This window comes from Podarcis liolepis, assembly GCF_965112155.1.
Source record: "Podarcis liolepis genome assembly, chromosome: 1".
Lineage (NCBI taxonomy): Eukaryota > Metazoa > Chordata > Lepidosauria > Squamata > Lacertidae > Podarcis > Podarcis liolepis.
The window spans coordinates 19,210,793-19,282,881 of NC_139554.1; the positions used below are offsets into that span (position 1 = coordinate 19,210,793).

The 72,089-nt window shown below is 43.7% G+C and overlaps 1 long non-coding RNA gene across 1 annotated transcript; it reads left to right on the forward strand.

The window, feature by feature from the left end:
- The first annotated feature begins 221 nt into the window (after positions 1–221).
- LOC310686042 lies at positions 222–38,689 on the forward strand. Its single transcript, XR_014515673.1, has 2 exons — positions 222–289; positions 38,519–38,689. It is a non-coding gene; the product is annotated as an uncharacterized lncRNA (long non-coding RNA).
- Positions 38,690–72,089: the final 33,400 nt, after the last annotated feature.

A 72,089-nucleotide genomic window follows, 5' to 3' on the forward strand; every position in this document is an offset into this window, starting at 1 on the left:
TGCTGAAAGGTCACTGTGTTTGTTTGCAACTAGCTTTGTAGAGTGCAAATGAGGTAGTTTAGCCTTTAAATGCACATTGAATTGAATTCCTCCCCCAACTCTACTGGCACTACCTCTCATTGAATAGAACACCACTTTTCTCATCCAAGTAAAGACGTCTAGTATTAGACTGACTTGCAAGGGGGGGGGGATTAGTAGACCACTTTCTTATATGCAGTTTGAATAATGTTTCCAAGCACAATTCAAAGCGTTGGTGCTGACCTTTAAAGCCCTAAATGACCTCGGCCCAGTATATCTGAAGGAGTGTCTCCACCCTTAGCGTTCAGCCCAAACACCGAGGTCCACCTCCAAGGGTCTTCTGGAAGTTTCCTTCACTGAGAGAAATGAAGTTACAGGGAACCAGGCAGAGGACCTTTTTGGTAGTGGCACCCACCCTGTGGAACACCCCCCATCAGATGTCAAGGAGTTAAAGAACTACACAATTTTTAAAGGACATCTGAAGGCAGCCCTGTATCAGGCAGTTTTTAATGTTTGACATTTTATTATGTTTTTATATTTACTGGAAGCCCAGCCAGATGAGTGGGATATAAGTAATAAAATTATGATTATGATTATGCTTTGTGAATTATTCACCTTTGCTACTTTATTTAAAAAATGGACACTTCAGTCGGTTTAAGTCATTTCTCAAACATGCATTTTACTTACAGACCTGGGTGTGTAGGCGTGTCCTGGGCCAATTTCCGTTCAGTGTCTTAACAAGTGACTTGAATAAAGGTGTTGAACGATGCTCATCCAATTTGCAGATGACACCAAACTGGAAGGGGTAGCTAATGCAGTAGAAGACAGAATCAGAATTCTATATGTCCTTAACAGATTGGAGAACTGGGCCCAAAGTAAAAAAATAAATGTCAGTAGGGACAAATGTCAGGTCCTGCATTTAGGCAGGAAGAACCAGATGCACAAATATACGATGGGGGACACCTGGTTTGCCAGTATTACATGTGAAATGGATCTAGGGGTCTTAATAGACCACAAGCTTCACATGAGTCAACAGTGTGATACAGCAACAAAAAAAGCAATGTTTTTCTAGGCTGAATCAACAGTATTATAGTGTCTAGCAAGGGAAGTAATAGTACCACTCTATTCTGCCTTGGTCAGACCACACCTGTGCAGTTCTGGGCTCCACAGTTTAAGAAGGATATTGACAAGCTGGAACATGTGCAGAGGAGGGTGACCAAAATGATCAAGGGTTTGGAAACTGAGCCTTATGAAAAACGGTTGAGAGAGTTGGGTGTGTTTTGCCTGGAAAAGAGGATACTAAGATGAGATATGATAGCCAACTTCAAATATCTAAAGCGTTGCCATGTGGGAAATGGAACAAGCTTGTTTTCTCCTGCTCTGGAGGGTAGGACACGAACAAATGACTTGAAGTTGCAATAAAGGAGTTTCCAACATCAGGAAGAGCTTCCTGACTGTAAGAGCTGTTTGACACTAGAGCAGACTCCCTTAGGAGGTGGTGGATTCTCCTTCATTGGAGGTTTTTAAGCAGAGGTTGGGTGTCCATCTGCGATGGATGCTTCAGCTGAGATTCCTTCATTGGATGGGGTTGGATTAGATGACTAGATGACTCTGGGGGTTCCTTCCAACTCTACAATTCTATGATTCTAATGCAAAACTATGCCTACTACAGGAACCATAGGTGCTGGGTCCAGGGGCCCTGGGTGTTCTAGCCCCCCCCCCAAATCCCCCCTGAGGGGGCTGAGCACCCACAAAATTTGGTGGCATGTGTGCTGGGCACATGTGTCTGATGTCAGCTTGCCCAGTGCTGCATGTGTCCGATGTCAGCACGCCCAGCCGTGTGCTAGGGGTGTCGCTCACAAATGCTGCCAGGAGTGCTAACATCGGTGTGCACACCCAATAGCATGCGTGTCCCAAGCCGGCGCCACTGGCAGGAACAAAGAATGGGCTAGGAGTATGAACTGATAGCCCCTTCTTCTCATTACATTACCTTTCAGTGCAAACAAAACTATTCCCCCCATTCCAACCACCTGGCCACACAATAAAACCGTGGCTGCCACAAACTAGCTGGGCTTGGGATGTGGCCATAGAACTTCATCACCACCCTCTCCCTCCCTTCCCCACTCAGGATTACTCTTCTCATCTTGTTTCTTTATCACCTTCTTTGAGCAGTTCCTCATTATTGCCACGGTCCGCATTGGTCGGCTGCCGACACCCCACCCTCTCCCTAATTCGAAATGGAAACGATGCAGGAAACTGAAAGTTTTGCAGGCTCTCTAATCTCGACACAGAGCCTCTGGGGTTTTTTTTGGGAAGGCCCAACCTGTCAGCTCTCCTCACTGGCAATTCATTACAGAGCAGCACCAAGCGAGGTGTTGGAACGGGGAGATGACACTTTCTTTTAAGGAACGAAAAAGAAGCAGTGTTCTATTTTAGCAACTTTTTTAATTCTTGTTTTTAGTGCAAGAATTTAATTATACATATTTCCCCCCCATTTCTTATATTCTGACATATTAATTAAGGGTGCTCCGATTCATTTCCTGTGGCACTATTGGCCTATTCTGTAAAAACATGTGACTGTTTTTGTACAAATATATATATATATATATCAGCAGGTAGGTAAAGGCAACGCCTCACTTTTCTGCCTACAGGCTGCCATTCCTTCTTGTCATTGAAACAGAAGGCTAATTATTTTCTAAATAACCTGATAGTTTCCTCTACCGGCATGGGATCTTACTGAATATCATACACAGGGTATTGCATCTCAGAAACCAGCCAAATTGCTATAACTTCAGCTAATGGAGACCACAGGCCATGTTGCAAGGTGCCTGCCTGGTGTTCTAGAGGATAAACCAGGGTACCAAGGGAATAACTAAATAATGGGAAGAGGAAATAAATGCCACTTGGGCACCCTATTAGAACCTTATTAAACTAGATTTGTCTAAAAGAGTGCCTGTTAGGTCTACACCTAAGTTCATTTAGATCAGGAATGGGTATCCTATCCTGATGCTGTTGGACTCCAGCTCTCATCTACTAGGTTGGTTCATTTTTCAGGATATTGTTACAAGAAAGTGCCATAGCTCAGTGGTAGAGTATCTGCTTTGCATGCTGAAGGTCCTAAGTTCAATCCCTGGCATCTCCAGGTAGGGATGGGAAGAACTCTCTGTCTTGTAATTGTGGAGAGCCACAACCATCCTGTCCTGAAATTGTGGACAGTCACTGTGCAAACAGTACTGTATGCTTGTGAAACACTGACCACTTATAAACGCCTTCTCCAACTCCTCGAAAGATTCCATCAATGGTGTCTCCGAAAAATTTTACACATCACTTGGGAAGACAGGCAAACTAATATCAGTGTACTGGAAGAAGCAAAGATCACCAGTGTTGAAGCAATGATTCCTCAACATCACATCGTTGGACTGGTCATGTTGTGCAGATGCCTGATGATCGTCTTCCAAAGCAACTACTCTATTCCGAACTTAAAAATGGAAAGTGTAATGCTGGTGGTCAACAAAAGAGGTTTAAAGACTGTCTCAAGGCAAATCTAAAAAAAAAAAAGTAGTTTAAACACTGACAACTGGGAAACACTGGCCTGCAAGTGCTCCAATTGGAGAACAGCCTTTACCAAAGGTGTCATGGTCTTTGAACTCAGGACGAAAAGAGAGAAATATGCTAAGAGGAAGGCATGCTTGGCAAACCCTCACTGTGATCAACTCCCACCCACAAACCTATGTTCCCACTGTGGAAGGAATTGGCCTCCACAGTCACTTACAGATTCACTGTTAAAACTGTGTTTATGAAAGGCGATCTTACTCGGCTATGAGTGATTGCCAAAGAGAAGAAAGAGAAAGAGATATAGTTGTTAGCCACTCTGAGCCCAGCTTTGGCTGGGGAGGGTGGGATATAAATAATTTATTATTATTATTATTATTATTATTATTATTATTATTATTATTGATCTGATTCAGTCTAAGGCAGTGTTCCTATGTTTCATTTGTTCACTGAATCAGTTTCCTCATTTTGCCCAATGGTAGGGCCGACTCTGACAGGTTGTTGAAGTTACCTTTGAGGTTTTGAGATTGAACAATAGACGGTGGCAGTATATACATCATACATTTAAAGCACACTCCCCACCCCCAAAGAATCCTGGGAACTGTAGATTGTTAAGGGTGCTGTAGCTCTGCAAGGGGTAAACTAGAGTTCCCAGGATTCTTGGAAGGCATTTGTGCTTCAAATAGGCTTTTCATGTATGGTGTGTACATAGTTTCGACGCATGGAATTGTAGTTAGAAGGGACCACAAGGCCTGTATAGTCCAAACCCCTGAAGTGCAGTACAATTTTGCCCAAAATGGAGCTTGAACCCACAACCCTGAGATGGAATGTCTCCTGCTCTACTGGCTGACCTTAACATGTGTCAGGAAGATCCTTTTTTGGTGAAGTGTTAAACATTCTTTCATGCCAACTGGATGTTACATAAGCTGGTCAAAAATGGATAATATCCCACATATTTTCCCTTTCCTCCACAACTGAACACATGTACAAATAGAAAAGCTGAAGAATTTGAAAATGGACACAATTTGAGCAATGGTTTAATGGGGGGAAATGCATAGATCCCTAGCTGTAGTTGCTTCTTGGTAATTTAAGGTGAAACCCTTAACTCAGTGGCTTATTATATTCTTGGTTGAAAGGGGGGGAAAGTGATGCTTAATTAATCTTTACAAAGTACTGCCAGACCTTTAATTAAAGGTCAGTCTAATAGTGCAAAACCACTCATAATGATTATGATTTTATTCTTGGCGTCCACCTTGGGTTGGAAATGATGAGAATGGAATATTTGAATAATGTTATTGTGGATCATCTGCTGACCAAGTTAAAGGTCATGAACTTCAGCCTTCTTCAACCTGGTGCCCTCAGATGTTTTGGATTCTAATTCCCACCAGACCCCAATAACATGGCTTGGGAAAGCCTAGCTTACAGTTTCTAACGGCTAGAAGAACATCTAGCATATCAAGGGTATGTGATGGTGTGTGCATGCGTGTATATCTATATATTTATCTATATTCCATAAGAACCCTAGGAACTCCCTAGGGCCAGTATGCAAACAACAAAATAATAATGAGCCAGATTCAATTTTATTGCACCTTTTAAAATGGCTTTTCCAGTTGGCTTTCCCGAAAAGCTGGGTTTAATTCTCACGGCTCTGCTTGTGCCAGTCTTATTCCGGCAATAGTAGTGCAATATCCCCTCAACATATAATGCACTAGAAACAGGTTGTCCATGAGATGGATCCAATAAGGAGATAGAAGCCCCCAGTCAGAGGGGGGGGGGAGGAAATCACACCAAGGTAGCAGCAGAACATGAAACAATCACACTCAGCAGAACTGAGGAAAGGTGAATATTCACACACAAATTCCCATGCAGATTTTGACACATTTCCCTAGTATTTATACCCTACTGCATGGGAAGCCAGCAGGGTGCCCTTCAAATTTTGTTGGGTTCCAACTCCCGCCAGCCCCAGGCAGGGTGGTCAATAGCCAGAGAACATGAGAGCTGTAGTCCAATAACATATTGAGGGCACTACGCCCTACTTTATCTGAGTATATCCTAATTCAGGGATTCTTACTCGCATGGTTAGTATCACATGAGGGAGGAGACTGGCGACACACCTGCTGGGCCTGGCCTTCCTGTCATTTTCTGTTGCCCAGCCTAGTCTTCTTCCACATTTTGGAGGGGCAGGGGGAGATCTGGATAACATAAGAACATAAAAAGAGCCGGCTGGATCAGGCCAATGGTTCACCGGCCTGTCCTCATCGTAGCCAGCCAGATGCCTGTGGGAAACCTGCAAGCAGGACTCAAACTCAAGAGTCCTCTCCCCCCCTGTAGCTTCCAGCAACTGGTAGAAGAAGAGTTTGGATTTGATATCCCGCCTTTCACTCTCTTTAAGGAGTCTCAAAGCGGCTAACATTCTCCTTTCCCTTCCTCCCCCACAACAAACACTCTGTGAGGTGAGTGGGGCTGAGAGACTTCAGAGAAGTGTGACTGGCCCAAGGTCACCCAGCAGCTGCATGTGGAGGAGCGGAGACGCGAACCCGGTCCCCCAGATTACGAGACTACCGCTCTTAACCACTACACCACACTTCTGACTCTGACTATGGAGGCAGAACATAGCCAACATGCCTCGTCGACATCCTCCTCCATGAATTTTTAGAATTCTTTTCTAAAGTCATTCGAGTTGGTGGCCATCACTGTCTGCTGTGGGATTGAGTCCCTTAGGGTATGCACCTGTGTGAAGAAGGACTTTCTGTTCTGAATCATCCAATGGTCAGCTTCAGCCCACAGGTTGCAGAGTTTGAAAGAGGGAGGAAAGAAATAACATTTGCCTATCCCCTTTCTGTTGTCTTTGTCCATGGAGTTTTCTTGGCAGGGATACTGGAGTGGCTTGCCGGTTCCTGCTCCAGGTGGATCACGTTTGGTCAAAACTCTCCACTATGACTTGTCTATCTTGGGTGCCCTGCTCGGCATAGTTCACAGCTTCTCTGAGTTATTCAAGCCCCTTCGCCACAGCAAGGCAGTGAGTTTGACCAAACTGCAGGAGGCAGAGGAAGACAGGAGTGCCTGGCGTGCTCTGGTCCATGGGGTCACGAAGAGTCGTACATGACTAAACGACTAAACAACAATAACAACATCCCCTTTCTCCATCATATGCATAGTTTTGCTAACTTCTGCTGCAGAACATGGACAGTGGTAGGGCCTACCCAGCTGACTTGAAGGCAATGGGGAGGGTCAGCAAGACAAGCTTTTCCTATCATACAAGCAAGAAAGAACGCCTGAACAGAAGTTGTGCATAAATGAAATGACTGCAGAACTCCCACCTTTTTTTTATTCTTACCACTGCCTCCATTTCTGTGTTGTTTCATGTGTTTTTATATCTAGATTGCAATCCCCTTGGGTCTGGGGCCTGTCCTCTGGGTCATTGTAAAGCACCAACTGCATGGATGGAGAGCCACATTAAATCTTCATCATCTGTTGTTGTTTTTTTGGAGGGAAAATAAGATTCAGAAATGGAAACTGAAGAAAATTCTCAACAGAAAGTTTGCATCTTCAGTCTGATTTATTTGTTTATGTTCCTCCCCGCTCCTCCAAATGGATAAGTCCTCAGGCACTCCTGATTCCACCACAGAATTCTAAACAGAGTATTTGTGCCCAAAAAGCAACACAAACAAGATCCAGGCACTTAGCTTTTACCTCTTGCGGCTGAAACGCTGTGAACCACTTATGAATTATTCCCACGAGTAATTTTTGTAATCTTCACCCCTCCTTCCACTCTCCCCCCCCTTTTTTTTGCAATTTCCTTAGCATACCTTGACTATCTATCTGTCTGTCCATCTATCTATCTATTTATCTATCTATCTCTCCTAAATTAGGCATAAGCCAGCAATAGTATGTGTTGGACTCCCGTTTGTGAATAAATGAGATGTGCCGATGCCAAAATGTTGGTAAAAGGGGATTAAAGAGGCGAGGGCTGCTTTTTCCACCTCAGTGGTTTTGAGTCGCTATTAAGAGGGATGGATTAATATCAGATTCCTGGTATCTGCCTCCTTGCTGATATTGCTTAATTATCCAGATAAGTGATCAGAATCCAAGCATGAGCAGCATAAATACGAAGGACATCATCGCTTTATATGTATAAAATGTGTTTATTAGTTTAAGCATCATAAAAAAGCAGTGGCAAAGTGCTCGTTAAAGGTTACATTTAGAGCACTTTTTAGATGCTCGTTTTGGGTTAGTTACCCTCTGGAAAGAAAACTGTTGTTCATTTATTTTCTGAAAGGCACAGCCGTGTGCTTAAGAGGCTCGTGTTGGCACTGGACTTCATGCTCTGGTTTTTGCAGAGGGGGCTTTCCCTCAGCCCCCGATCCAATTATTTCACCTCTCTTCCATTTTCATTCTTGAAGCCCCCCTCCCCACCTCAGACCCTTACCCTCAGATTAAGAGGGTGGGCCTCTCAGCTTCCCTCGGGTTACATCAGAGGCTGCAAACATCTGGCATCCCAGCTCAAGCTGTGGAGGGAAGGGCCAGGTATTCCCAGACTGCTCCGCTAGGCCCAAAAGCTACTGTGTGGCAGCGTTTGCTCTGATTACTGGTAATTATCAGACAGTGACCCACTCTGAGCGTTCTTGCCTGAGGTCCTCAGAGGTTTGGCTTCATTTGCGACAGAGACAGAATCCTGAATTGAGGCTCAAGTTGAGTTGGTGAAATGCTCTCCGGATTCTCACTCTTTGCTGCTTCAATTTCAAAAGTCCCTGCTTTTGAAAACCCCACAGATAACATCATTTCAAGGAATTTTGAGGGAGGCCAAAAGCTAGCAAATAATAATGATAATCACCTGGTGGCGAAAAGTGGGACATACATGTCACAGACATTGGCAGATTTCACCTTAAGTAGTTTCCCCACACTTTGCAGAAGGGTAGTACAGAAGTAGGGTAGAAAAGCAATGACAAACCTAGACAGCATCTTAAAAAGTAGAGACATCACCCTGCCAACAAAGGTCCGTATAGTAAAAGCTATGGTTTTCCCAGTAGTGATGTATGGAAGTGAGAGCTGGACCATAAAGAAGGCTGACCGCCGAAGAATTGATGCTTTTGAATTATGGTGCTAGAGGAGACTCTTGAGAGTCCCATGGACTGCAAGAAGATCAAACCTCTCCATTCTGAAGGAAATCAGCCCTGAGTGCTCACTGGAAGGACAGATCGTGAAGCTGAGGCTCCAATACTTTGGCCACCTCATGAGAAGAGAAGACTGCCTGGGAAAGACCCTGATGTTGGGAAAGATGGAGGGCACAAGGAGAAGGGGACGACAGAGGACGGGATGGCTGGACATTGTTCTCGAAGCTACCAGCATGAGTTTGACCAAACTGCGGGAGGCAGTGGAAGACAGAAGTGCCTGCCGTGCTCTGGTCCATGGGGTCACGAAGAGTTGGACACGACTAAACGACTAAACAACAACAACAACTACATCTTCTTTGCAGGTAAATGGCTGCTGGTTCAGTCCACTGGGTCTCCAAAAAGACCCTCCTGGTCTGAAATCCTGGATATCTGTTGCCAGTCAGTGTGGACAACATTGAGCAGGATGGCCCAATGGTCTGACTCCACATAAAAACTATGTTCCTGTGTCTCCACAGCCGCTATTAAGATTCCAGGGAGAAATTGGGCAAAGTGAAATGCAACTCATATCTCAGTGGCCATAGTTCAGCCTTGGAACAAGGCCCAGAGGCACTGGACACTGATAATAGAATCATAGTATTATAGAGTTGGAAGGGATCCCGAGGGTCATTTAGTCGAAGTCCCTGCAATGCAAGAATCTCCACTAAATCATCCATGAAAGATGGCCATCCACCCTCTGCTTAAAAACCTCCAATGAATGCAAGTCCACCAACTTCCAAGATAGCCCATTCCACTGTTGAACAACTCTTACTGTTAGAAAGTTCTTCCTGATGTTAAGTCTGAATCTCCTTTCTTGTTACATGAAGCCATTGGTATAGGACATAGTCTCCAGAGCAGGAGAAAACAAGCTTGCTCCAATTTCCACATGACAGCCCTTTATATATTTGAAGGTGGCAATCATATCTCCTCTTGGTGCTCCTTTTTTGGTCACTGTGAACATACCCAACTTCCTCAAGCATTCCTCATAAGGCTTGGTTTGCAGACCATTGATCATCTTGGTTGCCCTCATTCCAGCTTGTCAATATCCTTCTTAAAATGGGGTGCCCAGAACTGGACACAGTACTCCAGTTATGGTCTGCACAAGGCAGGAAAAAAATGGTCCTATTATTTCCCTTGATCGGGACACTATACTTCTGTTGATAAAGTGATGTCTTCTGTCAACTTGAAGGTTAACAGGAAGGGCCATAGCTCATTGACAGAGCATCTGTTGCACTCAGGTCCTGCTTTCGGGCTTTCCATAGGAATCTGGTAAGCTCCTGTGAGAATAGGATGATGGACAAGATGAGCCATTGGCCTAATCCACTGGCAGGCTTCCCTCATGTTCTCCTTTGCCAAGAAGGGAACAGTTTCAGCTTAAGATTATGGAAATACAGCACGACTCATCCTCTGTCAATGAGAGATGATCACAACTTCATCCTTCATCCTACAATGAAGAGGAAGACACACTTTGAAGATAGAAGTTGTCCTGTGTACACGGAGGGAAGGTTAGCACTTCTTGTAGACTGGAAGACAAGCACCGCAAGTTTCTAAGAAAGAACTGTTATTTGTTTATCTTTTAAAATTGTTCAGTGTCATCCTTCAATTAAAAAAATAAGAATGCTGAAAGCAGTTTACAACAAAATCTAAAAGAGGTGTTCATTCTAAAATCAGAAGAATCTGGCTCTATCAGTGTGTTTGCACTGTTCCAAGCTGCTGTCTACCTTCACAGCATGAAGCAGTGACCCTCCTGCCAGGAAACCAGTTTAGCAGATCCACCCCACCTGGCAGAGGTGCTGAGTTCTGCGCAACTCAACCACAAAGTTCACTGGGCCTCTCAACCTTACCTACCTCACAGGGTTGTTGTGAGGATAAACAGAAAAGAGGGAGGACCATGTCTGCCACTTTGAGGTCTTTGGATGAAACGTTGGATTGAAATGCTGTCATATTACATTATATGTATATATATATATGACTGAATTAAAATAAACCAGCAAAAGCTGTACCATGTGTCTCCTTGACTGTATATTTTGTCACTAAGCTACAGATCCACCTATCGAAATGGATGCACATGTTTAATTGCTAAGGTAAAACATCTCCCAACCACAGTAATTACTCTGCTCGGCAAGACCGAAATTTTTGCACTTCTCAAAGCAAATACTACCACCTGGGGCTGAGATCATGCCAGAATCCATGACCTAACGAAGGTCGGTTGGCGCCCTCCTTGCATTGAAAACATGCTCCAGAAACCTTGAGGTTGCAGCTGTATCTAATTAGTTTAATTTTCTCCTTGGCTTCAGTGTCAGTCCAGCAGAACAGGAAGGGCACATTGTACAACAAGAGTCCTTTGACTGCCGGTGACCATCTTCTATTAAAAAAAACACAAAACATTCAAACACACATCTTAAGAAAGTTAAATGCAGAGTTAAAACAAAGGGATATCAAATGCTAAGAAGCAAGGACATGCAAAGTGTCTTGAGTGCCAGCAGATTAATAGAAATCTAGGAATGCAATGTGAAGGTGTAAGAGTGACACCTTTTTATATAAGTAGTGTGGTATAGTGGTTAGAACAGCCGTTGCCAGCCTTGTGCACACCTCCCCAGATTATTACAACTTCCATCAGCTCCAGAAGTAAGTTGTAGCTCAAAACCTTTGGACGGCACCAGGCTAGCAAAGGCTGGATTACAGAGTGTCAAACTCTGACCTAGGAGACCTAGGTTCAAATCCCTATTGTGTAACTCACTGGGAGAGTCTGTCTTTCCAGCCTACTTCACGGGGTTGTTGTGAAGATAAAATAAGAGCAGCAAAGGGCCTTGAATGCCACTCCAAGCTGCTTAGAAGAAGGTTCACCTGTGACTTCTTGTGCCACTATACTACTTGTTGCTGTTTAGTCGTTTAGTCGTGTCTGACTCTTCGTGACCCCATGGACCAGAGCACGCCAGGCACTCCTGTCTTCCACTGCCTCCCGCAGTTTGGTCAAGCTCATGTTTGTAGCTTCGAGAACACTATCCAACCATCTCGTCCTCTGTCGTCCCCTTCTCCTTGTGCCCTCCATCTTTCTCAACATCAGGGTCTTTTCCAGGGAGTCTTCTCTTCTCATGGGGTAGCCAAAGTATTGGAGCCTCAACTTCACGATCTGTCCTTACAGTGAGCACTCAGGGCTGATTTCCTTGAGAATGGATACGTTTAATCTTCTTGCAGTCCATGGGACTATACTATTTAGGGTCCTCCAACTATACTATTTAGGGTCCTCCAACTATACTATTTAGGGTCCTCTAATTTTCCAAAGAAATCATGGAGAAGACGAGTTGTGCTGCAGAGAATAGGGGAACCTGCAGATATCACTTCCTGCCTCCTCCAGGACTTATGAATGGATCTCTGCTCCTGGAATATCTGGTTCCAACTTTAGTTTCCTTTAAGAAACCACTGAAGAATTTATGTGTGGACAGTCCAATATAAATCCATCACTAATGCACTACTATTGGATCAATGACACAGTGCAGAATACGCCTACAAAAAAGCCATCAGTCTGGAGGAGCCTACATGCTTTATGTACCCCATAACAACAGACTTTAGATGAGTCCCACTGATCTCACTTTGCTGGCTGTCCACAGATCACCTCATGGTGAATTTCTGCCACATCTATATTGAAAAGTACTTTTACTTGCCTGGTTCTAATTCCAAAGAATCAGACATACTATCTGTTGTTACACACACACACACACACACACACACAGAGAGAGAGAGAGAGAGAGAGAGAGAGAGAGAGAGAGAGAGAGATTTGAATTTTAAGCAATGTGCAGTCAGTGTTGGCATGAATTTAAAAAGCTAAAATTAAAAATGCAAGAAACTGTACCATGGGTGCTATTTGATTGAGGTGTGTGTGATTTCACGTACCATCTTCCTCTGAACTCACCTGAGTGATACAGGTCATCCTTTCCCTTGCATCTTGTCAAATGCTTTGGGCCCCTCTGGGAGGACAAGCACAATAGAAATCTGGATGATGATTGTACAATCCTTTCCTTGTATTGCTAATTTCCTCCACTTCTAATCTCTTGGTTAGATTATAATTAGGCTCTCTCCAGAGCCCTTATCAAGTTGAGAAACTTTTTAAAAAAACTAACAAAAAGTTTCCTTTACAGGTAAGACAGTTTGAAAGTCATTGTTCTTAAAAGCAGCATTTGACTCCCACTCATCCACATATTTTTTATAAAGGACAAGATGGATTAAAAACAAAAACAAAAGGTCTGTAAGTATTCAGATGTGTTCAGTATGGCTAGTCCAGTGAGAACTGCAAGCTTTTCAATATCTCCAGGGTTGCAGACAGAGACCCATCTGAGGTCTACCTGGAGATGTCAGGATTTGACCTTCTACATGCAAAACAGGTATCACTGAGCTTCAGCTCTTACCCTTGAATGGAAATGGTGTGGGGGAACCACAGGAAAGGGGCCCAAATTAAGGTTACCAGATTTTTTTCAAAGAATCCGGGGACACTTTTTTTTTTAAAGAGAGAGAAAAAAGTTTTGTTTTTTTAAAAAAAGAAGTAATATCTTCTCTTCTGTGGACTTCTTCGTCGCACGGTCTTCCTCGCCCAGTACTCTCCTACCTCTCCTCCTCTGCGGCGGCAGTGGCAGCAGCACGGCAAGGTCGGGGCTCCTCTCTTTTTTTCTCCTTCCTCTTTCTCTCTCTTCCTTCTCCTTCTCCTCTCCTCCTTCTCCCTGCATTGGCTCTGGGGTTTTCCTGGCCCCAGAGCGCCACTGGGCAGTCAGCTGGGTGGCCGGGTGCTCTTGCTCCCAGCTCAATTTGGGTCACGGGGTGTGTGTGTCAGCAGTTCCCCCAGTTGACACGCTGAGCATCCCCGCTTCCCCTTGGCAGGGGCAGCGGCAGTCTCAGCAGCCCAGAGCTAGTCTGGTAGCGCAGTTGGCTCTGGCTGGCTTCAGGAGCTGCTCGCTGCCATGGTGCCTGCCATTTTGCCTTGCTGGAAGTCCCCATATGATGTGTCTTGTGCCGTTGAACCAATCACGCAACATTCATTCCCTACTAATAAATCTACAATGCTTAAAATATAAATCTGGGGACATTCCAGGGATGGATTTGTCCAGGGACAGATTTGTAAATCGGAGGACTGTCCCCAGGAAACGGGGACATCTGGTAACCATAGCCTAAATGCCTTAGGCTTATGGTGCCTGAAAGTTCTCGCAGTGGCCAACCAGATGCTCATAGGAAGCAGGACCACTTTTGACTCTGAACATGTGGCATGCAGAAGGTGAAGCATAGCCATCCTCTTTTGATGCCTTAAAGAAATGCATTCATGGCCACCCTACCTCCCAGGTCCATCCATTGCCAGATAACCTTAAATGAAGCCTGCTTCCCCTTTTCATAACATCACTCATCTCTGAATACAATGTGACGAAGATGATGATAAGGGCATTCATCTACCTAATTGCAATCTTTCCTCCGTCTGATGTGACAATTTGGGTTAATTTCCAAAGATCCTCTGCTTTTTGTATCCTGAAAAGATATCACTATATACCCAAAGCCCAAGAGGAATCTGGATCCCTCTCCCCTCCACGCTGCCTGCCTTTTCTCCAGGGGAAAAAATATTAACACAAATTCATCCCTTTAACAAAACCATCTTTTGATTGGTTTAAGTGAGAGCCATTACCTTTCTGCATTCTGCTTTCCCACCTTCTATGGCAGCCTTCTCCAGCAGCGTTAACACATCTCAATTTATGAGCCTCGTGTAGCAAGGGTCAATGTATTAATATGTTAATAATGCAATGCTTTGCCAATTATGCTGGGGGGTTTTATGTAGAGCCTCAATTAATTATGTTATAATATTTTGATGGCAGGCTGATTGCTAGCGTTGCATAGCTGCAATGTTAAATGTTTAGAAGATGATAGACTGGGATGCCTTAATGGCCATGTGGTTCAGTTTAAGGATAAAAAGGTGATCTGGACAGAGATAACACTTTTATGGGCTGTGCTGCAATATGTTTCATTTGGGATCTGCTGTGACAGCAGGATTAAAGATTTTGCTTATTATAAGAAATAGCTTCATTCCTTCCTTCCTTCAAGGCCACGTTAGATGGGATGTTATTCACAAAAAATGAATATTGAAATTTTTAAAATAAAAATTAATCATTGCCCTGTTGTCTTCTCTTCACCACATTCCTAAAGTGGACCCCCCAAAAAAAACCCATATCCACTGATTTTTTTTTTGGGGGGGTGGAGTTAGTAGTCCCATCTGGGGGATGAAGCCTGGCCAATTTCAGACAAAGTGGCGCAGGTTTTGGAGTGTGTTCTCTGCAACTTTAAATGATGCTTTTCTCTTTGGTTTTGTAGGCAATTTGCATTAACATGGGTATTTCAAATTTCAGAGGCACCCTGTGCAAAGCCAACATTTGGCACCCCCTCACCTCTCGCCTCCAGACCTGCTCAATTCACAATGGCATAGTTACGATGTCCTGCAGCGCCGCCTAAGCTTGGCACCTGGTGTGGCAGAGAGCCAGTGTGGTGTAGTGGTTAAGAGCGGTAGACTCGTAATCTGGTGAACCGGGTTCGCTTCCCCGCTCCTCCACGTGCAGCTGCTGGGTGACCTTGGGCCAGTCACACTTCTCTGAAGTCTCTCAGCCCCACTCACCTCACAAAGTGTTTGTTGTGGGGGAGGAAGGGAAAGGAGAATGTTAGCCGCTTTGAGACTCCTTCGGGTAGTGATAAAGTGGGATATCAAATCCAAACTCTTCTTCTTGTTGTTGTTGTTGCACTGCCCTAAATCCACCTCTGCATAGTGCTTTTCTTCATGGACTGGCTTCTGCTCTTTCACAAGCAGCTTCCGATGCTGGGAAGCCAGCCACAGACCAGGAGGAGCTAGCTCTGAACAGGATCTGACTCTGAGTAGTGCTGCTTGGACAGCATCACCTGCATCACCACAGGATTTATGCATACCCCACAAGTGTCCTGGGAAAAACGGGACTTTCCCCACGAGAGCATGGTGGTCATTTGGGGCTCTGTGATCTTATGTGGGTCACATGACTCAAACAGGGGCACAGACAGGAAGACTCGCATCCTGTTTTGGGGACTGAACATGTTGGAGGGCATGATTTCTGCCTCCACTTGAGAGCTGTTGAAAGACACATTGACCCTGAGTGAGGGTGACCATGTTAGGCAAGAAGTGTGCTGGGCTTAACTTCTCCCAGGTAGGTCTCAGCCCTCTTTGTGTACTTTTACCCCCACCTGCCCCTCCTTCCTTCCTTTCTGATGCCCTGCCTCCTGTCAGCCACATTTCACTCTGGGCCAATCCACCCTGATTTACAGTGGTGCCCCGCAAGACGAATGCCTCGCAAGATGAAAGGGTTTTCCGTTTTTCAATGCGCTTCGCAGGACGAATTTCCCTATGGGCTTGCTTCACAAGACGAAAATGTCTTGCGAGTCTTGAGATTTTTTTCCGCTTCCCCCCCTTTTTCTAAGCCGCTAAGCCTTTGATAGCCTTTTAGCAGCTAAGCCGCTAAGCCTTTAATAGCCGCTAAACTGCTAATAGCGCTAATCCGCTAAGCCGCTAATAGGGTTGCTTCGCAAGACGAAAAAACTGCTAGACGAAGAGACTCGCGGAACGGATTAATTTCGTCTTGCGAGGCACCACTGTACAGTGATCCTTTCCTGTGTGTACCCTATTCTTCTGAGACCTTCTGAATTGGTCTCAGCTGAATCCAGTGCACAGCCCTAACAGGCAGTGCATCTCACTCCCGAGAGCACTGGGAAGTAAAATGAAAGCCCGGGCAAAATCATTCAAAGTCAGGTCAGAAGGAGAACCCAACCCCGTTCTGTTTGAATTTTCTGTTTGTGGAAAACTTGGGGGAATCTTACAGAAATATACTAAAAAAAACCACTAGAAGCCCTTCCAGACTCCAAAGCAATCACAAAACCTCAGCATCTGCCTGCTTCACCTAGGCCTTCCTAACAGCCAATCTTTCTCAGAGTCCTGGGTGGTCGAAATATCTCTGATGTAGGGATTGTGACTTCAGAGTCGTGTCTCATCTGAAGCAAATGCAGAACACTACAGTGGTACCTCGGGTTAAGTACTTAATTCGTTCTGGAGGTCCGTTCTTAACCTGAAACTGTTCTTAACCTGAAGCACCACTTTAGCTAATGGGGCCTCCTGCTGCTGCTGCGCTGCTGGAGCACGATTTCTGTTCTCATCCTGAAGCAAAGTTCTTAACCCGAGGTACTATTTCTGGGTTAGTGGAGTCTGTAACCTGAAGCGTATGTAACCCGAGGTACTGCTGTACTGTATAGAGTCATGAGAACTTCATAAGGCACAAAGGCTTGTCTGTATTACCAGCATTACATCTGCAAAACTGGAGTTTGCTTGTACGCAAGTATTTCTTCCTTGAGAAGTGATACTGCATGTATATTCTGAGTGGGTCTGGTCTGTTTCCCCATCACGCAATAAGGCCTAGACTCTGAAAGGGCTACGTCTCAGTTGGGGCTTCTAGGAACGTGTGCTACAAACCCTATAAATATTTATAAGCCATTCAGTCTAAAGACCTTGTAGTTCCCGTTCTGAAGGAACACACACAAATATCAGATGAAATAGACACCCTTTCCCCAGGGAATATTACCAAAGGGCTAATAAAATTAACGCCGAACCGCTGAGTTCTAATATTATGTATTCTCAAGACTTATTTATAATTCAGTAAATGAAATCCAGTTGCACACAATATAATGGATAGAACCCATGCTGTGTTTATCTCTTAAAAGGGGTAGAGAATTGCTTGGAATTTTAAAACACGTCCTAAATTTTTTGCTTAAGTGGTTTTAGTGATCTCATCTTTACTTTTCTGGGATGGGGGTCACGTTAGTCATACTCATGACCATGGCTGAACACCAAAAAGGTTGATATTTTGTTAGGGCAGAATAGCCACAGGTTCTTGTAAGGAATTAATGTTATTGAACATTACAAGCAGCGATATTGGTGACATCTACATCATACAAAGAGCACGACTGCCGACAGGAGTGAGGACTTGTCAGCATCTAACACCTGTGCTCAGAGATCTGCAACTCTTTGAAGCCAAAATCCGGGATGCCATCTTCCCAGACACCATCATCTTCTTTTTTACTGCAAGAGCACGGCAGCCATTTTGATTGCCATGTTATCGCGTTATTTCATCCCAATGTCCCCCCCCCCAAAAAGGTGCTTTTGGGGCACAGCAGCTGATAACATACTTTTTGTAGCACCCCGTGATATCACAGTCCCTAAAAAAAGCACTTTGGCGGGGGGATTGGTGTTGTGAAATCGTGTGAGATCACAGTAACCAAAATGGCCGCCTATCTCTCATGATAAAAAACAGGATGTTCTAGTTTTTCCAGGACATTTGTGGGATATGCTGCTATTGTAGCTGATTTGCTACTGGGTCAGGTTTAAGGTATTGCTGTTAGTAATAAAGATCATAAGAACTTGGGACCAGTTTACCTATGATTGCACTCAACCTCTTTGATCAGCAGACTTGGCATCGTTACAGGTACATGATACCTGTTCCACATTTGTTAGGAACTTGATTGTTTTGTGTTGCAGCCCTTATACTTTGGAATTCCCTGCCTATTGATATCAAGCACGTATTCTTTTCAGTGCCTGCTAAAAAACTTTCTTGTGTTGTGGTGTAAACCATTGAGCCTCTGGGCTTGCCGATCGGAAGGTCGGTGGTTCGAATCCCTCTTACAGGGTGAGCTCCCGTTGCTCGGTCCCAGTTCCTGCCAACCTTGCAGTTCAAAAGCACGTCCAAGTGTGAGTAGATCAATAGGTACCGCTCCGGCGGGAAGGTAAACGGTGTTTCCGTGCACTGCTCTGGTTTTGCCAGAAGCAGCTTAGTCATGCTGGCCACATGACCCAGAAAAACTGTCTGCGGACAAACGCCGGCTCGCTGGCCAGTAAAGCGAGATGAGTGCTGCAACCTCAGAGTCGTTCACAACTGGACTTAACTGTCAGGGGTCCTTTACCTTTACCAAACTGCTTAGAAATGTTGTTGTGAATTTTAATCTGTTTTAATAGTTTAACCTTTTGTATGTTTTTGGCCCAGTATACCTGAAGAAGCGTCTCCACCCCCAGCATTCAGCCTGGACACTGAGGTCCAGCTCCAAGGGCCTTCTGGCGGTTCCCTCACTGCAAGAAGTGAGGTTAAAAGGAACCAGGCAGAGGGCCTTCTCGGTAGTGGCGCCCACCCTGTGGAATGCCCTCCCACCAGATATCAAGGAAATAAACAACTATCTGACTTTTTGAAGACATCTGAAGGCAGCCCTGTTTAGAGAAGTTTTTAATGTTTGATGTATTGTCATGTTTTTAATATTCTGTTGGGAGCCAGATTGACTGTGGAGGCCAGGCCAGATGGGTGGGGTATAAGTAAATTGTTGTTGTTGTTGTTGTTGTTGTTGTTGTTGTTGTTGTTGTTGTTCCTCTTCTTCTTCTTCTTCTCTTTTATTGATTGTTATTGCTTTAGCTTTTTGTAAACCAACTTGAGGGTTCTCATTTTTTATTGATTCCTATTGTTTTCCCTTTTTGTAAACTAATATGATTGTTGTTGTTGTTTAAAAAAATCAAGTGGTGATTACTAAAACAACTAACTAAAATAAAACAAAATGCAAAATAAAATACATTTAAAGTGCACTGAACCTTTCTACCAGCTCCGTTTCCCAGGCTCTCAAGCACATGCTACTCTTGTCTTAGCAGAAATAGAAGCACCAGGAAGGACCAGCCTAGACCTCATTTCTTCCCCGCTGCTGCCACAGCAAGAGTGGGTGAGAGCAGCAAGGGAGAGGAGAGGAAAGGGGAACATACACAATGCAACCTAAGCTAGAGGAGTGGTGGGTTGTGAAAGGATAGCTGCCCTAGTGTTTGGAATACAGGCCCACTTTAAGAACATGCCAAAAATTCATATTCAGAACGGGACAGCTCCAAGGCTTTTTGACACCGCTAATTCTCATGGATATGATATTTGGCCAACAAATGTTTTCATTTCTCCGCATTTAAAATCTCGGTCAAAATCAGTGCAGATTTCTAATAAGCAGCTTGTTACTTTGAGGATGCCAGCTACCCGCCACTAGATGTGACCGATATATAATTTCTGTGCAAAGCCAGGGATTTGGATAGAAAGAGGACCTGTGGAATTATGCAGTCTGAGGTGGATTTTCGCAGATTCTTTGAAAGCAGGACAGCCAGGGCACCTGCTGCTTTCTGGTCATCCCCTCGCAAGAATGCCGACTTTCTCCTGTCTGCAATCGCATGTATAGAATTACAGACAGATAGAGGTCAGCTTGAAGATTTGCGTTTCCATAGGACTTTCTTATCCTTCCCTTGCAGAAATTGGCTCTGAAGTGCCGCGGATACATGGGGGATCCTTGTCCTTTCTGCTGTTTGATGGGTTCTGAGGCATAAAAAACTCTGCAGCCTCTTCGTTCAAGATCCCAGGATGGATTTGAACTGCAGTTGGAGAGGTGAAAGGCCCAGATAACATGTGCAGTTGTCTTCCCCCAAAACAGCTGGAGCAGCATCCGTATCTTTTGTTCTGCCTGCAGCTCAGCCACACTTTATTCTAAAAGGAGGAGAAATGGGCTGCCTCACAGGCAGGGCTTCCATCCTCCTCTTTTGTCCCCCTCCCTGTCTTCCTCCTCCTCTCAGATAATAGCAAAGTGTCTCTAATTCAAACCAACTGAACTAATTGGTCCAAAAAAGGATGTTAACAGCCCAGTCTACTAGGCTGTGTTCAAAACAATTGTTAGCAATCAATAAATCCTGCCGGATTGTTTGATTTCATTAAAGATGTATTTGTTAACTAAGCAGCTGGCACCCAAACAGCTGCTTTAAATAGGGAGAAATTGCCATGTTCTGTTTTAGCATGTTCTTTGCTATTTTCTTTGCACACTTCCGGAGACAATACCTACCATAAAATTAAAAAAAAAAAATGACAAGGAAATTCAGACTATCAGGGTTAGAATTATGGCAAGTCAATGAAAAGAGGGTGCCAATATAAACACTAAATTAGGGAATGGGGAGAAAATTGATCCGGTTTGCATTTAAAGTCAACCCTTCCTAATTCACACTTTCTGAAGCAAACCTAAACACAGTCATCTTTTGAAATTCACGCTTCTTCCTATTTTGCAATGCTGTTCCACAACAAAGTCGTGTGCAGAGCAATGCATATACTAGGATAAAGTGTGCATGGAAATGCATCTAGTACAGTGGTACCTTGGGTTACAGATGCTTCAGGTTACAGATGCTTCAGGTTACAGACTCTGCTAACCCAGAAATAGTACCTTGGGTTAAGAACTTTGCTTCAGGATGAGAACAGAAATCTCACGACGGCGGCGCAGCAGCAGTGGGAGACCCCATTAGCTAAAGTGGTACCTCAAGTTAAGAACAATTTCAGGTTAAGAATGGACCTCCAGAACGAATTAAGTTCTTAACCCAAGGTACCACTGTATTAGTGAAAATAACATACAGAAACACATTATTTAGTTGAAATTGCTTTGCAGAAATGTGTATGTTAGGCAAAATTGCATACAAACATGGCTATATTAGGAAGAATTTGCATCAAAATACTAATGAGTCTGCATGAGGACTTTGTATTATTAAAAATAACCACAAACTGTTGTGGAAATGTAAAGAGCTAAATTTAAGATTGGGGAAAAAGGAGAAATTGAGAGAAACTGAAATGGACAGCTTCATCCCTCCTTAGTTTGGATGGGACGTTACTGGACTTAACTTATGCTCAGATTGGAATGCAGTTCACAGTCTGCTTTAATTTTATGATGCAAAAGTATTTGCTAAAACATGCTAAACAAAGCCTATTCTATCAGAAAAATGAATATTTTAAGGGACAAAGCATACAAAATGTATAAAATACAGGAAAGTGAATACACAAATGCATATAATTTAAATGTGGTTTGTTTGTTTTTTGTTCTTTTGTTTCTTATCATAATCCACAATAAACGTGACAGAACATGGATGAGAAAACGGATCTTATCTCTGTGGGGGGGGGGTGGAATTCTGATGGTGCAAACTCTTTGACAGTGGAATGGATCGCATTGGAAGGTGAGAGGCTCTCTTGTGTGTCAGAGGTTTATATGCAGAGGCAGGACGATCCACCTATTTGTGTGAGTTTTCACAGAGATCTGACTCAGCTCAACCTCCACACCTGGCCTTTGGTTATATGTCAGTGTCCAGTGTCTATTGTGGTCCCTTTCTGGCAAATCATAAGGAAAAAAAGACAGTAGACTTCTTTAAAAAAAGATAAAGAAAAAACCAAAACATTTCTACTCCTCTGTAGTTTGTCTCTCTCTCCCCCACCACCTTAGTTGAGATTCCTGTATTGCAGGGGGTTGGACTAGATGGCCCTCAGAGGGTCTGCTAACTCTACATTTCTATTATTCTCTCACCCTCCCTCCCTCCATATAGGATTTCATTTCATAGAGGCAGAAAAGTTTCTATAGAACTTTCCATTCATCCCTAAGATCTTAGGCCCTGCAGTGCTGACCCCTCCTCTAACATGGTGCTCTCTTGGCAGCAAGTAAAAATTGTCGTACGACGAATGCAAAAAAGAATCTGGCGTAGATGATCTAGCTCAAAACTGCTTGACAGGGAACAGGGACTACTTAAAAGGAAAGGTGCTCTAAAGCATCCTTTTCTCTTTCTCCCACCCCCTCCTTTTTTTTTTTTTTGTACCTGTTTCATGACTTTTGTGGTATTGTAGGCTTTTGGGCCACATGGCAGTGAAGTGCTCTGAAGCCTGCCTTTTAATATGCTCTGAAAGACAAAAGGCTTCCTGTGTGGGGCAGGGCTGGGGGCGGGAGACAAGATGGGTTATCTGTAAGGGCTATGCTGAAAATGCCCTGTAGCACAAAATTACTGCATTCGCAACAACAGCAGTGATCAAAGAAGGTTTGGGTAAACTAAGCCTGTACCGAACTCCTTTGAGAAATGTACCTAGTCAGAATCTGCTTTGCGGTATTTTCCTACAGTCAAGCAGTATATAAATTTAATGAAATGCTAACAGCAGCAACAACAATAATAATAATTTCCAAAAGGAACTCATGGATCCAAAGAAAGCACCATTCAGAACTATGCAGTTTCTTAGGGGAGGGGTCCCCATGTTGTCAACCACACCAGTGTGTTTCAAATAGTGCCCGTAGCAGACATTGTGTTGGGTTGGTGGTGCTCACCTGACCTCTAGTCGGTTGTGTTGCTGCTGCTTACCAGAAGGAGGAGGAGTGGCAAGGTGGCAGGGAGGATAGCATGGTGCAAACATACTGGCAGAGCCAATCTGGTGCTCCCGTTGTTGCATTTGCACCACACCACCCTCAGCACCATCCTGACCCTCCCTCTTTACCCTTTGGAAGAAGATGATGATGAAGAAGAAGAAGAAGAAGAAGAAGAAGTAGAAGAAGAGGAGGAGGAGGAGGAGGAGGAGGAGGAGGAGGAGGAGTTTGGATTTGATATCCCGCTTTATCACTACCCGAAGGAGTCTCAAAGTGGCTAACATTCTCCTTTTCCTTCCTTCCCCACAACAAACACTCTGTGAGGTGAGTGGGGCTGAGAGACTTCAAAGAAGTGTGACTAGCCCAAGGTCACCCAGCAGCTGCATGTGGAGGAGCGGGGAAGCGAACCCGGTTCACCAGATTACAAGTCTACTGCTCTTAACCACTACACCATCCTGGCACTCTGGTAGGCAACAGTGATGTGACCAATTGGAGGTCAGATGAGTTGCCACTGCATGCCATCAACTGTTGAGTCGTGTTGTATTTGTTCTGTTCTCAAATTTCTCAGTATCTCATCCTTTGTGAAAGAGACCTCCATTTTTCTCCCTCCTTCCCATGACTCATGAGAATTTATTTAGAATTTAGGAGAGTGTGTCATTCTGAGCTTACTTTTGAGGCAACCAAGGGCAGCACATGTGCTTTTCTTTCCAGTAAATATTTTTTCCAAGCCTCCCCAGTTGATCACTCTTCTCGATCTGGAAAAGTGTGATGGGAGGTGTTACTTCACAGCACCTTCTTTTGAGAGGTGCACCAAAAACCCTGCGCTCCACCCATGATAATGTCACCGACATTTTCTCTCCCCTTCTCAGATGCAATTTAAATGATAGGGAACAGTAAGCAAAAATGCAGGAGAAACTTTTAGCATTGCACTAGTTTTCAATAAACCCAATAGCGATCCAAATTTACAGGTTCCAGTTTGGATGACATGCCTGAGGAATGTGAAGGATAGCAAACAGGATTTTGATAGGACTACATACACTTCTAAAGCGAGTGGAGAAATTAACCAATAATATGATATGAACCATGTGCGGTTTCTGGAATGAAGGCACTATACTGTTGAATCCCTGACAATGACAGTATTCCAGCAATGGGAGGGGAGGGGAAACTGGACAGAACCTTAAGCACTTCTTTGCTTATGTAGAAAACCTTCAACCTCTAATTTCAATGAATGAGACACAAAAGACTCACCAGTCCTTCACTAGAATTATGTATGCAATTAGATGTGCAGAGATCTCTTTGATTTCCCTGAACTTGCATGTATACTGAAATGCCAGCTCATACAAGAGTTGTCACCTTTTAATCTATGGAAGATTCAGCCATTCACTATATCAAAGGGGCAAAGAGACTGGGATACAAAGGGACATATTGAAATCATGTAAAATAGCTGATTTTTATTCACATTGATTTGGAGAGGAGTCAAAGTCTCATGGTAAGGTGTGTGCTTTGCAAGAATGAGGTCTAACACTGATCAGTTTCTACAAATGGCCATACACAAAATCAACTAAATTATTGCAAGTGGAACAATTTCTGCTCATGTAACAACCCTCCCCCCATTTCCTCCTCCCACTGAGCAGAATTGGAAAAGGTGCAATGGGGAGGAGAGGGCGATCTTATTTTGCATGAACAGAAGACATTTCGCTGAAACAATGACTTAGCTGGATTCAGACTTCAATCATGCAACCCTGAAAACTTATATTTTCAACACTGAAGGGGAGACAGATGGAAATCTGCTTGGATGCATAATTCTATCTCTCTCTTTCTCTTTCACACACACAAAGGAGAAGACAATTTTGGTCTGTAATTGTTCTGCATCTTACAGAATGAGCTCCTAAAAAGCAACAGAGATATATCAGAACACATTTTATAAAAAAGAACTACCAAAAGAATTGCTTTCATTTATTTATTGTAGAAAACTAGACGCCCCAACCCCCACATTTCCTGGCTGATGGTCTACACTGTGTTGTCACTTCAGAATTTGTCTTTCATGCATGCTGATCTGATTCAGTATGATGGGCACAATATATGTGATGCCACAATGCAGTGCATCACTTGGAAAATGGAACTCATGATTACAAAGGAGGGGGAAAGAAACAAAGTCTATGACCATTTGGGGATGCTCTTGGGAGAATACGTTTTTTCCACCCACCTGGAAAACATGACTCCATTTTTTTAATGCATGAAACACATTTTCCAAGTGAATCTGTTAGCTACCCACAGATGATTAAGCCATTTCACTCCAAGACTTTACAGATAATCGATTTGGATCAGGACAGCTCAGTCTTCTCAAAGCAGAAGTCTTCAGGTTTTGAATGAAGGAAGGAAGACCCTGCGATGTGGGCTGCTTGTAGGTATGAGGCCAAAACCTTTGATTTGGTTTTCCAAAATGAATTATACATACACACAAGGAACTCACTGCAAGCTAAAATCAATTTTCCTTTTTCCTGGGTTGTTGTTTGTTTGTTTTTCCAACTGTCCCACTTCCCAAACACTGAGACATGGTGACCATTGTTCTTGTGATGAGATCTGGATCATAGATCATCATCACACAGCTACTATCCCCAGGGTTTTTCTTTTCTTTTCTTTAAAAAAAGAGAAAACTCCATACACAACCAAACCATTTTCAGACTGTATATAGATGTGGCATCTGGGTGGTCACTGTGAGAACAGGATGCAGGATGAGATGGGCAATTGGCTTGATCCAGCAACTCCTTAAAATGTCTCCTTCTTGCACATGGTTTGTACATGATTCTGTGATTGTTTTCATTGGTCCTGAAATTTATCCCTTCTCCCAGAGGTTGAGTCTCTTTCTTCCCTCTTCCACACTATTTTTATTTGTCTGAAACAACACAACCGGAGGAGGGGGGAAATGAATTTGTAACTGACTGTTACGAACAGGAGAAATGCCTAAAATCTAACTGAGTGGTATCCAATTGGGGTGTGCATTGGCTCCATGCAAAATGAAGCAAATCAAGGTTATTTGGAGTTGTCTATGCTACTGAATTGGACTGCAGCATTAACAAGGTGTGTTGAGGTGGATTTTGAAGTGCTCGAGCTTGTATGGAGATCTGCTGCTTCAGACCTCTCCACCCTGCTTTTCTTATCTGAGAAATGAAACCAAGCTGACTATGGAAATGTTAGGTGCTCCAGTAGGGCAGACACACACACACACACACACACACACACACACACACACACGGAGTCTGGCCTTGCACTCCACCCACCTTTCTGAAATTTGGCAGGCTTGCCTCTCTCACCATACTTGTGATTTCCATCCAGTTCTGGCAGAAAATTTAAAAAACAGAGATTTTTTTTTTCTTTAAAGTTTCGCTGCATGGAAACCCTTTGATGGAACTGCAGATACTCCTCTGCTTGCAAATCATCTGTCCTGAATCTTCATAATTCACTCCCCAAATCACTAAGCTTGGTGTGAAATTTAATCTGCCTGAAATTTTGCAGGGTTAATCCACTCAGAGATTGGGGGACACCTTTCCCACTTATGTGAAAAGGGTAAAAAGGTTATAGTCATCTTTAGATTCTCTGTTGTACATTTTGAGAGAGATGGGAAATAGGACCCACTCCATTGACTGTTGTGACAGGCAAAACCCATCAGGCCTCCTCTTTCCTCAACTGTCACCTGGGAGCAGCCATTCCATCAGACCAGCTCAATGGGATTCATTGGAAGCAGGCCTCATTCCACCAGCTTTGCCAAAAGCCCAGCTTCTTCAGGCACCTCCTTCTCCTCCTAAAGAGTTCCACCTGGTCATTATAAGAACAGCTGTTTAAGAATGAGTTTGATTTTCTTCTCCTCTTCCCTCCGCGTTCCTTTTCCCTTGCTTGTCATGTTTTCAAATTGCAAGCCTGTGATTAGGGACTGACTGTTTTAACGGACTATATGTAAACCACTCTGGGAGACTTTCTGGCTGAAGAGCAGGGCACAAAATGCTCTAAATAAGCTAAATAAATGAAACGGGGTTTTGGATTTAACAGATGGGATCCATACCCAAACAAAGAATCAAACTGGAAAGATACAGAATAGATCTGAATCAGATTGAGCCGCTTCCAGATGTTCCAGATGTTAGGATAGCATCATCTGCTTTTCTTACATCAACAGATACAAGGAGAACTTGTGGCTACTGCACACCCCTATCAATGGGAAGTGAAGGGAGTAGGGTTGGGAGAAGAAGTCTGATTGTGTTTGCATTGCAGCTAATTCTCACCTTGGAAAGTAATATGCAAATCAAAGCACAATTGTCCTTTGAAGTTTTCGTTTCTCTGAATTTTGCAATGCAGTTCTCCAACCCAAGAACAGGCCATTGGTCTGATCCAGAAGTCTCCTTTCATGTACTTTGCTGTCATATATATTCCTTATTCAGCCAAACTTCCACCTGCCAAGCAAAAATTTAAAAAAATAATTGTCCGGACTCTTTTGGATCTCCCCATCACCGGCTCTTTTGCAAATTTGATTATAATGCACTACGCAACAGCATTGTCGGTGAAAGCATGGGACCTTTTTAAAACATATGTGTGTGTGTGTGTGTGTGAGAGAGAGAGAGAGAGAGAGCAGTAGCCAGCCACAGCTAAACATAAAAAGAAGTGAGAGGTAGAGCAATGTTAAAATTCATCCAAGGAATTAGTCTCAGTATCAAAGTAATATTCATAGGCCATTTAGAATGTCACCAGGCTTCTTAACAACGGTGATGGATGGTAACGGCTGGCGGGATAATGTGACATGGAGAAGATGATCAGCCTATATTACATTTCTTTCTATTTCCTTATTTTTTTTGCATTTGCGGGTGAATTTGAATGCTTTTAAATGGAAGGTGCAAGCCTGTGCCAAGAAACATTTACACAAAGCTTTATTCCCCCCCCCCTCTCCTTCGGAAGCTGTGCCAATGGCCCCTGTCCCAAAAAGCTGTCCCTGCATCTCTTATTCCAGTCTTGGCACAATTCTCAGCAAGGCTGGCCAATGTTGGCACATGATGGCCAGTGTTGGCACATAGTGATAACCAAGTGATGGTCCGTCTTTCTTTCTTTCTTTCTTTCTTTCTTTCTTTCTTTCTTTCTTTCTTTCTTTCTGACACATGAGAATGAAAGATGACCACATCTGTATCTGTATTAGCTTGAGGTTTGCTCCTGTGCCAAAAAATTATCCTGCCTTCCCCCACCCCAAGTGTTCTCCATCAATTAATACAAAAAGAAATCGCATTTGAAAAAGATGAAAGCAGAAAGGAAAAGTTGGTTACATTTTTGTGGATTGTGAGTGCCCTTCCTTTCATTCTACAGATCTTCTCACTAGTGGTTTGCAATCCTGGGTGTTCTCAATTCCTTAAAACACACACACACCCCATGATGTACTTTGCTGTGCTTTTATCTAAGTGCAGGAAGCCAGAAAGGCTCTTTCCTCTGCTTATCACTGCTGTTCATTGTTACCTTTCACTTTTAAAGAAATCTATATATTTTCAAGGAAGAACTCCCCATACCAGGTGCTTCATTGACAGCCTTCCCAGCATTCTGTTCTCAAAATGGCTGACCAAATGCCTGTGGCAAGCTCGCAAGCCAAACATGAGCACAACAGCATTATGTTCACCTATGTTTCCCAGAAACTGGTATTCATAGTCCTGCTGCTTGCGTGGCAAGACCCATTAGAATAAAGAAATTCACACAGACATGGATATTTTGTTTAAGGTTTTTGGGCAAAACTTTGGGCACAACTTTATTGATTACAGGAATGAGAGCGGTATTGGCTTATAAGACTATATCTGACTCCTACCCGCTTTGCAGGAAGTCTGTAAGGGTAAACCACCGAAAGGTAAACTACTTCGGGGGAACCCGCCTTCATCTCCCCTGGTGTTCCCAGAGGCCTGGCATGGCCCTAGCCCCTCAAGCGGACTTCAGACAGGATCCAGGCCCCAGATTCCTTTAACGGAATACCCTTGAAATGGAGGGGCAGGCGATGGCTGACCTCCCCTCCTCCATTCAACAATAAGCCAATGCCTAACCACCAAACCTTACAAAGTTGTGACGATTGCTAAGAGGTAGGCAAAAACCAAGTGGCCTGTGCCAATTTGCCAAAGGGGAAAAAATCCTACCCGGTCCCCGGCTCAAGATGGTCAACCAACTGAAGTCCAAAGCAAGGCCAAAGGACACTTAAATTAAAGGGAGGGTGGGCGGGTGTTTTGCAGCATGAAACAGGAGCCTGGCACATGTCGTGCTGCCGCTATTATACTTTCCCCCACAATCACCCTTCAAAATGATTGGGCAATAGCCCTGGGTGATTGTGGTGCCACCCCGGCATAAGCGTGATAGCTCCACCCATGTCAGGGTGGGGTGGGGTGGGAGACCAGTTTGAGGGCCTGCCCACAACCAGGACCATCTATTAAGATGATCCCATTTCCAACAGTTGACGTAGAACATTGCCCCATCATGGTTAGCAGCTTTATCCTCCACAAATCTGACTAATCCTCTTTCAAAGGCATCCAGGTTGTTGGCCACCACTGCCTCCTGTGGAAGTGAGTTCCATAGTTTAACGATATGCTTGCATGGACAAGTACTTTATCTCTTATGAAACCAGTGGAACTGCAGTGCACTGTGAAATAGTTATGGGATGCCAATTTCAGTACAGACAGAGGAAAACGCGGGTCCAGTGATTCCACCCACCCACCCCAGACTAACGTACATTGTGCCAAGTTCACAATTTGCATTTTTAGGTATATGCTTTCAGCATGTCAGTCGGCATAAACAGTACTGAGCTACATCAACCGGCTCAATAGAAGGCAGCTTCTCATGTTCCCTATCTCAGGTGTGCACCTTAAAAATGCCATGTGTGAAGTGGCTCTTAATCACTTAGCACCGGGATGCTGACTCTTTCAAGGGCCTGCGGAGTCCCGAGCCTTTCATTTCCTCTGCATGCCCCAGACTGAACCTCTGCGCAATGGAAATATTTTTGTCAAGTCCTGCTGGGGCTCAGAGATTGAAATTCTGTGTTTGCATGCCAATTTTCCAGCTGATAACTTTTACAATTGTCAGGACATAAAGGCCTGAAAATGAACGCATTCCTAGATGACCATCAGTGTATAATTAGCCCATTAAAATTGTCAAGATGCTACTTTTGGTTAGTTAAAAGATGTATCAAAATCATTCTGTTGCTGAATAATATGCCTTTACTTCACACAGAGAAGACAAATTTATTATTTAGCCTGTGATTAATGACAGAGGTGCCTCGACGTCGCAGCATTATATTGATACCGCCAAGTTGGTTACGGAGGCAGCCCTGAATCTTTCAGAGCTGAACCCTGGGTTTTGTAGCCTTTTCCACTGGCAAATAGTCCAGCTCTGGTGCTGCAGCTGCCAGTGACTCCTTTAAGTCTTTTGTAAGACCTATGTCTCAATGGGAGGCCCAGCAAGCAACTGAGTAGATGGTTCCAATGTCATGCTGAGGGGAGAAGCAGGTCAATAATCACTTCATCTCTTGCAGCTGAAGGACATGTGACAGCCAAATTCTGAGTTTTCTTGGGTCCTTGCCTGGAAGGTGGTGTTTTCCCCCTACTGTGGATAAGCTAGCGTGCTCCATAGCAGCATGCCACCATGGCTGGATCAATGTGGAGATGGCTCAGGATTTAGCAGCACACATTAGTGCTGTGCCAAAATCCACCCTCCAGTTTCTAAAACAAAACAGAAAAACTTTGAGAAAGTAAGAGGATCTCACAATGGCCTACCAGGTGTCTGTGGGAAATCCACACGCATGTTTCAAGCACAAGAGTGCTGTCCCCTCCTGTGGTTTCTGGTATTCAGAAGCCTTACTGTCTCCAACTGTGGAGGCCAAGCATAGCTATCATGACTAATAGCCATCGAATAGGCTTCAGTTTTTCTGCCATTTTGTCGGAATTCCTTGATAATTCATTCAGCATTTCAGTCAATGCAGAATTCTGAGCTTGGCCTAAGGTGGTGTCTCTGTGTGTCTTTGCAGTAAATATCCCTCAAGTGTTCTGCAGCCTCCCCAGCTGCCCTTGATTCTAGATCTGAAAAAATACTAATGGGAGGAGTTACCTCATGATGGAGGAGTTACCTTTGTACTTCAGTTGAAGCATGGGCCTACAGGAAGGAAGCAGAGTGTAAGCTACTGGTGAGAAGATTTATAGCATGAAAGCAAAATACAATCACAAATGCCTATGGGCCTCTCCAAAGTAAGTCAAGCACAATAATATCCCAGGATATCCCATGAGGATTTTGCCAAAAAATTCTCTCCCTTTTGATAATTTTCAGTCACAATGTCTTTTCTCATTAATTGATGGATAATGGCTTTTTAAAGAAGATGGCCCATCACCTCCTGGCAAATAGAAGGGGAAGAAATGGAGGCAGTGAGAGATTTTACTTTCTTGGGCTCCATGATCAGTGCAGATGGTGACAGCAGTCACGAAATTAAAAGACGCCTGCTCCTTGGGAGAAAGGCGATGGCAAACCTAGACAACATCTTAAAAAGCAGAGACATCACCTTGCCAACAAAGGTCCATATAGTAAAAGCCATGGTTTTCCCAGTAGTGATGTATGGAAGTGAGAGCTGGACCATAAAGAAGGCTGATCGCCGAAGAATTGATGCTTTTGAATTATGGTGCTGGAGGAGACTCTTGAGAGTCCCATGGACTGCAAGAAGATCAAACCTCTCCATTCTGAAGGAAATCAGCCCTGAGTGCTCACTGGAAGGACAGATCGTGAAGCTGAGGCTCCAATACTTTGGCCACCTCATGAGAAGAGAAGACTCCCTGGAAAAGACCCTGATGTTGGGAAAGATGGAGGGCACAAGGAGAAGGGGACGACAGAGAATGAGATGGTTGGATGGTGTTCTTGAAGCTACCAGCATGAGTTTGATCAAACTGCGGGAGGCAGTGGAGGACAGAAGTGCCTGGCGTGCTCTGGTCCATGGGGTCACGAAGAGTCGGACACGACTAAACGACTAAACAACAACAAAGAAGATGGAAGAAAATAGCCATACAAAAACAATCTCCTTGTATCTTAGGAATATCTGAATTGCTCATTGTGTGCTGTGTTTCCGTAGTTGCTTGGAGATGTCCAGCACACAAGTAAATGTCTCTAACAGGTGGCACCTGGCATTGGTGTGAAAACTCCCTAGGCAATTTTGGTGGGTTTCCTCTTTTTTGGTGATGCTTAAGTGATCCTCCTGTCTCCTCTCTCCCCCATCCTCTAGCAGAAACTATATGTAGTCCAACTCTGGTTATCTGCAACTAATCATGTGTAGCAGTTTCCAGTGCTCTGAACTGAGATGGGGCCCAATAATAATCAAAATGTGCAGACAGAGGGATGTCCAGATTTGCATCTGCATTGACCTCATCTGTATCACTGCATGACCTATGAATCTCCATTGATGAACTGGGGTGACTATCCATACCAAGAAGTGGCAATGAGTAATGGTAAGGTAATGGTAAAGGGACCTCGACCATTAGGTCCAGTCGCGGACGACTCTGGGGTTGTGGCGCTCATCTCGCTTTACTGGCCGAAGGAGCTGGCGTACAACTTCCGGGTCATGTGGCCAGCATGACTAAGCCACTTCTGGCGAACCAGAGCAACGCACGGAAACACCGTTTACCTTCCTACCTATTTATCTACTTGCACTGCGTGCTTTTGAACTGCTAGGTTGGCAGGAGCTGGGACCGAACAACGGGAGTTCACCCCGTCTGATCGGCAAGCCCTGGGCTCTGTGGTTTAACCCACAGCGACACCCGCGTCCCGTTTAGTGAGTAATGGTGGCAACTCCCAACTTTGCATAGTGGGACAGAGCTATGAAGTCACCCTCTTGGCATCAGTGCAGCTTTCCTAGACAAGGTGGGGCAAAGCAGTGGTGCTGTTTGGGCTGCCTGGGTGCACCAGTGGAGCCAATCTGGCATTTCTGCCACTGTGTCTGCACAGCCCCAACCTTGGCACTGCCCCATCTTGGTAGTGACACCAGTGTTGGGAGGGCAGCTCTGTCCCACTGCACTGCTAGAATCACCCAGGACTTTGCAGGCCTAGGATTAAGTTTCTCTTCACTTCTGTTATAATGTTGCTGGAACTGTCAGCCGGGAATCAAGAAATTGTTATCTCGAGCACTCTACACCTGTGATCCAACTTCTCCATCAAAAAATGCCAAGAAGTCTACCTATGAAAAATTCATACATAAATCTTTGGGACATGTTCTGAGGCTGAATGTTTTGAAAAGAATGTGGGCCCAGAATTCTCCACCTTGCAATAATTGTTTAGCAAAAGTTTGCTTTCTCCTACCCAAGTTGCATAAATTATTTTCATACCTATATATCTGTATGATAAATAAAATATATTCCTCTGGACTGATACTGTGTGCAGATATATATATAGAGAGAGAGAGAGAAAGAGAAAGTGAGTGGGGAGCAAATGTATTCCCTCATTTTTGTGTAAAACATGGGAATGAGAGAAAATGTACACCTCATACACATACACACACTTCCTTGAACAAATATGACCATAACAATAATTTCCAACAACAGTTTTGTGTTTCTCTCCTCTTTTTTTTTTTTTAACAAACTCATAAATGCAAAGAACACCTTCAATGATCAATGCCCTTTCCATCATCCTCATGTATATTCGATTTCAGGAACTATGTCGAGTAGCATAATGCAATAAGTGTTATTGCTGGATGGCAATGGAGGTGATTAAAACTAAACATCACACAGGAGTTGGGGAGTTAACCTGAAAATAATATGCGCCCAATGCTCCAGAGAGAGAAAGCGGGAGAGAGAAAACATCATAACAGACAAGCTCTTTGGAAGTTCATTGTTCCAAGTCTGGCCACAACATTATGCAGTGTAGCTGAGAGCACCATGTCGGTTTGGGTTTTTAAAATATGTTTCTGACAGTGGCAGTCATTGTCTTTTTAGAATGCTAAAAAGTTCATCATTAGAAGGTGAGCCGCTGACTGTCCATTGAACATATTTTGACAGGGAAGGTTTAAGCTCTCATGAGAAAATAAAAATAGGCAAAGAGCTTGCTTGTGTTAGAAGTGATGTTGTTAAATATTGAGGAGCCTCCTTGGCTGTTGCTGACAGAACTGGAGAATTTACTGTTGTTGGCACCAGGGAGACCGATTCGTCATCAGATGGATGGATGGATGGGTGGCAGGCTGGTTGGCTTCTAAATTAGAAGGCTGGTGAGAATTTCAAGCAGGGGAAGACATTAATTAGCCCTTTTCAAATTCTCCACAGGTTTAGAAATGCATAAAAACTTATGATTGAATACAGTCAAAACCAGTGGTAGGAAACTTGTGGGCCCTCAATATGCTGTTGGACCATAACTCCCATCATTCCTGAACACTGGTCATGCTTGGTGGGAGTCCAACAACCAGAGGGCCATAGGATGCCAACCCCGGTTCAAATGAATCAAAATCTAACTTTGGATATTGTCAGAGGTGTCATCAACCCTCGAGGAATGTAAGGCATGATGAAGCTTTTCCTAAAGCACTTCTGATCAAGCATTTTGCCTACTGAGAAGAGGAACATGCGGAGAAGGAAGGCAGATCTCAAAAACCTTCTCACATGGCATGCTCATTGTTGCTGAGATGTATTTGTTTGGAAAGGTTGAACAACAGAAAGTAGGAGAGATAGGGCAACTTACAGAGGATATTGATGAATTCCATTGTACCAGAAACAGAAGTGGGAATTGCTGGTCTTCACTTATTCATCCCATATCCAGAATGGAAATCAATCCAACAAATGCAGCCCACCACAGAAAAGAGATAGCCCATCCTATTTTAAATAAAGGGGGGTATTACAGGTGGCACAATGGGTCAGTGCATCTGGCTGTTAACCAGAAGGTTGGTGGTTTGAAGCCACCCAAGGAAACTTGGGTCAGAATTCCTGCATTGCAGAAGGTGGACTACTAGACAATCCTCAGGGTCCCTTCCAACTGATTCTATGAACTATGGTTGAAATGTTTGGGACACTCTTCTCAAAAGGAATGGGCTGCTGTCTACTACTTGCTTGAGGTTCACATTTGCCTTTGGTCTCCTGCCTAGAGTGAAATTCAGATTGAAATCAGAGATTCCTCATTGGATGGAGCACATCATTGGAAGCCAAATAAGTTTTGATAATAGTAGCAAAATTTCTGAAGGGGATCTGTGGATCCCCATTTAGAAAAGATGCTCCATTGAAGCGGTGGTGATGGGCAGCCCCTCATCCGATGTGGGAACACAGCCACAAGGAAGCTCTAATGAAAATAAAAGAGGGCAGCATACTTTCACGTGAACGTTCAAACTTTTCAGGAGGCTCACTTTCAAAGAAGATGAAGAGGAGGAGGAGGGAGAAATCGCAGGCAAACTTAATTCAAGCCATAACTTACAGAAACTCAAATTAACCCTTGACTTGCTGTTTCCCTAGAAGAAGTGTCAGGAGTGCCCAGCTCCACTCTGGTAGTTATCTAATGAAATAATCTAACGGACTCCATATATCAAAGGCCTATTGAGCAGAGTGATCATAATAACTAAGGGGGAATTACTTTCATGACTCACTTGAGACTTTGCCCCCTCATGACTTACGATCCATTTTCTCCCTAATGGAAATTATTTGTATTAATGATATACAAAGCCATTGCCTGCTGCCTTGGCATGCTCTTTCCCTTACTGAAAAAATAAGTGAAGGATAGGTGTACTGAATAGGCATATGAGTATATATAATGTAGGCCTGCACACATTTCATGAAAGAGATCTATTTCGAATTCATATACCGAACCTGCATATGCTATGCCTCAGAGAATATCTCAAATGCTACCTCACGAATAGCGCTCTCTCACTTTGAAATTAAGGCTCCCCGCCTTTTTCTTTTTAAAATAAAACTGCAATGATTTATTTAATTTGCTATATTTGTTCTTCATTATGGGATGGAAGTTAAACAAAACAAAATTTATCCTGGAAGGGGACATCAAATAACAAAGTGGCTGAACAGCAAACGATTGTGTTCGCAAGCCACTTGGTTATTTCATTTCCCCCTCAAGATGTAAAAAATAAACCTTTTCAAAGGAAAACCATGAAATATAGTTATTGGACTATTGAAAGACCATAAATACTTTCTTTTAAAGCAATCCTTGGCTAATACATTATCAGAAACAGTGTTATCTCTGCCTTCTATGATTTTTTAATTTGGTTTTTTTGTGTGCATTTTTGGTTTTTAATTTAATCCCTTTTTGCTCTCTTTAAAATGTTTCTAGCCATCTTGGCCATATGGTGTTGGGAAATAATAATAATAAATTTTATTTATATCCCGCCCTCCCCAGCCAAAGCCGGGCTCAGGGAGGCTAACAACAATAAAACAGTACAAAAGTACAGCATAAACAACATTCTAAAATCATTCATTATAAAATTAATTAATTCAAGCCACTAGCAACCATTGGGCCAGAGCTCCGTGAAGATTGCCGAGGGAGGGAGTCAGGCTGTGCCCTGGCCAAAGGCCTGGTGGAACAGCTCTGTCTTGCAGGCCCTGTGGAAAGATGTCAAGTCCCGCAGGGCCCTAGTCTCTTGTGACAGAGTGTTCCACCAGATCGGAGCCACAGCCGAAAAAGCCCTGGCTCTAGTTGAGGCCAGCCTAACTTCTCTGTGGCCTGGAACCTTCAAGATATTTTTATTTGAAGGCTGTAAGTTTCTCTGTGGGGCATACCAGGAGAAAGTGGAATGTATTAAAAAAAATAAACAAATTAGAAATATCTGCTGCAGAACATGGTAGTTTAGGGTTGCCATATGTCTGGGCTTTCCTGGACATGCCCTCTGTTTTGGGGCTAGCATGCCTGTCCGGGCAGATTTTTGGCCCAGGATCTCCAAGATGTTTTTATTTGAAGACCGTAAGGTCCTCTGTGGGACATACCTGGAGAGGTGGTCCCGTAGGTACGAGGGTCCCTGTCCCATCCTCCATAAACTTGTCCTCTTTTACAGTCATCAAAGTTGGTGGCCAACACTGCTTCCTATGAGAGTGTGTTCTACAGTTGCGCTGTAAGAAGAAGTATGTTGTTTTATCTGTCTTCAATCTTTCAACAAAGGTGGTGGACCTCAAGACTGGGGGGCGAGTGTGGCCCTCCAGGCCTCTCTTTCTGCCCCTTAGGACTCTCAGCAGGGCATCTCCCTCCCCAGGTCAGTCTTCTCACCTGCCTTGCTTCGCACCTTCCTCAGGTGTTTTTTGTGTGGCTGGAGTGTCTCCTTGAACTCCGATAACAATGCTTGTTTGTCTGGATGAAGGATAAAGAGGGCTGTTTATGTGGCTGTGCATAGCAACTAGCCTACTATGCAAAAGTAAGGTTTATATACAATGCTCCACCCTCTTTTGTCTCTGGCCCTGGCTGCCACTGGCACGTGGCCCCCAAAAGGTTTGCCTGGAAGGGAATGTGATTTTAGACATTCTGGTTTTAGACATTCTTTTAAGTGCTTATGGTAATATATAAATTCCTGTCTAATTTTTGTCAGGGAGCGGGATAGGACTGAAAGAATCCTACAATCAGTGTAGGATGAGAAAAAGAACCCCCCCAAAAAAGCTTATTTTATCATTTGCTCAACAAACTGTGGTTCGAAACACAGCACTTTCTGTTAAACTGCAGGCTCCGCCCATGCCTGAACTATGCTTGTTTTTTCAAAAGTATGTCTGCAAAGGGGAAAACAAAAACAAATGGTCCACATTCCCAAGTCTGACTGGTGTGGACTTCCTTGTGGGCAGATCTTTGTACTGCAAGGGAGGAGGAGAAGGGATTGCACATCAAGAGCAAAGAACCATATGTCGTTGATTATCACAGTGATTAAAAGTGAGCTTCTTCCCCCTTCCCTGCTCAAGAAGCCGCTAACCACAGGTATTTTGCAGGGGGACTCTGTGTCCTGCTTACTTTGTGTGCACAAACCGAACCGTTGCGGTGCAGGGCATTTTCAGCCTGTGAAGTATTTGAAGAGCAAGCAAATAACCCTCTGAACTGTTCCAGTATCTGTGGAATGCTTTGCTCGAAGAGACCAAGGTCTGCATAGCCTAGCCAGATGTCTCTGGAAGATCATGGGAAGGCTATGAAGGCAATGTGTCCCAGGATATGGTTTAAAGGATCATGACCCTGTCAAACATGGTCCACAGGCAGGATTTGGTTTGACACTTCGGGTGTAGACAAAGAGCTGTTTAGAAATGAAATGTCAAAGGCCAGGTTCCTCACCTGATCAAGATGAGCTGTGCATGTATCGCCAATCCTGGCCTGACTGCACCTTCCCACAGACTGTCTCGCCAGAGTGGTGTATGCTCTAGTTATCTCCTGCTTGGACTACTGCAATGCACTCTACGTGGGGCTACCTTTGAAGGTGACCTGGAAACTCCAACTAATCCAGAATACAGCAGCTAGACTAGTGACTGGGAGTAGCCGCCGAGACCATATAACACTGATCCATGGGTTCCCAGTTCATTTCCAAGCACAATTCAAAGTGTTGGTGTTGACCTTTAAAGCCCTAAATGGCCTCGGCCCAGTATACCTGAAGGAGCGTCTCCACTCCCATCGTTCAGCCCGGACACTGAGGTCCAGCTCCGAGGGTCTTCTGGTGGTTCCCTCACTGTGAGAAGTGAGGTTACAGGGAACCAGGCAGAGGGCTTTCTTGGTAGTGGCGCCCGCCCTGTGGAATGCACTCCCATCATATGTCAGGGACATAAACACCTATCTGACTTTTAGAAGACATCTGAAGGCAGCCTTGTTTAGGGAAGTTTTTAATGTTTGATGTTTTGTTGTGTTTTTAATATTCTATTAGGAGCTGCCCAGAGTGGCTGTGGAGGCCCGGCCAGATGGGCTTGGTATTATTATTGTTATTATTATTATTATTATTATTATTATTATTATTATTATTATTATTATTATTACATAGCTCAGGACTCCAATTCCCTAAGGACCGTCTCTTGAGGATGGGTCTTTTCTGTGGTGGCTCCCCAATTGTGGAATGCTCTCCCCAGAGAGGCTCACCTGGTGCCATCATTACATGTCTTTAGGCACCCAATGAAAATATTCCTCTTTATCCAGGTCTTCAGCCATTAAGCAATCTATGGCCTTTTAACTGTGAAGGGATCATTTTTATGATTTTTTTTCTGTGATTGTTTTATTTTCTGTTATTGATACACTATGTAAATCATGTTTTTAATGTTGTACTGGGATCTTCGGATAAAGGGCAGTATGTAAATTGAATAAATGATGAATGGATGCATGAACAAATGGTGATTCCTTGATGCCTGTCCTTTGTGAGGCATATTCTGACACTGAACATGGAGGTTCTTTCCAGCTTTCACAATTGATGGCTGTCGATCAACCTTCTGATGAGAAGCAAAGAAAGAGATAAGGCTTCAAACCGGTGCTAAAATAATAAACTTTATCAAATGAGATCATTCATATAAATCATTTTATTTATTAAATTTGTATACCATCCTTAATCGGAAGATCACAGCGTGGTTCACAACATAAAAACAAAATGCATACTAAAACAAAAAGAGAAACAAATTAATAACCCCTCTCCCACTATATAAAGCACTAAAAAGCCCAACATTTTGGTCAAAACCCATCTTGTTCAGGGTCACTAAGTTCTCCTTTCAAGAGAACCTTGTCAGAGTTCCCAAAGAAAGTTGTCTTTGACCCAGAAGTGTTGTGTTTTTCAGAACTATTTTGATAAAATTGGGAGGGGATTCAAGGAGAATATTGAGGACCCACCTCTTTCTTTGGTTTTAGGTATTGCCCCCTTTTTCCTTCAGAACCTCTAATGAGATCTGTGAACCAGAGGACACTTGGTGTGATTTGATGTGCATACATATTACGTACATGCCGGCTCTCCATCGTTGTTGTTGTTTTAAAAAATGAATTTGGCTTCTTCTCACATCAGGAAGATCTGTGAGTATAGCAGAGAGCATTGCTTTTCAGCAATACACGGGGGAAACAGTCAAGTACAAACAAGCCAAGCCGGTGTGGAATCTTTCCCCCTTCAGATATTGCTGGACTAGAACTCCCATCAATCCTAGTGAGCATGGCCAATGGTCAGGGATGATGGGAGTTGTTCTTCAACAACATCCAGAGGTCCTAAGGTTATGCACATCTGTTTTAAATGAAGAACAATGCAGGGCCAAGCCAGGTCTGTGCTTTTAAGTTGGGGACTGGGAAGTTACAGCCCCCCAGATGTTGATGGACTTCAGCTCCCTTGAGTGAGAGCCAGATTGGATCATGACCAGGAATGGTGGCAGTTGTCATCTTTCACCACCTTTTGGAAGGTCACAACATCCCTATTCCTTTTTAAAATGGAGAGTGATGCACAATTAAACCACGTGTGATAAAAGATGCAAACGGACGATTTCGAAAAATCTTGCCAGTGTGAAAATTGCACATCTGTTTTTTTGCAGATAAGCATCCCAGACATCAGATGCTGGTATTTGCCCAGGCTGAACAATCTCCAAGTATCAATAGGAAAAATTCACACATGCCTACTGGAAAAAAGAATTGTGAGCTTATTTGACCTGAGTATAAAATTATGTGGTTGTTCCAAAGACAACCTTAATTGTAAATTGCTCTTTGAGGTCATCTTCACAAGTGCGCTTGGTTTTCTCTATCAACTACAAAGTTTTAGTTGTGGTGAAAAGAAAACTATAACGTCACAGGAAGAAAAGATCAAAACCACACATGCTGCTTCGACTGCATTTTTTTTTGTCTCTAACGTGGTATAGATGGAACTTGATGCATAGTAAAGCAGAAGTTACCACATCCTCATTGCTGTCTTGTCTCCCACGTGTCTTTACATCTTCATGTGTAAGGTAAGTCAATAAAGCACTTTTACTCTTTGCCTAGATCCTGATATCAGCAGGCCTTAGCTACAGATTTTCAGGGTCAGAGGAAGAAAGAGAGTCAACACTGAACTGTTGTTGTTGCTGCTGCTGCTGCTGCTATTATTATTAAAACTTAATTAAAAAGTAAAAGGTAAAGGACCCCTGGATGGTTAAGTCCAGTCAAAGGCGACTATGGGGTTGTGGCACTCATCTCACTTTTCAGGCCAAGGGAGCCAGCATTTGTCCACAGACAGCTTTCCGGGTCATGTGGCCAGCATGACTAAGCTGCTTCTGGTGCAACAGAACACCGTGACGGAAACCAGAGCACACAGAAACGCCATTTACCTTCCCACTGCAGCAGCACCTATTTATCTACTTGCACTGGTGTGCTTTCGAACTGCTAGGTTGGCAGGAGCTGGGACAGAGCAACAGGAGCTCACTCTGTCGCAGGGATTTGAACCACTGACCTTCTGATCGGCAAGCTCAAGAGGCTGAGTGGTTTAGACCACAGCGCCACCCACTGCCCTTGCACTGCCGTATACCCACAATATAAAATCACAAAATACATAATAAAAACAAAAACAAAAGCCACCCCCCCCCCCCAAAAAAAAAAACCCCAACACTTTTAAAAAGGGCATTGGATGTCAATCAGCCAAAGGTCTGGTTAACCTTTTTGCCTGGCGACTAAAGGTGTGTAAGGAAAATGGTCAAATGTTTGATGAAATGTTTCATGGACAATTAGGCCACTCACTATCTTCCTGGATTGGCTGCCTGACATGACCACTTGACTCTTGCTAATGGTCCTGGATTGGGGCAAGACCATTATTTTAATTTTATATATCGGTGTTTGAAGGCTTAATGAAAATGTCTCGCTGACAATATGGGAAACCTCACTTGCTATATTTCAAAGTGTTGATAGTGCCGTTGTTGTTGATGTTTAGTCGATTAGTCGTGTCTGATTCTTTGTGACCCCATGGACCAGAGCACGCCAGGCACTCCTGTCTTCCACTGCCTCCTGAAGTTTCATCAAATTCATGTTGGTCGCTTCTATAACACTGTCCAACCACCTGTTGTCCCCTTCTCCTTGTGCCCTCAATCTTACACAACATCAGCGGTTTTTCTGGAGAGTCTTCTCTTCTCTCATGAGGTGGCCAAAGTATTTGAGCCTCAGCTTCATCTTTAGAAGAAGTGTTTGGACTTGATATCCCGCCTTTCACTCCCCTTAAGGAGTCTCAAAGCGGCTCACAATCTCCTTTCCCTTCCTCCCCCACAACAAACACTCTGTGAGGTGAGTGGGGCTGAGAGACTTCAGAGAAGTGTGACTAGCCCAAGGTCACCCAGCAGCTGCATGTGGAGGAGCGGAGATGCGAACCCAGTTCACCAGATTACGACTCCACCGCTCTTAACCACTACACCACACTGGCTCTAAAGTGTCTTTAGTGTTGTACAGAGCTCTACATAGCTTAGGACCCAAGAGCATTTCCCCCAGTACCTACTGGTCCATGTTCTGAGATTAGCAGGGGTGTTCCTGCTTGTAATTCTATTGGTGGATATGGGGCAGTGGTCCAAGGCATGGCTTTCTCAGTAGTGGCACCATGACTGTGGAACTCCCTCCTCAGAAAAGCATGGTTGTTCCCTGCACCGCACACACTATAAGTAATTAGGCTCCAGTCAACATATATCTTGGCCCAGGAATTTGGTCCCTAAGTTTGCTCTGGATTTTACAAATTCTATATGCATCTATAGCAGCATTTCCCAACTTTGGGTCCCCAGATGTTGCTGAATTACAACTCCCATCACCCCACCTAGCAAGGCCAGAGCTCAGGGATGGTGGGAGTTGCAGTACAGCAACATCTGGGGACCCAAGGTTGAGAAACACTGATCTATAGGATACAACTGCGATGGCCTGGTCTCGTTAACTAAAGCAGCAGGTTAGGCAAACAAATGGGATGCAGCTGCAATATCAGAGCCTATGCTTCAGGGGGAGGGAGAATGGTGACCGCCATCGGGGGGTGGACAATGTTTAGAGCGAATTCTGCAAAGTGACCCCCTTTTTGCACAAAGAGGAATAAGAAAAAGGAAAAAAAAAATCTCAGACATCTTTTTCAGAAAAACGTAGTCTGAGAAATCCTGTCTCTGCTCTTGTTCAAAATATAACACACACCCTTTCCATTCTGTAGCAGTCAGAAGTTTTCCATCTCCGTCTACCATCTTATTCTGCATAAATGCATAGATCAATTTTCACTTGGACTTGCTTCTGAGTAAAGATGAGTTGGCTAATGCCAAAAATATGTCCCGTTCAGTGCAAAAAGTTTTGATCACAAAGTGAAGGATTCTCCATTTAGATATACATTGTTATGGAGTCATTTTCCTATTCTGTAGAAGAAGAAGAAAATAAAATTGACATTCCTCTCAGGGTAGATAATGGCAATATAGAAAGACAGATTGACAGAGAGAAAATTAAAAAATTGCTGCTGGTTTTGAACTCCCCCAAAAATCCTGCAAATGAATGATGTTAGCATACATTCACCCAGCTGTCCTTCCACTCCCTGTGCCAAGTCTTTTGTATACAATAGAAACATGCCATTTCATTGCTCCTTGCATCTACTTTCAGGCAATTAAGTTTCTTCATTTCCACCCCAACTTTTATTTCAGCTTCAACTGTGTCCTGTAATTTGCTGAAAGAAGAAAAGAATATTTTCAGTCCACAAATCTGCTTCGGCATAAACACAGTTGCCCACCCGTGATTGTGTGGTTGAGTCGGCAATTTTCCTTAAGTGACCTTGCCGTGATCTGTGGAAATATGTACAGTGAGGCAACCTTTTCTCCTGAGCAAAGGTTGGAAATCTCACTCCATATCGACACTGACTGTCTCTTTGCAGTTTTGTTATTTATTTGTGTATTTCCTTATTAGATTAATCTTAGGGCTGGGGGGGAAATTCAGTTCAGTTCATATTTTAATCAGGGCAGCCGAATTGACACTTTCTGAAATCATAGGTGAACCAAAGCTATTCTTCAAAATTAGCACTTTTCTGAATGTTTCAGTACAGCTCTCCAATGATGCAATTTGTACTGGACATCTCACTCTTGTGGAAAGCACAGTGGGCAGGTGACTTGTGTCTGAGGATAGATGACTCATATCAGAATCTGGTTCATTCTCAGTTCCACACAGGGATGAGACAAAACTTGTCCTGTTTCCATGTTGGGTTTTAAAAGGGAAAAAATCCAAGTGGGGATTCAAATTTTAAAAATTAAAAGTACATGTGAGTTGTTCCTGGGGGTCCAGTTCTGCTTGCCTCTGTCTTTATAAAATGTTTTATTATTAAAATAAAAAAATTCCTTCCAGTAGCACCTTAAAGACCAACTAAGTTAGTTCTTGGTATGATTTTTCGTGTGCATGCACACTGCAGTCGTTAAGAGTCGTCAACAGGCTCATCTCAGCTATCTGCCAATCACCCATTCCCACCACCCTTCTGAGTAATACCCCTCCCCACCTTCTCACTATATAGAAGGATCTGGCAACTTCTGTTTCAGTGTATCTGAAGAAGTGTGCATGCACACGAAAGCTCATACCAAGAACTAACTTAGTTGGTCTTTAAGGTGCTACTGGAAGGAATTTTTTTATTTTGACTATGGCAGACCAACACGGCTACCTATCTGTAACTGTTTTATTATTGTTATTTTTAAAAGTTTTAAGAAACATTGTCCAGCAGCACCTCACACTTTGATTAGAAAGAGCAAATCTCACCCGACGGCGTTCCATCACTTTCAGAAGGAGTTGTAAAGAGAAAACAAAAGCCATGAGTTCCCCAGGACTCGGCTATCTATACAGCTGCAAATAAAACATTTCAAGCGTGTGTTAAGTGCAATATACAATGTGACACTAGATGGCGATGGTGAGCCTTATGGAAAATTCAATGCATTCTTAATAAACACTTTTTTAAAAAGCATTTTCAAAATGGTTTTTTTATGTGTGTAGATTCCACACCAATCACCCAAATCTCTTGCTATGTGTGCCTCTTGCCTTTGTACTCTCTTCTGTCACATCCGTACCATATATTTAAAGCACATGGTCTTCCCCCAAAGAATAATGAGAACTGTAGTTTACCCCTCCCAGAGCTACAACTCCCAGCAACATTTAACAAAATGAAGTGCCTAGGATTCTTTGAGGGAAGCCACTTGCTTTAAATGTATGGGGGGGGGGGGATGTGACCTTTGTCAGAATTAGAAGCCAAAGAATGGAGCATTGAGAGGGTTTATTGCAGTCAACCGGTAGGAATCTGCCCCTGTAAAAATGCTCTGTCCTTCTCTGGCTCTTTGCGACACTCATACTTCTGTTTTTAACTAAGTAGTCAGTTATTATCACATCAGTAGCTGGTTATTACATCCCCACCTCAGTTGAGTGCTGTGCATATTCCTGTTAACCTTTCATTATAAATCAATCTCTTTAGCCCTCTAACCACTGCTTGAAACTCTCTCCAATCTCTTAATATCATTCTGGTAATAAGATGCCCAGAAATTAACCCAATAATCTCCGCCGGCTTTCCTCAATTTAGCGAGAAACAAACGACTGCCTTCCTGCCTTCTGTTTTATTAGCTTCCATTCACTTAGATCGCCGGTATGTTTTTTTTCTTTGTTTCAGCAGAAACTTCATTTCTCTGAGTGGCCTGGGGAACATCTCAAACTCTCCGTCTAATGAGGACACAAGATAAATGGAAAAATCTTGGTGCAAGCCGCAGCCTAGAGAAGCCCAAGCTTTTGAAACGATTGCAACCTCAAGCCATCTAGGTGTACTCGCACAGGAAGATTTCAGCTTGCCTGGATTATGAATCAAGCTGCAATAATGAACGACTTGACTGCCCTGCCTCTGAAGATGGGTCAGAAACTTCAGTTGGTACAGAATTCAGCATCCAGGTTGCTTGCTGGGGCAAGACAGTTTAAGCATATTACACTATAGCAGGCTTCCTCAACCTCGGCCCTCCAGGTGTTTTTGGCCTACAACTCCCATGATCCCTAGCTAGCAGGACCAGTGGTCAGGGATAATAATAATAATAATAATAATAATAATAATAATAATAATAATAATAATTTATTATTTATACCCCGCCCATCTGGCTGGGTTTCCCCAGCCACTCTGGCCGGCTTCCAACAGAATATTAAAATACAATAGTCTATTAAACATTAAAAGCTTCCCAAAACAGGGCTGCCTTCAGATGTCTTATACAAGTCTGGTAGTTGTTTTTCTCTTTGACATCTGGGATGCTGGGAATTGTAGTGTCAAAACATCTGGAGGGTGGAGGTTGAGGAAGCCTGCACTATAGAATCATAGAGTTGGAAGGGACCACAAGCATCATCTAGTCCAAGGAATCTTTCGCTTAACATGGGGCTCAAACACACAACCCTGAGATCAAGAGCCTCGTGCTCTACTGAGTGAGCTATCCCAGCTCAATCCTGGCCTGATTGCACGGGCTGCCAATTAGTTTCTGGGCTCAATTCAAATTGCTGGTTTTGACCTCGAAGCCTTAAACAGTCCCAATTCGCAATACCTCAAAGAGTGCCTTTCCCCATACGAACCAGTGCAGACCTAATGATCATCATCTGAGGCCCTTCTTCACGTGCCTCCTCCAGAAGAAGTCTCCAGGGTGGCAACAGGAGATCATGATTTTTCTGCAGTAAAAAAGGTAAAAGGTAAAGGACCCCTGGATGGTTAAGTCCAGTCAAAGGCGACTACAGGGTTGCGGCGCTCATCTCGCTTTCAGGCCAAGGGAGCCGACGTTTGTTCTCAGACAGCTTTCCGGGTCATGTGGCCAGCATGACCAAACTACTTCTGGCGCAACGGAACAACATGACGGAAACCAGGGAGCACGGAAATGCCGTTTACCTTCCCGCCGCAGTGGTACCTATTTATCTACTAGCACTGGCGTATATAAGGTTGACAGGATTTTTCTGCAGTGGCTCCCCATTTGTGGAATGCTCTTCCCAAAGAGACTCGCCTGGTGCTATTATTGCCTTCCCACTTGTCTGGTCCCCCAGCTCAGTTCTGAGCAGAGGTAGAGAAAGCTGTCATTTTTGGTTAACTTCTGTTTCTCATTTTTCTGACCTCAAGTTTAGTTCTCGACTTTTTCACATCAGTTTGTGATTTGTTTGTTTCCCTAAAGAAAAAGTCACCATGAAATTTCAGCAACACTTTAGTGTGATTTTCTCCTTATGCACATTTTTGTGTGCAATTTTGCTTAATTGCAGGGGGTTGACCCTTCCAACTCTACAGTGTAATTCCATACAGTGGTGCCCTGCAAGACGAATGCCTCGCAAGACGGAAAACCCGCTAGACGAAAGGGTTTTCCGTTTTTGAGCTGCTTCGCAAGACAAATTTCCCTATGGGCTTGCTTTGCAAGATGAAAATGTCTTGCGAGTGTTCCGATTCCCCCCCCCCGCTTCCCCCCTTTTTCTAAGCCACTAAGCCGCTAATAGCCTTTTAGCTGCTAATCCGCTAAGCCTTTAATAGCCGCTAAGTCTTTAATAGCTGCTAAACCGCTAATAGCGCTAAGCCGCTAAGCCGCTAATAGTGTTGCTTCGCAAGACGAAAAAACCGCTAGACGAAGAGACTCGCGGAACGGATTAATTTCGTCTTGCGAGGCACCGCTGTAATTCCATGATCTGCAAGGAAGTTAACTCTTTCTATCTCAGTGGGACTTACATGCACAACATCAGGTTGTCGATTTATATAAATTTGCGTATTGCCCATGCCTCAATATAGCTGCCTCCTTTTTGTGTTTGCTTCCTGACAGGAAAAAAAAGTGTAAGGCAACCTACATTTAACACAGAAAAACCATGCAACTGCTGGAAACGAAAGGACTTCTTCACTATTGTGTTTTGGGTTTTTTTCTGTTTCCTGTTCATGCAGCAGATCTGAACCATAACTGTCTTAAAAAACAAGCATGTTGCTATTCCCACTGATTAACATTTTGTTGCATGTATGAGACTCCTTCCAGATAATCAACTGAAGTTTTACTTGGGTTTTATTTAACTGAACCAAATGAAAGCCCAACCCTGTATAAATATACTCAGAAGTAAGTCCCAGGACTGCAGGGTTAAATGTCCAACTCTGGAAGAAGAAAAAATGCAAGCAGAATAACACCCCTCCCCCTCACCTTTAGCATTATGGGCCTTTTTCAGAGCCAAACATCACTGGATTTCCAGATACCAAAACAGTATCTTCACTGCACAAAAATCCTCCCTCTATTTTTCAGCTTTGCACCTAGCCCGGATTAGAATTGGAAACAAACAGAGGCCGAGGTTAGCAAGCTCCCCTGTGTCAGACATGGTTGCCCAACAATGCAAGTTGAATTGGATTTCCGCTGAAGATATGAGACTTAGATGCTAATGTGTAGTTGTACATCATTTAATTCTACGATAATTCTTTGGGAAAGCGGATTCCTCTCCCTTCGCAACAGATAGGGCCAAAAGCTTAAAGTTCCCATTTCCTTTGTTGCTGGCTATGCAGTGTTAGCTCCAAAAGGAGCAAATCACACTATCAAACCACATTGATGCATGGTGTTCGCTCACTGACGTGAATATGATGGCTGTATAGTGTGGCTGGTTCCTCTGTTGGAACTGCGCTCCTGTGGGGATATTAGCATTTGGAATTGCATAGTAAAGTCATTCTTCAGCTCTCAAGGGCATGTGTCTGAACTTGCATGGAAGATCTCATCCTTGCATTTCTCTCTCTCTCTCCCCCTGTGATAAATGAGCATGGTATAATGAAAATCACAATATTTTTTATTGCCAGCCGTTATCCCAGAATTTTTTTTTTTTTTTTTTATCCTGCAGGCTCTTTTCCGTGAGGTGAAAATGCGCTCTGCGCTTCATTTCAGTGTGGTCAGAATGTTATTGGAGGTTAAAGCATTCTCTTTAAAAATGAGATTTATTTATTTCATATTTTCTTTTAAAAAAAGAGACGTTTAATTAAGAGCCTAAGCTTAGGGGCGCCTTGACAATATTTCGGCGTTCAAGGTTTGGGTGCTGGAAATGATTGTTTGAAGCTTTCTGTTCTGCACTCACTTTGAAAAGAAAAGACTAATGAGAACACACTCAAGGCTGGCTTCAGTTTAGCATGTGCTCGTTTTGAATATGTGGTGAGGTTGTCCTTTCTGTAACATTTGCCTACTAAAGCATAGACAAAGGATTATTTCAGTTAGGCTGTCAGGAGCTGCCTTACGCCAAGACCACTAGCTTGGCCTGGCAGCAGCTCTGCACTGTTGTTGTTGTTTAGTCGTTTAGTCCTGTCCGACTCTTCGTGACCCCATGGACCAGAGCACGCCAGGCACTCCTGTCTTCCACTGCCTCCAGCTCTGCAGAGGCTCAGACAACTGTCTTTTCCAGGCCCTCCAACATTTTCCCGATGAAAATAGGGACATCCTATTTTTCTTCAATGATAATGATTATAGCCCGTGCATCTGACTGTGTTGTCCCAGCCACTCTGGGCGGCTTCCAACATATATGAAAACATAATAAAACATTAAACAACTTCCCTATACAGGGCTGCATTCAGATGCCTTCTAAAGATTGTACAGTTACTTATCTCCTTGGCTTGAGGGTTGCAGGACTCTATACCCTCCAACATTTCTCAGATGGAAATAGGGACGTCCTAAGGAATGTGGGTAGCGCTGTGGGTTAAACCACAGAGCCTAGGACTTGCCAATCAGAAGGTCGGTGGTTCGAATCCCTGCAACGGGGTGAGCTCCCGTTGCTCGGTCCCCGCTCCTGCCAACATAGCAGTTCAAAAGCACATCAAAGTGCAAGTAGATAAATAGGTACCGCTCCGGCGGAAAGGTAAATGGCGTTTCCGTGCGCTGCTCTGGTTCGCCAGAAGCGGCTTAGTCATGCTGGCCACATGACCTGGAAGCTGTATAAAGCCAATAAAGCGAGATGAGCGCCGCAACCCCAGAGTCGGCCACAACTGGACCTAATGGTCAGGGGTCCCTTTACCTTTTAAGGAAAAACGGAACATTCTGGGATCAAATCAGAAACTGGGAAGGCTTCTGTTAATCCAGGACTGCCGCATGAAAACAGGGACATTTAGAGGTTCTGCTTTCTCCTCCCCTGATTTCTGATCCTTTAAATCAGATATGCCTGGGACGTCATGCATGCAGAGGATGTGACTCACCACTGAGATACACTTGCTCCCCCAAGGAACATAGGAAGCTGCCTTATCTCGAGTCAGACCTTTGGTCCACCCAGTTCAGTATTGTCTGCAACTGATGGGCAGCTCTTTTTCAGGGTTTCAGACCAGGAGTCTTTCAAACCCTGGTATCCCTGGAGATGCCAGGGATTGAATTTGGGATCTTCTGCATGTAAAGGAGCTGATCTACCACTGAGCCACTGCCCTTCCCCTACACTGGTGTAGTAGACACTGCAATGATAGATTTCCAAAGAACAGAACGGCAGTATAGGCACAAGTTACTCATGTTCCTGGCACAACCATGCTGCCTCCAGAGAATCCTGCAGTTTGTTAAGGGGGCTGAGAGTAGACTTGCAGGGCCACAGTTCCCCAGATTCTTTGAAAGAATCCATGACTATTCACGTGGTATAAGAGTGCTTTAAACTATGGTATTTTCACCTCACAACAGGCTGGATAATTCAGTTCTCCTGCATAGTTTTGGTGTGGGGAATATCCTATTTAACCCGTGTCCTGAATATGCAGAAGAGTTTAGTCTCAAATCTGTTAATCTGGTGCTTGTTTCAGCCCCTGATCATATTAGAGGACTGTAAAGTAATGCTTTCCGTTCAGGCGGTATCAGACTCTCCATTCCCCCCCCCCCGATAATTTTGGTTTATATTCTGGCAGCAGAGCAAATGTGATTTGTTTGAGTGATTGCCTCTTGCATTTGTGTGTATATTTAATCAGCAGCAGACTTAAGCATCAGAGCAGGTCATGCATAAGTGTGTGTGTGTGTGTGTGTGTGTGTGTGTGTGTGTGTGTTTTGTAAACTTACATTGTATGAGATTGCCCCTACATTTTCTATAACTCAAAAACCCTCCGAGTGTTTTAAAAATCCACAGGCTTTATAGAATTCCTTTAAAAAATAATAAAAGTGACTTGTTTCTTTCTTTCTTTCTTAAAGACGCTGGGAACAATTCACACAGCATTACTGTTGTACAACTTTCGGTGTTTCTGATGGGACTTTTGCTGAGTTAGTGCAAGCTCCACTAATGTAGGAACATAGGAAACTTAGTTGGTACTGGTTCAAACTATAGGTCCATCTACCCTGGTATTACTGACATTAGCAGCAAGCACTTCAGGGTTTCAGGCAGAAGCCTACTCTAGCCCTTCCTGGAGTTGCTGGGGATTGAACTTGAGACCTTCTGCATGCAAAGCAGATGCTCTAGCACTGAGCTATGGCCCTCCCCTGCATCCCATTTCACCACCCAGCTCCAAGCGGTGCACCAAGCATTTTATCGCTCCTGCCACTCTCCATGCATTCTTAGTTTCGTCTCAAGCTGATTGGGTAAATGAATTTTATTCAATCTCAAGATTCATGTTCAGCCATTCAATAACCCTCCTTAATGAAATGTTTTCATTGTGACAAATAAAAAAAGAAAAATCTGTAATAGGCGCTGAGATATAAAATCCCCTTTTCATAATAAGGTCACTCAGACAAATCTAGCATGAAAGAAAGCAACTGCGCTGTGAAGTCCCAACAGGAACTTGAGTTAAGGGCTTGAATTGAGTAAGCTGGATGACCGTCTCACCCAGGAATTCCATTCTAGCACAAGCATATTCACTGGAGTAGTGGAGAGCTGGTTTGCACTAGCCGTTCAGACTGAAGCTTATCACTGACAAGCCATTGCCTCGAAGCCACAAACAGTTATCTGTTCTAATGCCTTTTCGTAAGTGCCAGGAACCTCCGGCCTCTCTCTCTGGCCCACAAGTCATGCTAGTGGCTTCAAGGTTGAGCTCACCTTATCATCATTTGAGGCATGGTTTTTCTTTGCATCATTCCCACCCCCACCCCCCGCCAAGAGAGCTTTGCAGCCTTCATGGCTGCCCTGCTTCCAGGGCTGAAAATACTCCATTAGAGGTGTTGCCTCATGCATACCCTCCAACACTTCTCTGCTGAAAATAAGGACGTCCCATTAAATAATATGATAACAACAACAACAATTTTATTATTTATACCCTGCCCACCTGACTGGGTTGCCCCAGCTACTCTGGGCAGCTTCCAACACAGAGACAAGCACACACACATTAAAACATTAAACATTGAAAAACCTTCCCTATACAGGGCTGCCTTCAGATGTCTTCCAAGGGTCATACAGTTACTTATCTTCTTGGCTCAGGGGCCACACAACTACATACCCTCCAACATTTCTCTGATGAAAATAGGGACATCCTAAGGAAAAGCCAAACGTTCCAGAATCCCGGGATGGTTTCTGTATATTCTGTATATACAGTAATATAGTTGAGGTGCAAGGATGTTCAGAAAGCATGGGACCCTGGAGTGGGTCACAAGGAGCTGACCATCTGTTGCGATGGTGTCTCAACGCCAACTCTGCTCTTTTGTTTCTCTTGGTTCTGATTATCCTTCTATTTTTATTTTTTTTATAAAATATTCTATTTTTTTTTATAAAATATTTATTAAAGTTTCAGAAAAAGGAATTACATAAAAACAAGAAATACAAAGGTAAAAGACAAAAATAAAAATACAAGAAAAATACAGAATTAAAAAAGTAAGTACACTTACAGAAAAAAGAAAAAAAGGAAAAATAAAAAACCCATCTTTCCATATCTTACATTCATATCCTTGTTTCCCTCTCCTCCTCATACCTCCCTTTTTTGTGTTCCAATTCAATTAATTAATTCAGCAATTTCTTTCCCTCCTTATTATCCTGATCTTTGATCTTAATATATTATAACATTAAATTTTTACCTATTTAGAAATCCAATTTTCCATATTCTTTTATCATTACAGCTAGAAACCACTTAACTTCAATCAAACATCATTCTAACATTCATTAATTTTGCAATATTTCTGTAAATAATCTTTAAATTTCTTCCAATCTTCTTCCACCGACTCTTCTCCCTGGTCTATCCTTCTCAGGTTCTACACCCTTCGCTGAGGAGTGGAAAGCTCTCAGTGGGTGCTGGCCCTTGAGTCTTGAAGTGAGCACCCTGTTGCCTATCAACCCCCACCTGGTGTGCTGCCCATGTTGGCACGCAGGGTATGTTTAATGTGAACTCTGTAGAAAGGATAGTCCTGGTTCCTCTGGATGCCCCAGTTGAGGGGTCCCGGGTTCCAAAATTTCCTGGCTATCTGGTTCTTTCTTGCCCTTGAGGACGTAGCCCAGTGTTTCTATCACTTTTGCAACCCAGTTGGCTCATCTCCGTCTATGTCTGAGTCCTGTTTGAAGGCTGGGAAAGTATTCTCATAGGAGAGGAGGTTTATCTCTTACCTTCCATGACGTACCGTGTTTTTCCGTGTATAAGACACCCCCATGTATAAGACTCCTATTTTGGGGGACTCCAAATTAAGAAAACACCCCTTAGCACTACTCATTTATAAGACGAGCCCCAATTTTAAACCTAATTTTTTGGTTAAAAAAACACCTAGTCTTATACAAGGAAAAATACGGTGATTGGCACAGCAAACAACCATGAAGCTGTTGCTTTCTTATCATACTCCAAAGCTTCCAGGCTTCTGATAATTCTTTCCAAGGAAATGGAAAGGAAGAAAAGAAGAATGATGCATTTGGGGTCCTGTGAATGCATGTATACTGGGATTCAAGGTTCATTAAATGAGCATAAAATGATGGTTTACAGCCAGGACAGAGCTCTAGGTGTTGTTAGACTACAACTCCCATCAACCCCAACCAGCATGGCCAACGGTCAGGGATGATAGGAGTTGTAGTCCAATGATATCTGGAGGGTCACAAGTTTCACATTCTTGTTGCATCAGATTTGCAAATGTCAGACTCATGGAAGTGAGTACCAGGAGGTAATCACTTTCTTATAGTACAGACAGTGTGAATGTTTTGGACAGGCCTAATGATAGCATCTGTCTAACTCCCCGTCCTTCTGTTTCAAAAGTGTCCATCAACTTAGTGGCTCTTTGCCACTGTTTAGTTTCGGAATGAAAACCATCACCCGTACATTCAGGCCTGATGTGCGGCCATAAGAAATCTTTAATTTAATAAATAGTCATAATAAAACATGCCCACCTGGTTATCACCATACAAAGTGAGCCTAAAATTTACTTTGATTTAGTACTAATCCACTGAGAGTTTCAAGCATTTGTCAGAAAGTTTAATGGAAGCTTTGAAATTCGGAGGCGACTCTTCTTTGACTTACAAATTCTCTGTGCCTCGTGGGATTCTCAGAAACTATTAACATCTTTTATTTAACGTAATAAGCTCTAAAGATAGGGATATAGCCATGAGATAATAGCCTTTGTGAAATCACTAGGAGTGCTGGGGTGAATCGATGGGTACTCAACATAATGACGAGATCATCAGCTAATGCCTCCTTTTATTGAGATTTAATATTCTAATCACTTTTCCAAGAAATCATCTTTACATTGAAAGGCATGGGCAGCCTCAGAGTACAAATGTTAAAACAATATTATTTTACCCTTGTAGCATTGTAGATAATTAGTTTTCATAGGAGCTATATGTAGTCCTACAATGCATGGCTATACATTTTTTTTAAGGCTATAAGAATTTTAAAAGGGTGAATTTTTATATTTCAGTTCTCTATCAAGCAAACCTTTGTTCACTGAAGTCCTTAAAGCCATCTAATTACAACAGGAGAAATATGGTGGAGGGCTTAAGAGCCCCATCAGCATGTGGTTCAAACATGAATCTAGAAAATGGAGACTGTTAAGACAGTCAACTTGCTAAATGGCCTATGAGTCGATCCTTTGAAGTGGAAGTTATATTTATTAACAATTTTGACAATGGGAGCAGCTCGGAGGAAATGATATAGGGCTGGAATAACCACAACTATAGACCCTAGAACTTCTGAGAGATCATCTGGATTCTAACTACAGATTGTTGCAAGTCGGGAATTTAAAATGCATCACTTCACAGCTTGTGTGGGAATTTCTGAATCAGCTGTAAAACTAGATCTCTTTAGTTTTAGATGTGCAAGAGAATCTCTTACAATAAAGTGCTTAATAATAACTGATGCACACAAAACTGTGTGGATGCCAGTGTAGAGAAATGTGAAACCCCAGGGGGGGGGGATGTAAACATTCTTGGTTTTTCCTTTGCAGTTCTTCAGGTGCCTTCTCCAAATAAGAACTTCCAAATTCACCTGAAATTTCCCTTTAGCCCAAATTCAGTAATGGGTCTGCCATGCCTTGACATTTAATGTTGATTCAGCCCCCAGGCCAGTAGACTCTCAGAGATGCCTCATTCCCCCCAGTCATCTCTGCTGAAGGACACATGAATGTATTTAATCTCCTAGAACCAAGATATTTCTTCTAAGTGTTGTAAACACTAGAGGATTTGATGTCCTTTTGGGGGACTTCTTCTGTCCCCCATAATTTCGGGTGGCTGAAAAGGCCCTACTTGACCTTGAAGCTTCTGGTGCTAATTCGACTGAACTGGAAATTCTTCCACTATGGCAAGGATGTGGAACCTGTGGCCCTCTGAATCAATATTGACTACAACTCCCATCAGCCCCAGCCAACACTGTCTATGGTCAAAGAACATGGGAGTTGTAGTTCAAGAACCCTTGGAGGACCACAGGTTCCCCATCACTGAACCAAGGACCATGAGAGAAGAACATAAGAAATACCTTCCTGATTCAGATGAAAAGCAAAGCTGGGATTATGGGGCCTTGAGTCACAAACAGGGCATGATGGAAATAACCAGAATATACAAAGAACAGAGAATGGCTATCAGATGTGGCACTTAGTTCAATGCAAAATTAATGCATAAATGGTCATTGGATGTGTGGCCCCCATAGAATCAGAGGAGCTGGGGGCTGGATGTTGCCTCAGTTCCATGAGCCAGACTAGCATCGTCTGAACTGGGTATTTTTCAAACTACCTAAGGTATTTCCATTTTCTCCTTGGTGCAACAGAGAGTTATAAACTTAAGAAAGAAAAAGTTGTAGCAATCTTCAGTCAGACTTGGGTGAGCATACAGAATCATGTTCTTTTCAGTAAGTAAACTTTAAGTGATTATATATAGTTTCAAGCATGTGTTTGTGTGCATCCCCCCATGTTTTTCTGAGCAGATTACAAGAAACAAAGAAAAAAAGTTGGGTTTGTGTTTTTTGTTTCTTAAAAATGCATCCATTTAACATATCCCCCATTCCTGTCCTGTCCTCAACAATTTTTCTTTCTGTTTATTCTCAATTACAGGGTTCTCAAAGCCTAGGAACATAATCTATATGGAATGTTCTGACCACCGCGGATCCTCTCCATAAGTCTCCAGCTATCTTTCTTTAGCAAGGAGAAACAAAGTCAAGCATGCCCATATGTGGACTTGGAGCCTATATTCTTCAACTATAGAGTCCATACTGCACCCTGATTAAGTTTGAGGCAGATACCAGGGAGATTTCTGGAGCCAGAAGCCCTGAAAACGTATTGATCAGTCAGCTGGGAAGCCTTAGATTTGGGGCACAAATGTCCTGAGGGCATCATAGAGAGGCTTAGAGGCATCATAGATTCAGCCTCCAGGACTGAGGATACCAACCCCATGGCTACTGGATCATGACTCTGAGGCCCTGACCCACAGTTGTCATTAGCCACCTACAAAGTTATCTTAAGGCTTCAGAGGGCAGTGCAAAAAGAAGAAGTAGTAAATTGAGCTTGCAGAAAATGGCTAGTTGAATTAATATAGCATGTGTGGGTTACATGAGCCTGGAAAAAAAATCAAGTCTGTGGAGAGAGCAGCCTCCAAGCATTTAGTGGTCATAACAATGAAACAATGCCAGTAAAACTGAGTATGCTACGTGTGTGTGTGTGTGTGTGTGTGTGTGTGTGTGTGTAACGAAATACAACTTTCAAAATCATTCCAGTTTTGCCTGTTTCTGGAATCATTTTGATGGGCCAGATGTTGTGGTAATGATGCAACAGTTACTGCCTTCTAAAGGAGAAAAAGAGAAGCTAGGAAATGCGATGAAGAGGGGAACATCAACAGAGGATGCTGGAATGCATTGATTTATTGGGCTGAGGTTTCGCTTTGGTGCATCAAACCAAAGTGAAGGGAAGGTGCTACTATCCTGACTCAAGGGATGTTCGGTTCCTGTCAGCCATTGAGGGCTTCATGGACATTCCAGTTTCCACCATGAGAAAATGCACAAGTGTGATTGTGCCCCCTCTTTCTTGTGCTTTTTGTGCAATCTCCAATGTGGCAACTATCTGCCTTGGGGATAATGGGAGAGCAAGAATATTGACAGGTGCGCACCTTTTGAGATCACATGGCACATATTTTACAAAAGCTGAATTGACTTCCAGTTCCATCCTCAAAACAATTCAAGGTGTTGTTCGTTACCCTGAAAGCAGGCTTGGAGAAAAACCCATTTCAGCTGAAGGCCATATCGTGCCAGTTTTGGATGAGGCAAGAGACAAAAGTGGGTGGAACAAATGATTGGATACATTCCAGTCATGCAATGGTCAGAGGTTTTTACACTGACACACAATACCCAACTCTCCCCATCCTCCATCCTCCATCCAGGCAAGTAAGAGTCTGTCAGGTGTGCGTGCATGAGCCAGACCCTGTGAACAATAGGACTTTGCAAGACTGGGGGCTTCCTAAGTTTGTTCTGAAGAGGCAAGGCGCGGCCTCACAGGTGAGGCTGATTGGTAGCTCACAGCACCTGGTGGCAAGAGCTGGGAAGGGATCTAAGGTCAGCATTTTCCCTTCGGCTCTTTGCCACAGCAACACGTTCCTTGCCTTGCTGTGTTTGACTCCTTGCTTCTTGATCCTTGGACCCTTGACTTCATGACTCCTTGCTGCCTGACCCTCGGACCCTTGGCTTCTTGACTCCTGGCTCTCTGGCCCTCGGACTCGTGGCTTCCTGACTCCTGGCTTCTGGACCCCCTGTTCCTGCTCCTACCTCGCCATCTTGTCCCCGGTCCTGGCATCCCCTGCCGTGACTTCAATCGCCTGTGAACCTGACCGTGATAGAGGCATTGTCACATCTCAAGGACACATCTCAGGCAGCACCTAAGGAGAATGTGGAGAAGCACCAGTTTTGCCAATTCCTTCCACAATTAAAACAACAAAAACAAAACATTGACATTGTATGACCTTTTCCTCAAAAGCACACATTTGCAGATATACAGTGGTACCTCAGTTTATGAACTTAATCCGTTCCGGAAGTCCGTTCTTAAACCGAAACCATTCTTAAAGTGAGGCACGCTTTCCCTAATGAGGCCTCCCGCCGCCAGTGCCCTTCCACCATTCTGCTTCCATACGTAGACCAAGGTAAAGTTTCCAAACCGGGACACTGCCTCCGGTTTTGTGGACTTCGTAAACCGAATAGTTCATAAACAGGACTGTTCTTACACCAAGGTACCACTGTATACCTTCTGTCTCCTTGTCAAGGCATTTCCCTTTATAAAATGCACATTTTATACTACTTCTTTTTGAGGGGCAAAGAAGTGAAACAGCATTAAAAAAAAGTCTGTCAACACAGGTGTGGCTCTTTCTTGCTCTTTGAGTGTAACATGAAGATCCATGATCTCTCTTATTGTGATGAGCAAGGTGTGAATCTTGAACTCTCACAATGTTTATGTATGTATGTATGTATGTCAGCAGATTTATCTTCCCACTCTTCTATTGTAGTCAATCACAATGCTCAGAGCAGCTAACTTTTTTTAAAAAAAGGAAACATTCGCAAAACATTAGCAATGCAATAAAACCGTAAAAACAAGAGACAGGAGGAGTGTATGAAAACAAGGATCAGTCTGCCAACAAACTTATCAGCCTTCCAGGCCCAGTGCCTGGCAGTGTAATGAATAAAGGCCTTGGGCTGCAATCCTAAACGTACTTACAAATGGGCATGCTTATCAATAAACATGTATAGGATTTCTCTGTAGACTAAGGCTGCATACACAGCAGTTTCTTCTGTTTCCCTGACATTTTCCTAACTGCTAATTTTCACAACACAGTTTAGTTTTCACATGTAATGATGTAAAAGCTACTTTTGTAAATCTAGTGGAATACAATGGAAGTTTAGCACTCATTCCTGTGTTTCTTGGGGTGAGGGAAAATCCATTTGTAGCCCCAATAACCCAGATAATGGCAAGAGTAAAATGCTGAAATTTGAGGTGGTATACTGGCCTACAGATCTTTCCTGCCATTTTCATGAGTGAATCATGGGGCAAACAGAAACATGCATGTACAGAAAAGATGTACAAATAGGAGTATTGAGTAACTTGCCAGTGTCCTGGAAAAACTGGGGCATCCCATTTTTTCTCGGGGGAGGGTGGCGGTCATGTGATCTTGTTATACACCCACCAACAACATCACTGGGCAGGTGTGGATATACACACACACTTGCTGGAACCACCTTCGTGTGTTTTCATATCAACGCACTGCAGAGTAATGCAGAATCAATGTGCAATTAGCTTTTGTTAATGGAACAGAACCAGTTTCTCAAGAAGCACTTCTCAGGGTTAAAAAAATTGCCGTAGATCTCAGTTCTGTGTGCATAGAAAGAAAAAGTACTCCATCTCCATTCATTCTAGAATAAAATGTTGTGTATACTCACCCCTCCCTTCCACAAATGGCTGCAAACCCAAATCCACCATGCTTACCCTTATGTCGGCCATCTGATTCTCAATCTAATTTATAAAAGAACTATTTTTAACTCTCTTTCACTTGCCCTGAGCTTTTGGGATGAGTTTAGTTAGGCAATTATAGATTTAATTTCTTTTAAAAATATATGGTAATTAAAATAATATGAGCAGGCTTATTGATTTCAGTGGTCCTTCTCAAATGTGTAACAGTAAACATGTGGAGTTTGAGAACATCTGGCCCTTGTTATTAGTAATTCTTATGAACTGAGACATGGTAACATGCAAACAAGCCATAATTTGCAACTGTCTGCCTGAGAAATGTGTAGAAAATGTGTGATGGGATGCCATTTTTCACAAGCAGTGCAAAATAAAATAGGGTTTTCTTTTCATTTGTTTAAGGATGACCACAACTATTGAAAGAGCGTCAACAAAAGAAAATCATTCACACACCCAGAATTACTCAGAGCCAATTTGATTTCAGAAAATAATAAAATAAAATAAAATAAAATAAAGGAAGAACAGCACTGTCAGATGATGGCTTAGTTACATGTTTGAGTGTAACATGTTTGAGTGTAACCACAGCAAGGCATGGGAACCTCAGTCCCAAGGGTTGAATGTGGCCCCTCAGGGATCCTTGCCTGGCCCTCCGGATTCTCCCTAGGCCACATCCTTCACTTCACCTCACAGGCTCTCTGGGATTGCTCAACTAGTAGAGCATGAGACTCTTAATCTCAGGGTCATGGGTCCGAGCCCCACACTGGGGCAAAGATTCCTGCATTGGAGGGGGCTGGACTAGATGACCCTCATGGTCCCTTCCAACTCTACAATTCTATGATTCCTTGAAGGCTTTCACCTGGCTGGAATGTGTCCTCCAGCTGTGATTATGCCTCTTGCTTGCCTGGATGAGGAGTCAAGGATAGATGGGTGGTGTGTATCTCAGACGTTTACATGGCTGAAATGTAGCTCACTTTACAAAACTAAGAGTCACATATGTTGTTGTCATCCCCTCCCCCCCCCCAGCTTCTATTTCCACTATGGCCATATTCACACCCAATGATGCCACACTATAATGCCACTTTGAGCAGTCCCGGCTTCCCCCAAAGAGTTCTGGGAGAATTCACAGAGCTACAGAATATAGAGTTCTGGGAGTCAAGGGATTAACCACCCTGCAAAAAAGATGGCTCTGGGAGGAGAATAGGGAACTCCTAACAACCCTCAGCACTATGGTTCCCAGGATATTTTGGGGAAAGTTGTGGCTGCTCAAAGTAGTATCATAGTGCTTTAAATACATGCTGTGAATGTGACCGACCACTGACATAAGACCCCTGAAAGTTCCCCAGAAAGTAAGGACAACTTTGGCTGAAAAAAGATTCCCCCACCACCAATATTTATTATTATTATCTATTATTATTATAATTTAGATACAGTCATACCTCGGGTTACAGCCGCTTCGGGTTGCGTTTTGTCGGGTTATGGACCGACAAAACCCGGAAGTACCGGAGCGGGATACTTCTGGGTTTCGGAGATCACACATGTGCAGAAGCACTAAATCGTGCTTTGCGCATGCACAGAAGCACCGAATCGCAACCTGTGTGCGCACAGATGCACAGATGTGGGTTGCAAACGCTGCAGGTTGCGAACGTGCATCCCGCACGGATCACCTTCGCAACCCGAGGGTCCACTGTACTGCTTAATTACTCACTTGTCTATGCGATGTACGTAAAAACAATCTGCAGAAAATGGGACAATAAGACAAGGCAACATCAAGCACAACCTTCAAATGCCTGCTGGAACTAGAAAGTCTTGGTCCTGCACCTGAAGTTTGCGTGTTGAGTCCCACAGTGCCACCCACCAAAAAATTCACACTTCACACGTGAATTTTGTTTAAGGTTTTTGGCATAATTTTGGCCACAACTTTATTTAAATACAAAAATGTGAGTGGTTGCTTAGGCATTGGTTATGACTATCTGTCCTTGCCCTCAAGGACAGAGCCGGCCCTTCCGGACACCAACGGAAGCCAGCGTGGGAAACAAGTATTGGGTGAGAAATCTGGAACTGGGCAACAGTCCCTCACTTCTCACCCTCATGTTCCGGTGGGGCTTGCACGGCCGCAGGTCCGACTCCGGGGACAAGGACAAATTGTATGGCAAGCCCCTGGATTCCTTTAATGGAATTCCCTTTCCGCATCATTTGGAGGGGTAGGCACTTACCCCTCCAAGCACCAATTTAACCAATGCCTAACCGCCAACCTTACAAGTTGTGACGATTTGCTACGTAGTAGGCAAAAACCAAATGGCACCAGCCAATCAGCCAGATGGCAAAATTCCTACTAGGCCCCCGCACCAAGGCGGACGACCCCATGACAGGCAATAGCAAGGTCAAGCGAGCAAAACAAAAAACCACCCTATAAAAGGGCGGGAGGGCGGGTGATCCGATGCAAAACGGCCAAGAGAGCGTCCAACGTCTGGCCCCTGTATTTAAGGACTCTGACCCCTCCCACAAATTGGCCACAATTCAAAACTCCCAGCAAGCCAATTTAACCACTTAAAGGCCTGGGTTCCTCACCAAATTTGCCTAGTCACTACAGGGTGGCCTGTTCTTCCCAACCGCAACACGTGCTCTCTGTTATGGAGAACACGCTTTAGCAAAGAGGGTTGGGAGGTAGTTCTGCAGAATGGACCCGTGGCACTGAATGCATAGCAGTGATTGGTGGGGTCGGGCAGCAGCATTTACCTGATCTCGCTTCACTGCAGCTCACTGCAGAGGGCGAGGCAGTGGAGAGGGCAGCGCAGTGCAAATGCACCAGCGGAGCTAATAGTGTTTTCCTGCTGGAGTGTTTGCACCATGAACTTGCTCTTGCCTTGCCCCTCTCCTTAGTAAGTCTCAGTGAAGCTGGTGGTGGGAGGTCAGGTAAGCACCACTGCCTTGCCCAGCCCTACTGACCACACCCCTACAGCCAAAATAGCATCAACCCCTCCAATCACTATATCACCAAAGCAACAGTCTCCCACTTAAGAGATACCTTTTCATGGACACTAATGTTGTCTAGGACATGATTAAATTAATCCTGAGTTCACAGTCTTGCTGATCTCTTTGCATAGCCTTGGGCAATCGTTGGTATTGGGCAACCTCGGCCTCCGTTCCCATTCGCAAACAAAACAAAACAAAACTTAACAGTTCGCTGCTCCACAGGCTTGTTGTGCAGATGTGAGCGTTATTGATTTCACGGTGCCTTATGGAGAATGGTGAAAATTAGATATATTACTGAGATCCAGAGTCTGGGTGCAGCACTCCCTCAAACAGGATGGAATGAGCATTGTACCAACATACCTTAGCAATCTCAAATTGCTGTGAACGTGCGTCTGTCTTGCCCTTCAACAAAGATTTCACAAAGGCCAGAGGAATCAGAATTAGAAGCAAAGCAGAATGAATGGGGCGGGCTGGTGTGTGTGTGTGTGTGCGCACACACACACACACACACACACACACACAAGCGGGCAAGGAAGAGGGACTGAAGGGGTGGGGGTCTGTGACACATTGCTAGCTCAGCAGTTCTTCAGATGTGGTCTGGCATCTGGTTCATAAAGTCAAGCAAATCGGCTCATTGTAGTCATTTATACAGACATACACGCATCTATAATATGCTGCAGATATATACATATTTCTTTCTTTCTTTTTGAGAAAAATAAATCTGCGGGCAGCAGAAGTCTTAAAGCACTGCAGCGTGGATGATCTCCAGGAATAAGGAAATAAATAAATAAAGGCCCCTAACTTAATCGCCTCTTGAGAAGGATTTGGGCAAGAAATTCCCTTTAATTCAAGGCACTGTTTCTCTCTCTCTCTCTCTCTCTCTCTCTCTCTCTCTCTCTCTCTCTCTTTCTCTCTCTCTCTCTCTCTGTGTGTGTGTGTGTGTAAGATAAGGCAGCTGCAGCCATTTTAAAAGAAACTTCTGTGGGGCTGAAGGAGCTGTCGGTTTCGGTTCTCCCAGTTTCTCGTTTTCCCCCTATCTAAAATTCCGCTCTCCACATTTCTGTGGAGCAACTTGCACATTAAAATCCCCATTACAACCCATTACAGCAATTAAACAACTTTTCATTGCAGAAGTTGTTGGGCTCATCTTCTCTGACCATAGCCCGATGGCAGGGGCTGAATGCAAGTTGCACCCCAAGAACATGCAGAGAGTCAGAGGTTCCCCATGTCTGTCGCCAGCCAACATTATCTTAACAGGTATGGCCAAACTTGGCCCTCCAGCTGTTTTAGGACTACAATTCCCATCATCCCTGACCACTGGTCCTGTTAGCTAGGGATGATGGGAGTTGTAGTCCCAAAATGGCTGGAGGGCTAAGTTTGGCCATGCCTATTTTAGAAGAAGAGCCCTCTCTGCTTCAGCAGGTTTTCCTTCCGAATAAATAATAATAATCAGGTAAGTCAAGGCAAGTTTCCATGCCGTCTCAATTACACTTCCATATGCATAAATGGAAACTGAGGGACATATGTGAAATATTGAAAGGGAAAGGGAGATTATATAAGGTTGCAAGCGCAGTGGGATGGAAGCTCAGTTACGAGTGTCTACATCTTTATATCCAAATCAAGTGGCACTCCGAATTGTGTGAGCATTATTGATTTCAAAATTATTTCACTGCATCCAGGCATCGGGGAAAACACGCTGCCACCTCCTCAGCTTTTTCATGTGCAAACATGATCGTATTCTGTGTGCCGCCGAAATTCACATTCTTCAGCCTGGAAAATAAGATGGATTACAAGAGAACTGCGACATTGTGAGTGAACTACATCTCCCATGATGCCCTGAGCCCTGACACGTGAGGGTGACTGAGAAGGAAGGAGGAAAGGAAGACACAAGTTGCCCTCCTCTTTTCTTTCCATCAATCCCCCTCCCCCCCCTTCTGCTCCAGCCACCATTCGCAAAGAGTAACTGCAGAGAAGGGGAAGTGAATGTTCAGGGCTCTGCAGAGAAGGCTTGGTGGGAGGTTGGCGAGTACTTTGGAACTCTCTGCCAATTGAAATTTGGTCAGAAGCCTTAACTGTTTTGGATGCCTGCTACTTTTTTTTTATTCTCCTTTTGGCAAACCTACCCAGACATATATTCAGTTACCTATGCTTGCTTTAAACCTTTTATTTCTGCATTAATGCAAGGAGGGCTTTACAGAACTTGACCATCTCCTCTTAGAATGAATTAACAGCATAGCTCTCTAAGAAAAATAAGAAATAGATTGCAATAACAAATAACTATCTTTGCCTTAATTAATTGCCATGAACAAATAAATAACATCACACACACACAGACACACATATACATCATGGCAAATTCAAAAGCAGTAACTTTGGGATTTATAGACTTTCTCCAAAAGGCCTTTAAGCTTTCCCAAGTGTTCAATGTCTCATATGCTGCGGCTCCCACATCTGAAACCAGTTAATGGCAATTTCTAGCTCTCAGGGTGTTCCTTCTGCACCAAAAGGAGTAGCAAAATCTCTGCTGTAGTGCATTTTGTCTTCCGTCAGTCCGCTAAAGGTCTTCAGCTGAAATATACTTGCAATCCCTTGTGTGTGAGAGAGTTTTGTAAAAAGTGCACTTATCTTGTCAGGACAGTCCAAAACACAGTTTAGCAAATGGAAACAACAGTTGGCACCTGGGGTGTTCAGAGCCTGAGGTCAGAGGTAGATGTTACCAAGGATGTAGCACTTACAGAGGAAGCACAAATCCCATGTTTTTAACACTCTGCTCCCCTCACTCCCTAACCCTGGTAGGATCTAACATAATGGAATGCATAACATAACATCACTATGTTGCCCTCATTCCACACCACTGGCTGTCACTCGCAGAACTGGGGAAACTCAGGATGATAACCTCCCACATCTCTTTCCAGCCTAAGACAGTTCTGATACCTCTAAGAGCTGCCTGGAAACTTAAGTATATTTCATACAATGTTGTCACAAGACACACTTCTGCATATGGTGTTCAAACAATGCTTCCTGCTCTCTACTGAGAAATGTGCCCCTGTTCCCAAAACGTGGCTGTGATCTGTGAGGAGACCAGGAGACAACAGGTTTATCGCTGGCTTCATAACAACATTTGAAGAGCCTATTGAATCAGATCAATAGCTCATCTAGTCCAGCAACCTGTTCTCATAGCGGCCAATCAGTAGGAAATCCACAAGCAGGATATTCAGAGACAGTAATGCTTTCAACTGTTGGGGCAAAGAACAGCTTTATCCTGTTTGATTTGTTGTTGTGTTTAGTCGTGTCCGACTCTTCATGACCCCATGGACCAGAGCATGCCAGGCACTCCTGTCTTCCACTGCCTCCCGCAGTTTGGTCAAACTCATGTTAGTACAGTGGTGCCCTGCAAGACGAATGCCTCGCAAGACGAAAAACTTGCTAGACGAAAGGGTTTTTCGGTTTTGCGTTGCTTCGCTAGACGAATTTCCCTACGGGCTTGCTTCGCAAGACGAAAACGTCTTGCGCTTTTTTCTTAAAGCCGCTTGAAGAGGCGCAGTTGCGACGGACCGTGCTTCGCAAGACGAAAAACATCGCAAGACGAAAAAACTCGCGGAACGAATTATTTTTGTCTTGTGAGGCACCACTGTAGCTTCAAGAACACTGTCCAACCATCTCGTCCTCTGTCGTCCCCTTCTCCTTGTGCCCTCCATCTTTCCCAACATCAGGGTCTTTTCCAGGGAGTCTTCTCTTCTCATGAGGTGGCCAAAGTACTGGAGCCTCAGCTTCAGGGCTGATTTCTTTAAGAATGGATAGGTTTGATCATCTTGCAGTCCATGGGACTCTCAAGAGTCTCCTCCAGCACCATAATTCAAAAGCATCAATTATTTGGCGATCAGCCTTCTTTATGGTCCAGCTCTCACTTCTGTACATCACTACTGGGAAAAACCTGCTTGATGTGTCTCCTCAAATCTCTGTTGTTGTCTCCAATTTATAATTTGTGGATGGGTTGGGTAAATGGGGGGGGGGCAGGGTTATCTCTAATACAGCCTTTTCCCATATACAGTCGTACCTTGGTTTTTGAACAGCTTAGTTCACAAATAATTTGGAACTCGAACGTCACAAACCCGGAAGTAGGTGTTGCAGTTTGTGAACTTTGCCTCGGAAGCTGAACATGCAGCGCAGCTTCCACGGTTTCTGATCAGCTGCAGGACGCTCCTGCAGCCGATCAGAAGCCACTCCTTGCTTTCCGAACAGACTTCCATTCTGTTCGAAAACCAAGGTACGACTGTAGTATACTCAGGTCACTGCAATCTTCAGACAGTAGTCAGAGGCGGATTTAGGGCACTGAGAGTGCACACCGGGTGCACAGCCAAGGAGGGCGCCTTCTCAAAGCCTAGTAAGCGCTTGTCCGGCTTTGGGAAGGAGGCGTGAGGGCTCTGGCAGGGTCCTACCAGGCTAGGGAAGTAGGTTTGAGGGCTTTAGGACCCTGCCAGAGCCTCCTACCTCCTTCCTGAAGCCTGGCTTAAATTGGGGCTGTGAAGGAGAAAAAGGGTTAGATGGTGGTGAAGTCAGTGCTGTGTGAACCTACCAGTGAAGCCAAAGTCATGTTCCTGCTAGCACATTTGCACCGCACCAACCTCATTGCTGCTTCGTTCTTCCCCAACCAGGTCTGCAGCGGTGACGCAGCCAGAGAGAGGTCAGGTGAGCCCTGCTGTGCTGTCTGTAATGGATGGGCTCTTCTGACTGCACCATGACTTAGGTGGAATCTACACACATATAAAAAAAAAGGTTCTGAAAATGCTTTTTAGAAAAGAGTTTTTAAAAATGCATTGAATTTTCCATAAGGCTCGCCATCACCATCTAGTGTTACATTGTATATTGCATTAAAAACGCACTTAAAACAATGAGGTCCAGCTTCTAAATGTGAGAAGCAAAGTTACAGAAAACCAGGCAGAGAGCCTTCTCGGTAGTGGCACCTGCCCTGTGAAATACTCTCCTATCAGATGTCAAGGAAATAAACAACTATCTGACTTTTAGAAGACATCTGAAGGCAGCCCTGTTTAGGGAAGTTTTTAATGTCTGATGTTTTATTGTATTTTAAATATTTTGTTGGAAGCTACTCAGAATGACTGGGGAAAGCCAGCCAGATGGGTGGGGATTGATTGATTGATTGATTGATTGATTGATTGATTGATTTGCAGCTGTCTAGCTGAGTCCTGAGTTTGGTTGGGCCTTTTCTGTTGTGATGGCCAATTTCTGGGATGAAATCCCTGTGGATATAAGGAGAGTTTAATGGAAACTAGCCAGTCCCCACCTCGCCTGCCTGCCTTCTTACAACCAAGCGTGAGGTACTGCCTGTCAGCTTCATCCTCCTGAGTTTCACTGTTGCCCGTGTGGAACTCAGAAGAGAGGAGGATGGGGGCAAACCCAGAATCAGTTGGCACTGCTGCTCCCTGGCTCTAGCACAACCTGCTGCTTAGTCTCCCTGCCTTCTGCCCTACCAGTCTCAATGGGCTCCAGCAACACTAACTACTTTATTTGGAACCCAACATCAGATGTTTCCCTTGTACTGTTTTATTGTTGTTAGCTGCCCTGAGCCCAGCTTCGGCTGGGGAGGGCGGGATATAAATAAATTGTTGTTGTTGTTGTTGTTGTTGTTGTTGTTGTTGTTGTTGTTGTTGTTGTTATTATTATTATTATTATTATTATTATTATTATTATTATTATTTCCCAGTTTTTGCACACACATGCTTTTCAACCCTGAGCCACATATGTGAATCGCTGTATCTCTGGGGGATACTGAGGGGCCAATCAGAAATCAACCCCCAACACACACACACACACACACACACACACACACACACACACACACACACCTATCTTTCTACAGGAAGTAAAAGCTGGCTGTGTCTCAGCACTGTATTTTGGTGGGGGGGTGGGTTTCTGGATGTGGAAAAACCATCACAGAAGTGCCAACTTGTCATCTGGAGCTATGCTCAAATTCATTTTGCATAATGTGAATGGGATGCACAAGTAAGGAGTTCAGTGCCTCATGCTGTATTAGTGTTCTGCTCAGGGCGCTATAGACTCAAATCTCATTAAATATGGCTGTTTGAAATGACTTAGACATTGAATGGCATTGGGTCTGTATTATCAGCACTTACAGTAGGTCCAGAGGCTCATTGTCTGGGTTGTATCAATGCACAGTTAGACTACCTTTCTTCACTTATCTGAGAAAAGCTCTCACTAGTTAAAATTAGAAATGCCCTGACAGTGGATTATCTCCAGCTCCGCTCCTACCCATAGGTGAGATGGTAAAAATCCCTGCTTTTTTTATGAGGTAATAATTACCAACCTTTTGGAGGAAGAAAATGGTCTGTCTTTGCATTTCAGATATAATGCACCATAGGCCTTCTCATCGTGCGATTCAGCACTCGGTGACTCGTCACAAAGAGACAAGAACAAGTGCTGTGTTGCACGGGGAATGTGAAGCCCACTCTCTCCTGTCTCCACTTTGCCAGTGAAGACTAAGGTTGCTGTTAAAGGACTGGAGGAGGCTGTACTCTCTTGCTCCCCGCAGTATCCAAACGATTACATGCCCACACACTCCCCACACACACACAAAAAACCTCAGCCCCACAGCACTTATGTTTTCAAGCGAACCATGGGAAAATTACCTCAGATGCCAGCACACAGGGCTTATTATCATTAAGCTTTTTTTGAGGAATTAGAAAAGTGGTTTCTGTGCAGGTTCTGGAGAACTATGGTGCTCCTTTGAAGCTCATCAGAAGACTCTTAAGAACATAAGAGAAGGCTGCTGGATCAGGCCAATGGCTCATCTTGTCCAGTATCCTGTTCTCACAGTGGCTAACCAGATGCCTCAATGAGAAACCAGCAAGCTCTACCCTGTGCTTTCTAGCTACTGGTATTCAGAAGTGACACTGACTCCAGCTATGAAAGCAGTTGTTGTTTAGTCGTTTAGTCGTGTCCGACTCTTCGTGACCCCATGGACCAGAGCACGCCAGGCACGCCTGTCTTCCACTGCCTCCCGCAACTTGGTCAAACTAATGTTTGTAGCTTTGAGAACACTGTCCAACCATCTCGTCCTCTGTCGGCCCCTTCTCCTTATACCCTCTGTATAGCTTTAACTATACAGACTTTTGTCAGCAAGGTGATGTCTCTGCTTGTCTAGGTTTGTCATTGCTTTTCTCCCAAGAAGCAGGCGTCTTTTAATTTCGTGACTGCTGTCACCTCTGCAGTGATCATGGTGCCCAAGAAAGTAAAATCTCTCACTGCCTCAATTTCTTCCCCTTCTATTTGCCAGCAGGTGATGGGACCAGTGGCCATGATCTTCGTTTTTTTGATGTTGAGCTTCAGACCATATTTTGCGCTCTCCTCTTTCACCCTCATTAAAAGGTTCTTTAATTCCTCCTCACTTTCTGCCATCAAGGTTGTGTCATCTGCATATCTGAGGTTGTTGATATTTCTTCCGGCAATCTTAAGGCAGAGCATTCTGCTAATAGCATTAGATATTATTAGGACCCATCCATCATTTCTACTTCTCCCTCCAGCATCTTCTCAAAAAAAAAACAAAGGGGGGGGAGAGATGCTTCTGATAAACAGAAACTCAAGTTGGGTAGTTTTGACCACTCCTGGGATGAAGAACCATCCCCCATCATCTTCAATGTGGCTGGTAGAAGTTGTGGCTTTTGCGCTATGCAAACCTGGCCTGCTTTTCATCTATCACAACTGAGTAGCACCTACCAGTAAAAATATTGCTACAGCTCTCCATAGGAGGGCTGTATACCTAGGGAACTTCACTTGATCCAAAATTACTAGTGGCCCATTGACTCAATGGCTGGGGATGACTAGTACAATTACAGTGGTACCTCAGGTTACATACGCTTTAGGTTACAGACTCTGCTAACCCAGAAATAGTACCTCAGGTTAAGAACGTTGCTTCAGCATGAGAACAGAAATCGTGCTGTGGCAGAGCAGCTGCAGCAGGAGGCCCCATTAGCTAAAGTGGTGCTTCAGGTTAAGAACAGTTTCAGGTTAAGTATGGACCTCCGGAATGAATTAGGTACTTAACCCGAGGTACCACTATACACATTCCTGGGCAAACACTGCCTCTAGACAACATGCTCATGGATTGATGCCTTCAAATTAGAAATGTAGGAAACTGCCTTATACAGAGTCAGACTCATTGATCCATCTAGCTCAGTTTTGTCTACATTGCCTGGCTGTGGATTTCCAGGGTTTCATGAAGGGATCTCTCCCAACCCTATCTGGATTTGGCAAGTTTGGAACCTGGGGACTTCTTCATGCAAAGCCAATGCTCTACCATTCTTGCACACAACCTAGTCCCACTTGACCCATAGCCATAGTCCTAGAACTTGGTTAAATGAAACAGACCACACTGTAAACCATGCCATTTTGTAGACTGGCCACCAGCCATGAATCTCAAGTGGACATATATTTGGGAAAGTATTTTACGCTTTCTCTCTTGAAATGTGGGGTCTTGAAAATAATTGCCAAAAGAGGTGATGAGGGTCCAAAGGGATTGCTTTGTTCATCGTACTCTTTTGTCTTCAGTGGAGTCAAGCTATATATTTGTGGCAGAAAGCCAGTGCTTCTTGAATTTGATTCATATGAAAATATAGAAACGCCCGCCAACCATATTGCTTGATGTGGGTGAATTAAAAGGGTGAGCGAGAGCACATTTTCATAGCTTAGAGGACTATGCATATTCTCCCAAATGAATACACAATCCAGTAGGCTGGCTTCATTTGTAGAGAAATATCTTCAGCATACTCATGATCATACCTTACAGATAAGTTATGTAAGAAAATTACTCCCTCTTTCTCTCTCCCTTCCTGAAACTAAGTGGATTCAGATCAATAAAAGCCAGCAATTAATATGGTCGACTTTGCATTGCAGCCCACCCCATTATTTCCTCCTACCAGCTTCTGTTAAAACTTCCCCTTTTGTTTTTGATCCTGTTGTGATTCATCCAAGTGTTTTATTCCCACTTTTAAGTGAAACATATGAGAGTGTTTCAGGGTGCCTCGTTCCAATAAGTGTTTAAGTATGTAGTATATTTATGATTCAGGAAGATTAATAACAGCCGAAAGGTGACATTCAACATTGTATGGACAGACATATGAATACCATCATCATCACTATTTAGTGAATTTGATAGTTGCTTTATCTTGCCCAGGGCAATGCCATGCAACTTAAAACCAAACCAACAAACAGGCAATAAACCTCCCAGAGCTACAATAAAACCAAGAGGAAAGAGAAATCCTTTTAAAATATCCTGCCCCTTCTAAAAGGTCACAGATAGTTAAAGGCCAGAGGCCAGAGGATTATAGAGGAGCCCTGAAGGATCAAGCCAAGGGCTGGTTTAGTCCAACTTGTGACAGTGGCCAATGAGATGGGAGGTTCACAAAGAGAACCTGGGTGCAATAGAACTCTCCTTACTTGCAATTCACACATGAAGCAGCTGGCATACTATCTCCATGCCATGAATAATTGT